The sequence below is a fragment of the Panthera onca genome, chromosome X, assembly GCF_046562875.1.
Source record: "Panthera onca isolate mPanOnc1 chromosome X, mPanOnc1 haplotype 2, whole genome shotgun sequence".
Lineage (NCBI taxonomy): Eukaryota > Metazoa > Chordata > Mammalia > Carnivora > Felidae > Panthera > Panthera onca.
In genome coordinates this window covers 85149000-85221088 of record NC_138357.1, presented here as the reverse complement: position 1 = coordinate 85221088, position 72089 = coordinate 85149000, and the positions used below count along the sequence as shown (strand labels likewise).

General features: G+C 40.2%; 2 protein-coding genes, 1 long non-coding RNA gene and 1 pseudogene across 8 annotated transcripts; 1 reads left to right on the top strand and 3 right to left on the bottom strand.

The window, feature by feature from the left end:
* Positions 1–10045: 10045 nt before the first annotated feature.
* LOC145713794 (P antigen family member 3-like) lies at positions 10046–17134 on the bottom strand. The gene is made up of 4 exons (XM_081792619.1): positions 17054–17134; positions 16059–16158; positions 14188–14313; positions 10046–10068 (listed from the first exon to the last, which is right to left on the bottom strand). Exons 1-4 carry the CDS (start codon positions 17132–17134, stop codon positions 10046–10048), a joined length of 330 nt encoding a protein of 109 aa, XP_081648745.1.
* Positions 17135–39514: 22380 nt separating this feature from the next.
* On the bottom strand, positions 39515–45637 carry LOC145714506 (diphosphoinositol polyphosphate phosphohydrolase 3-beta). 4 transcript variants are annotated; one of them, XM_081794039.1, is made up of 3 exons: positions 44930–45637; positions 44691–44733; positions 39515–40685 (listed from the first exon to the last, which is right to left on the bottom strand). In XM_081794039.1, coding segments are annotated over exons 1-2 (495 nt in total). In that variant the 5' UTR covers positions 45424–45637; the 3' UTR covers positions 39515–40685; positions 44691–44732. The 4 variants fall into 4 exon arrangements, with proteins under 4 accessions (XP_081650165.1, XP_081650164.1, XP_081650162.1 ...); XM_081794038.1 differs by having other exon boundaries at positions 39515–44733; XM_081794036.1 differs by having other exon boundaries at positions 44691–45636.
* A 98-nt stretch (positions 45638–45735) lies between these two features.
* Positions 45736–55661, top strand: LOC145713571 (uncharacterized). Of its 3 annotated transcripts, none has more exons than XR_014136639.1 (5): positions 45736–45835; positions 47538–47627; positions 50437–50543; positions 51293–51590; positions 53069–55661. It is a non-coding gene; the product is annotated as an uncharacterized LOC145713571 (long non-coding RNA). The 3 variants fall into 3 exon arrangements; XR_014136637.1 differs by lacking the exon at positions 45736–45835 and adding an exon at positions 45940–46160; XR_014136638.1 differs by lacking the exons at positions 45736–45835; positions 53069–55661 and adding an exon at positions 45940–46160 and having other exon boundaries at positions 51293–51695.
* Positions 55662–67868: 12207 nt separating this feature from the next.
* Positions 67869–68599, bottom strand: LOC145713793 (dynactin subunit 6 pseudogene; annotated as a pseudogene).
* Between the last annotated feature and the right edge of the window lie 3490 nt (positions 68600–72089).

Sequence of the window (72089 nt, the reverse complement as noted above, 5' to 3'; positions counted from 1 at the left end):
ATATCTTTTCTCATTCCGTTGGTTGCCTTTTAGTTTTGTTGGTTGTTTCCTTTGCTGTGCAGAAGCTTTTTATCTTCATGAGGTCCCAATAGTTCATTTTTGCTTTTAATTCCCTTGCCTTTGGGGATGTGTCAAGTAAGAAATTGCTGCGGCTGAGGTCAGAGAGGTCTTTTCCTGCTTTCTCCTCTAAGGTTTCGATGGTTTCCTGTCTCACATTCAGGTCCTTTATCCATTTTGAGTTTATTTTTGTGAATGGTGTAAGAAAGTGGTCTAGTTTCATTCTTCTGCATGTTGCTGTCCAATTCTCCCAGCACCATTTGTTAAAGAGACTGTCTTTTTTCCATTGGATATTCTTTCCTGCTTTGTCAAAGATTAGTTGGCCATACGTTTGTGGCTCTAATTCTGGGGTTTCTATTCTATTCCATTGGTCTATAAGTCTGTTTTTGTGCCAAAACCATGCTGTCTTGAGGATTATATCTTTGTAGTAGAGGCTAAAGTCTGGGATTGTGATGCATCCTGCTTTGGTCTTCTTCAAAATTACTTTGGCTATTCGGGGCCAAGAAGACAGTATTTTCAACAAATGGTGTTGTGAAAACTGGACAGCTACATGTGAAAGAATGAAACTGGACCACTTTCTTACACCATACACAAAAAAATAAGCTCAAAGTGGATTAAGGACTTAAATGTGAGACCTGAAACAGTAAAATGCTAGTGGAGATCACAAGGAGTAATTTCTCTGACATCAGCAATAACAAATTTTTTCTACATATGTCTCCTGAGGCAAGGGAAACAAAAGCAAAAATAAACTATTGAGACTGCATCAAAATAAAAGGCTTCTTCACAACAAAGGAAACAACTAACAAAACTAAAAGACAACTTACTGAATGGGAGAAGACATTTGCAAGTGACATATCCAATAAACAGTTAGTACACAAAATATATAAAGAATGTATATAACTCAACGACCAAAAAACAAATAATCCAATTAAAAATAGGCAGAAGACATGAACAGACATTACTCCAAAGAAGAATACAGATAGCCAACAGACACATGAAAAGGTGCTCAACATTACTTATCATCAGGGAAATGCAAATCAAAACCACAATAAGATATCACTTCACACCTGTCAGAATGGCTAAAATCAGAAACACAAGAAACAGTAAGTATTGGCAAGGATGTGGAGAAGAAAGAAAAGCTTGTGCACTGTTGGTGGTAATCCAAACTGGTGCAGCCACTATAGAAGACAGTATGGAAGTTTCTCAAAAAATTAATAATAGAATTACCATATGATCTAGTGAATTGCACTACTAGATATTTTTTTAAGTTTAATTATTTTAAAAGAGACAGAAAGTGTGAGCAGGGGAGGGGCAGAGAGAGAGAGAGAGAGAGAGAGAGAGAGAATCCCAAGCAGGCTCCACCCTGTCAGTGCAGAGCCTGACACGGGACTTGATATCACAAACTGTGAGATGATGACCTGAGCTGAAATCAAGAGTTGGATGCTTAACTGACTGAGCAACCCAGGCACTCTGCACTACTAGGTGTTTAATCAAAGAATATGAAAATGCTAATTTGAAACAGTATATGCACACTGTATGTTTATTGCAGCATTATTTACAATAGTCAAATTATGGAAGTGTCCATTGATAGATGAATGGATAAAGAAGAAATACACACACACACACACACACACACACACACACACACACACCGGATTATTCAGCTATAAAAAAAGAATGAAATTGTGCCATTTGCAGCAACATAGATGGAACTATAAAATAGAATGCTAAGCAAAATAAGCCAGTCAGTGAAAGACAAATACCATATGATTTCAATCAGATGCGGAAATTAAGAAACAAAACAAATGAACAAAGGGGAAAAAAAGAGAAAAACGAAAAAAAAAAAACAAACCAGACTCTTAACTATAGAAAAAAAACTGGTGGTTACAGGGTGGGAGTTTGGGTGAGGGTATGGATAAAATGGGTGAAGGGAATTAAGAGTGCACTTATCTTTATGAGCACTGAGTAATATATGGAATTGCTGAATCACTATATTGTACACCTGAAACTTAATATAACACTGTATGTTAACACTGGAATTAAAATTAAATTTTTTTTACATTTATTTATTTTTGAGAGAGAGAGAGAGAGAGAGAGAGAGAGAGAGAGAGAGAGAGAGAGAGAGAACAGGTGGGGAAGGGGCACAGAGAGAGGGAGACACAGAATCCAAAGCAGGCTCCAGGCTTTGAGCTGTCAGCACAGAGCCAAATGCGGGGCTCGAACTCACAAACTGTGAGATTATGACCTGAGCCAAAGTTGGACGTTTAACCGACTGAGCCACCCAGGTGCCCCAAAATAAAATTCTAAAAAATTACATGATCATCATGATAGATGCAAAATGCATTTGACAATATTCAACATCTTTTCACAATAAAATCCTTCAACACACTGGGAATAGAAGAAACATACCACAACATAATAAAGACCATATGCAACAAACCTGCAGCTAACATTATCCTCAAAGGAGAAAAATTGAAAGCTTTTCCTTTAAGATCAGGAACAAGACAAGGATGCCCCCTCTTACCAGTGTTAGTCAATACAGCACTTTAATTCCTACCTAGAGCAATTCAGAAACAAAACAAATAAACCAACAAAAAATATAAACATCAGAAAGGAAGAAGTATAACTGTTACTATTTGGAGATGATATGATTTTGCATATAGAAAACCCTGAAGACTCAACCAAAAATATTTTAGAACTAATCAATAATTTCAGTGAAATTGCAGGATATAAACTAGACATACAGAAGCCAGTTTTATTTCTATACACTAATAATGAACCACTGATAAGAAAACTTTTAAAATTCTATTCACAATAGCATCAAAAAGAATAAAATTCTTAGGAATACATTTAACCAAAGGAGCAAAAGACTGTATAGTAAAAACCATAAAATACTGACCAAAGAAGTTAAAAGGACTAATGTGGTGACCTTGAATAAGACATTTTTCTTATCCTCAGTTACTTCCTGTCTTTAATGTTTATTTATTTATTTTTGAGAGAGTGAGTGAGAGTGGGGGAGGGGCAGAGTGGGAGAGAGAATCCCAAGCAGGCTCCACACTGTCAGTGCAGAATCCAGCATGGGGCTTGATATCATGAACTGTGAGATCATGGTCTGAGCCAAAATCGAGAGTCGGATGGTCAACTGACTGAGCCACCCCGGTGCCCCAATCCTCAGTTATTTACTTAATAAAATGGAGAAAACTGAGCAGGTAGATATATTTTTTCATGAAAATTGGCCATTCTGATTATAGTTAACTCTTAATCAATGTGGATTTGAATTATGCAGGTCCACTTATATGTAGATTTTTTCAATAAATACAGTAGGATACTGTAAATGTACTTTCTCTTATGATTTTCTTTTTTTTTTTATTTAGAGAGAGAGGGAGTATGAGCAGGGGAGAAGCAGAGAGAGAGGAAGAGGGAGAAAATCCCAAGAAGGCTCTGCACCATCAGTGCGGAGCCCACTGTGGGGCTTGAGCTCACAAACTGAGATCATGACCTGAGCTGAAACCAAGAGTCAGAGGCTTAACCAACTAAGCCACCCAGGTGCCCCTCTTATGATTTTCTTAATAACATCTTTTCTCTAGCTTATCTTATTGTAAGAATACAGTATATAATATATACAACATATAAAATAGGTGTTAATTTACTCCAGTCTTTTTGGAGATTCCATGTTATACACGGATTTTGGACTGTGTAGGGGGATCATGCACTGAAACTCCGTGTTGTTCAAGGATCAACTGTACTTAGATTTTAAGTGTGAAGTTGATCAGTTATTTTACTTTTAAGTGTGAAACAGAGATGTCACCCAGTCTCATATCAGCAGGACCACATATGCAAGCCCAGTGACCAGTGGATGTGGGAATCTAGGTGGCCTCTTTTACTCTGACAATAAGTATCCTCTCCTGGTTTTCTTCCTGCTTCTTGGCTGCTCCATTCACTGTTTTTTTGTTTTGTTTTGTTGTTGGTTTTGTTTTGTTTTCTGTGTCCCTTTCTGTGTTTCTCCTTTGCATTTCAACTGCTTTTCTCTTTATGTGTCTGTCTGCCCCACCAGTGTGATATCCCTTATAGTGAGCACCATATGTCATTGGTCTTTTCATTTCTGGCATCCCAGATATTTCCTGAAACAAGCTAAAAAAACAATGCATGTATATTGAATTGATGTTTTGTAAGACCCCCAATAGGAAAAGCATCTACTCCATTTAGGGGTCAGCATTATAGATTTTATATTTGTTGGCACCATACATATGACCTTGTTTTAATGTTTATTTATTTTTGAGAGAGAGAGCGACAGAGTGTAAGCAGGGGAGGTGCAGAGAGAGAGGGAGACACAGAATCTGAAGCAGGCTCCAGGCTCTGCACTGACAGCAGAGAGCTCGATGTGGGGCTCGAACCCCAAAACAGTGAGATCATGACCTGAGCTGAAGCAGGACGCTTAACCAACTGAGCCACCAAGGCACCCCTACATATGACCTTTTGTTGGGTACCAGATACTGCAGGGGACCAGCCCCACCTTGGTGTCCTGATGAATTTGCATGTTCCCACCCAGGTCATGTAGACAAAACTAGACTGCAGGCACCCAACTCTTGGCAGAATACCTTGTGATTCCTCTTAGAACAGGGGGAGGTAAGCAGCCTGCTGAGAAGCTGCCACAAAGTAGTTTCTCATCTGCCTCCCTATCTAGCTAGAAACTGACATGAGGTCAATACTCATCTATCTCTGGTTTCAGATGGGTACAGAACATTTCTCCTTGCCTCACCTAAGAATACAGCTGTGGTCCACAAAAACGCTCCCCGCCTCAGGGTACTGCTGTGGACTTCTCATTGGCAGAGAGACCCACCACCTGTGGTGTCACTGAACATCTCCCACTCAGTGTCAGTCCCTGTGGGACTACTGGCGCAGGGAGGTGATGCCAAGCTGATGCTTTTGTTGTGTCTGTAAGTAATAAATTGTTTGAATCCATTTGGGTTTGCTGTCTCCTGACTGGTCAAATCTGTGGAAGTGTAATAAGCCAAAATAAGAGCTGCTGTGGTTAACCATGTGGTCCTATTGGCTTCTGCACTGCTACTTAAGGACCACTTGACAGTCAGACTCTGGTGTTGAGTTGTGTGGGTTGCATGACCAAAATATTGACTTATTTTCTTTGGCATCACACACAGCAAGGAACACAGTTTTCAGCACATACCATGACTTAGAAAAGCCTTGTCAGACCTCAGATATTTACAAACCGACTTTAGAATGGATGCCATGTCTGACATCAGCTTCAGTGTTGTTTCAATCAATAAACTTATTCAAATCAAATAAGTTTCTAAACTCATATCATTTAAAAAGTTGGCTTTATATCCCTACTCGAAATTAAAAACTCAATATCACTTGATAGAGATGTAATTGTGATGGTAAATGAAATAAAAAATGATTCTGGAAAAAAAAACATTTGAAAGTTTGAATGAAAAAAAAAAGGAATAAGCCAAATCCATTTGCAATGTACTGCCTACTTCACATATGTTATTTCATTTATTCTTCATAGCGATCATTTATTGTAAATACTATAATTTCTATTTTGTTTATTTTATTTTAATTTTTTTGGAGAGAGAGAGGGTGCACAAGTGAGTAAGGGACAGAGAGAGAGGGAGAGAGAGAGAGGGAGAGAGAGAGAAGTAGGGCTCACCCAAAGTGGGGCTTGTGTTTTACCGAAAGCAAGGCAGGAGCTCATCCATGGGGGACTTAATGCTCACTTGATGCAGGGCGGGGGGCTTATGCTCAGCTGATGCAGGGCTCGAGCTCACCTGAAGTGGGGTTCATGCTCACCTGATGCGGGGCTCCTGCTCACCCCAAGTGGGGCACAAACTCACCCGTTGTGGGGCTCGAACTCACGAACTGTGAGATCATGATCTGAGATGAAATCAGATGCTTAATGACTGAGACACCCAGGCATCCCATAATTTCTGTTTTAGAAATGAAACAGATCCAATGGATATAAATGCTTTTCCTATCATCAAACAGATCAAATGGATATAAATGTTTTTCCTACCATCACACATACAGTGTTTGTCAGAGCCAGGATTGAAATCTATGGCTATTTCATGCCATAGCCTATATGGAGACAGAATAGGTAGGAACCAAGTTAATTTGCCCCAGCCAGTCACCCTTTCTCGTTTACTTAGGCCCTCATTAAAAAAATTTTTTTAGAGGTTTATTCATTTTTGAGAGATAGAGAGAAACAAAGCATAAATGGGGGAGGGGCAGAGAGAAAGGGAGAGATAATCTAAAAGCAGGCTCCAGGCTCTGAGCTGTCAGTACAGAGCCCCATGCGGGGCTGAAATTCATTAACCAAGAGATCATGACCTGAGCTGAAGTTGGACATTCAATTGACTGAACCACCCAGGCGCCCCTAGGCCCTCATTTTTTTTTAAATGTTTATTTTTGAGAGAGAGAGAGGGAGACAGGATCCGAAGCAGGCTCTGCCCTACCAGCGCAGAGCCCTATGCAGGGCTGGAAATCACAAACTCTGAGATTATGACCTTGTGATGCTTAACTGAAGTCGGATGCTTAACTGAAGGAACTACCCAGGAGCCCCAGGCCCTCATTTTTTAAACCCAACTCCACAATCTAGGGACCTCGCATATAGTTTCTGGCAAAGTGTGACACCCTACCATTAGTCTCACTTTTAATTTGAATTTGGATTTTACTTTTTGATCAGGAAATATTTTTCATCCTCTGTAAAGTGGGGAAAAGATTGTTGCTTGTAATTCCCTGCCATTCCCTAAATGAGGTGAATTTGAATTGTGTCCTTAGTTGCAGTAGTTTTTGGAGGTATGAGGATGCAAATGGGGGCTCAGTGATTTATTTTTTTAAATCTATTTATTTATTTATTTAATTTATTCTTAATATGAAATTTATTGTCAGATTGGTTTCCACACAACACCCAGTGCTCATCCCCCAACAGGTGCCCTCCTCAATACCCATCACCCACCCCCCCCCTACCCCCCCATCAACCCTCAGTTTGTTCTCAGTTTTTAAGAGTCTCTTATGTTTTGGCTCCCTCCCTCTTTTTTTTTTCCTTCCCCTCTCCCATGGTCTTCTGTTAAATTTCTCAGGATCCACATAAGGGTGAAAACATATGGTATCTGTCTTTCTCTGTGTGACTTATTTCACTTAGCATAACACTCTCCAGTTCCATCCACAATGCTACAAAAGACCATATTTCATTCCTTCTCATTGCCACGTAGTATTCCATTGTGTATATAAACCACAATTTCTTTATCCATTCATCAGTTGATGGACATTTAGGCTTCTTCCATAATTTGGCTATTGTTATTTAATCTTGTATTGTGCTGAGTAATAGAACTAGCCTCTGGAGGCACTTCTGAGATGTGATGATTGTTAGGCTGATGGAGATGTATTTAGGGGGAAAAAGAGATTTGTGCCTTTTCCCTCCCTGCTTTTAAATAACTTTTGAAGAGAGGTCAGAAATTTTGCAGATGTTGTGGTCTTCTGCCATAGGGGCTTGTGACATCAGTTCGTTTCTCTTTCTCCATACAAACCATCCCAAATGGCTTTAGTATTCTAGTTCTCTTTATCTATAGCATAGTAATTTATGCTATTATTAAAATATTTTTAATGGAGAAGAACAAAATCTTTTATGTCAAATGGTGAAAAAATTACTATAAATTTTTATGAAAACATCAGATTACCATGAGAGTCATCATGTACACTGTCGGCTTTCCTGGATTCAACATATTCAGAAATATTTACTTTGAGAAATAGCAAGGCTTCTCACTGAGAGAACTTGAATCCCCAAATCTGCTGCTTACTGGAGTCAGAAGTTTGGCCCACTCTAACCTGCCTTTTTGTGAGGTTTAAATGAGGTCATAAATGTATGAAACTTAGGACAAAAAGGTAGCTAACTTAGTACACATCTTACAAATATGAGTTTTTATAAGAACCCCTGTTATTATTAAAGAACTCAAGTGGCACCTGGGTGGCTCAGTCGGTTGAGTGTCTGACTTCAGCTCAGGTCATGATCCCATGGTTTGTGGGTCCGCGTCCCACATCAGGCTCTGTGCTGACAGCTCAGAGCCTGGAGCTTGCTTCAGATTCTGTGTCTCCATTCTCTCTGCCCCTTCCCCACTACATTCTGTTTCTCTCTCTCTCTCAAAAATAAACAAACATTAAAAAAACTCAATAAATAGAGTTACTGTCATAACTGTACACAACTCTGGGTTGGTTGGCCATTCACAACCATACAGCACAGGTCAAAATTATCTAGGCAAGTTAACAGAGCCATGACATTTAACTTTCTGGGTATAGATTAGTATCAGCATTGAAACAGGAGCAGGTAGCTTGCGTGGTAACAGCATCATTAGAGGTATCTTGCAGGAAGGATGGGCACCTTGCAAAGCTTGAAAAGATAGGAACCTGTAGCTTCCCTTCAGACAAGGGTACAGTAATAAAAAGGGGATGAAATTCAGCTAACATGGAAAACACCTCTGAACTGGCATCATGGATACTATTGGAGTTATTCAACCACATGTGGCAATTGTGGCTCTGCATTACAGATGCTGACCATCACCCCACAAGAGGCATCTTTATACCTGCATTCCGAGTTCCCTCTTCTACCTCCTCTACCCTGCATCCTAAATTCCACCCCCTACAAACAGACAATATTAGCACTTTATGTGAAATGAACATGCATGTCTATGTTGAATGAATAAACAAGTGAATGAATGAATGAATGAATGAAATAATATACCAAAAAGAAAAATTAAAAAAAAACAGATAAACATGGGAAAGTCTGCCTCCGTGTTACTCACAGCCTTTCAGAGTCTTCAGTTCCAGGGGCTAGAAAAGAGGTTTTACATACCAACTCATTTTATGAAGCTAGTGTTACCTTGACACCAAAGTCCAAGAAAGAGAGTACATAAAAACAAAAATATAGATTAATGTCACTCATGAGGACATACAAAAAAATTCTCAACAAATTATTAAGACTTATTCAGAAAAAATATCTCGTGACCATTTTTCCCCTAGTAATGTATGGTTGGTTAAAACAGGAGTTTACCTATTTAATTCACCACATTAACAGATTAAAGGAGAAAAAAATCCATGATCATCTCAATAAATGCACTACAAGTATTTGTTGAAAGTCGACATATATCAAAGATAAATATTCTTAGCAAACTAGGATTAGAATGAAGCTTTCTTTACTACACAGTAAACATGGCTAACTTTACAAATTTCCATTTCTTATCAGGAATAAGACAAGGGTGTCCATTATTACAATTCTATTCAACATTGTACTGGGTGCATCTGTCCAGTGTTGTATAATGAGAGAAGGAAAAAAAAAAGGTCATAATATTTGAAAGAGAAGAAACCAACTGTTAGTATTCAATGATTATATGATCGTGTATTTAGAAAACCAAAAAAGAGCTAGACATAGACTTTTGAAATTAAAATGCATATTCAGCAAAGTTGCTGGAGAGAACATCAATTTACAAATATATCTGTAGATAACAAATAAATCACAATGTAAAATGTAAAATGAACAAAACCAACAAAGAAAAAGGAGACAAATAAAAAACAGACTCATATACAGAGAACAAAGTGATGGTTGTCAGGGCAGATGTGGGTGGGGGGATGGGGGAAATAGGTAAAGGGGATTAAGAGTAGACTTATCTTGCTGAGTACCAGGTGATATATGGAACTGTTGAATCATTATACTGTACACTTGAAACTAATATAACACTGAATGTTAATTATACTTGAATAAAAAAGACATTAAAATTACAAAGCAGATGCTAATAAATACTCTCTCTCTCGGGACAATAAATAAATGAAATAATGATATAATTTCCAATAGCATCAAATGCTTAGAAATAAGTTTAACAAAACATTGGCATGATTCTGTGGAGAAAGTTATAAAACTTTATTGAGAGAATTTTAACAGTGAAATATCCATCCAACATGGATGGGTTCAGCTGGTCTTCCTTTAAACCTGTGATTGTCCTTCACCTGTAAGGTAAGCAAAACAGTTAAGAACATTACTTAGCAGAATTTTATTTATATCATATTAAAGGTATACAATAACTACTACTGTTTTGGATTTATAAGATAGATTTCCAGGCATATATTTAACCGATATTTAAATTTTTTTTTACATTTATCTTTACTTTTTTTTGCTTTATTTATTTTTATATGAAATTTATTGTCAAATTGGTTTCCATACAACACCCAGTGCTCCTTCCAAAAGGTGCCCTCCTCAATGCCCATCACCCACGCCCCCCTCCCCATCAACCCTCAGTTTATTCTCAGTTTTTAAGAGTCTCTTATGGTTTGGCTCCCTCCCTCTCTAACTTTGTTTTCCTTCCCTTCCCCCGTGGTCTTCTGTTAAGTTTCTCATGATCCACATAAGAGTGAAAACATATGGTATCTGTCTTTTTCTCTATGACTTATTTCACTTAGCATAACACTCTCCAGTTCCATCCACGTTGAGACAAAAGGCCATATTTCATTCTTTCTCATTGCCAAGTAGTATTCCATTGTGTATATAAACCACAATTTCTTTATCCATTCATCAGTTGATGGACATTTAGGCTCTTTCCATAATTTGACTATTGTTGAAAGTGTTGCTATAAACACTGCGGTACAAGTGCCCCTCAGCATCAGCACTCCTGTATCCCTTGGGTAAATTCCTAGCAGTGCTATTGCTGGGTCATAGGGTACCTCTATTTTTAATCTTTTGGAACCTCCACACTGTTTTCCAGAGCGGCTGCACCAGTTTGCATTCCCACCAACAGTGCAAGAGGGTTCCCGTTTCTCCATATCCTCGCCAGCATCTATAGTCTCCTGATTTGTTCATTTTAGCCACTCTGACTGGCATGAGGTGGTATCTCAGTGTGGTTTTGATTTGTATTTCCCTGATGAGGAAGTGACGTTGAGCATCTTTTCATGTGCCTGTTGGCCATCTGGATGTCTTCTTTAGAGAAGTGTGTATTCACATTTTCTGCCCATTTCTTCACTGGATTATTGGTTTTTTGGGTGTGGAGTTTGGTGAGTTCTTTATAGATTTTGGATACTAGCCCTTTGTCGAATATGTCATTTGCAAATATCTCTTCCCATTCCGTTGGTTGCCTTTTAGTTTTGTGGATTGTTTCCTGTGCAGTGCAGAAGCTTTTTATCTTGATGAGGTCCCAATAGTTAATTTTTGCTTTTAATTCCCTTATCTTTGGAGATGTGTCAAGTAAGAAATTGCTGCGGCTGAGGTCAGAGAGGTTTTTTTCCTGCTTTCTCCTCTAGGGTTTTGATGGTTTCCTGTCTCACATTCAGTTCCTTTATCCATTTTGAGTTTATTTTTGTGAATGGTATAAGAAAGTGGTCTAGTTTCATTCTTCTGCATGTTGCTGTCCAGTTCTCCCAGTTCTCCCTGAAGGATACATTGGATCAGAAGGACTTGACAGATATATTTAGAACTCTGCATCCCAAAGCAACAGAATATACTTTCTTCTCGAGTGCACATGGAACATTCTCCAAGGTAGATCACATACTGGGTCACAAAACAGCCCTTCATAAGTAGAAAAGAATTGAGATCATACCATGCACACTTTCAGACCACAATGCTATGAAACTTGAAATCAACCACAGGGAAAAGTCTGGGAAACCTCCAAAAGCATGGAGGTTAAAGAACACCCTACTAAAGAATGAATGGGTCAACCAGGCAATTAGAGAAGAAATTTAAAAATATATGGAAACAAATGAAGATGAAAATACAACAATCCATACTCTTTGGGATGCAGCAAAGGCAGTCCTGAGAGGAAAATGCATTGAAATCCAGGCCTATCTCAAGAAACAAGAAAAATCCCAAATACAAAATCTAACAGCACACCTAAAGGAAATAGAAGCAGAACAGCAAAGAAACCCCAAACCCAGCAGAGGAAGAGAAATAATAAAGATCAGAGCAGAAATAAACAATATAGAATCTAAAAATACTGTAGAGCAGATCAATGAAACCAAGAGTTGGTTTTTTGAAAAAATAAAATTGATAAACCTCTAGCCAGGCTTCTCAAAAAGAGAGATGACCCAAATAGATGAAATCATGAATGAAAATGGAATTTACAACCAATCCCTCAGAAATACAAGCAATTATTAGGGAACACATTTATTTATTTTTGAGAGACCAAAAGAGACAGAGCATCAGCAGGGGAGGGGCAGAGAGAGAGGGAGACACAGAATCTGAAGCAGGCTTCAGGCTCTGAGCTGTCAGCCCAGAGCCCAATGTGGGGCACAAAGCCACAAACCGCAAGATCATGACCTGAGCTGAAGTCAGACGCTTAACCAACTGAGCCACCCAGGCACCCCTAACCAATATTTTTAAACACATCACTCTTTCTATTGGTACAAGGAAACAAAAAGGCTGTTCAAGTTCAAAACACACTAAATGAATGACACTTATTAAAACACATCACTCTATTGGTATGAGGAAACAAAAAGGCTGTTCAAGTTCAAAACACACTAAATGAATGACACTTATTAAAAGGCAGTTTTATTTTTTTTAATTTATTTTGAGAGAGAGTGTGTGAGCAGGAGAGGAGCAGAGAGAGAGGGAGAGAGAGAGAATCCCAAGCAGGCTCCGCACTGTCAGTGCAAAGATGGACGCAGGGCCTGAATCCACAGTGAGATCATGACCTGAATTGAAACCAAGAGTCAGACTCTTAAATGACTGAGCCACCCAGGTGTCCCAAGCTTCTGAATTTAAAGGACAAGCTTGAGGGGCGTGCCTAGTGGCTCAGGTGGGTAGGCATCCAACTTTTGATTTTGGCCCAGGTCATGATCTCGAGGTTTGTGAGTTCGAGCCCCGCATCGGTCTCTGCACTGGCAATGCAGAGCCTACTTGGGATTCTCTGTCTCTTCACTCTCTGCCCCTCCCCTGCTCATGCTCGTGCCCATTTGTGCTCACTCACTCGCTTTCTCTAAGAAATAAATAAACTTAAAAAATAAATCCAGAAGCTCTTCATAATGGTCATCAATTTGGAAAACACATACATAAAACATAAGTTGATTAATCAGTAATTATTAAAGTTACAGACTTTAAATTTCCAATCTTATCAATTTATGTCTCAAGACAGAAACTTACAAAATGCCATGTTTGATACAGCTATCAGCGATTGTATCACAGTGTTCACATTTTTATTAGGGGCAGTAGCTCATGAAGCACAGATATTTTACACCCATCTTAAGCATCAGTGACTACATGCACTCTGTCTACTTGACCAGCCACAGATACCAGAAAGTTGACTTTCTCTTGCCATTTTATTATTTAGTCATTTGAGGCTTCATTGGGAAAAAGGATCTAAAACACAATTGTTTTTTAAGAGCCAGGAGAATTCAGAATTAGACAGAGCCTACTTATAGCTATTCAGGTCTCCATATAGAAAAACAATCATCAAGCAGGGTTTATTCATTATCTTAGTAGCAATGAAATATCACTGCAGATGTTATAATTTGACCCAAGATGATTTAACACAATAATTCATGCAAAACAGAACATTTTTGTATTCTATGCATGCTATACAACAGAACTAGAGAATGTAAAAACAAGCATTAAAAATTACTTTAATATATCTGACTTGAATTCACTAATTATATAGCAGTAAAGGTAGATTTAGAAGTTAGGGGATTCTCCCAGAATCACACAAATTATGTTAGAGCTGGTAGTAGAACCTACTTTAGTGCCTCAGCATATTTCCCACAAGCTGCATTTATTACAAATGCAGAAATTATAAAGAATCTGAAAATTAATACCTATTGGTTAAAGTACTTAAAAGGAAGAAAATGTTTATATTTCATAGCTCAAAATGGTTTTGACCCAATTTGCTTCTAGATCTGATAGTCTTTAAAGTAAGGCAGTCAGGCATTTAGGGTCTGAATTACCTTTCAAATAATCTTTATTTTGTGAACAGTAATACACTTGACTATCCCTTGGCATTTTATTAGTCATTTGAGGTTTCATTAGGGAAAGGATTTAAAATGCAACTGTTTTTATTAAAGTAAAAATAACATTACATATATATTATCAATGATATAATATTCTATAAAACTAAACCACATACTTTGCATTCTTAATGGATAACATACCTGCTTCTGGAATTTTAATGGGCTCTAAATTTAGTAAACTTGCCCTCTTGACATTTGGACCAGCTCTACCCTTACTGCAAGTCTTTGGTGGAGCCAGTTTCTGGAGATCAGCTCCCAGATCAGGCTCTTGAAAAAAAAGTTAACAATTTAAGCAATGAACATGACATATAAATAAGGAAAAAAAATGTATTCCTTTAGATATATGAAATAAAATCCTTAGGCTAGTGTGATAATAAATATGATGGAACAATGGACTTCACATCTTTGTTTTCCTGTATTATGAAACTATTTTAAATGACAATCTAAAGATAAACCACACTACATCTACATTTCCATCATATATTACCATACTGTGCTAAGAGGAGAGAGCATCAGCTATCTAAGAAATCTGAAGCTTACACCATGGATAGTATTTTAATTACAATTAAAATGTAATTTCTGAAGGATTAACCATGTGCATTTGTGGGCCTATGACAAATCTTTTAGAAGTGACATACATCCCCTTTTGTGGTAACCTGAATTATGTTGTTAAAATTAGCTATATTAAAGTGCAAAGACCCTATATGTAACTTTCCATAAATAAGCCCTATTTAGAACAAAGTATCAAAAATAACTGGTTGTTTGATAATTACAAGGTACTTTTGAGTTTCCTAATAACACAAGTGTTTAGACATTTTCTAAAGCCACTTTAAAAACCATACTAATATAGTTAGGTATATGTCAGTATTCTAAATTATCTAGCTATTACCATAGTTGCCATATCGAACCATCAATAAAAGGAAATAGTGGCTATCATTCATTGAACTCTTTTCTGGATTTTCTCTCCTGCTCCACTAAACTGCATTTATTCCTGAGCCAGTACTAAGCTACTTTATGGTACAGACACATTTGAATATTAAGCATTTTATACAAAACCATTCACTGTTTTTATTTTTTTCTTCAGGTTTTTACCTAAATTCCAGTTAGTTAACATACAGTGTAATATTAGTTTCAGGTGTAGAATCTAGTGATTGATCACTTACACACAACACCCAGTGCTCATCATAACAAGTGCGCTCCTTAATACTCATCACTTATTTAACCCATTCCCCTGCCCACCTCCCTTTCAGTAACCCTCAGTTTGTTCTCTATAGTTAAGAGTCTGTTTCCTGGTTTACCTCTCTTTTTCCCCCTATGTTCATCTGTTTTGTTTCTTAAATTCCACATATGAGTGAAATCATATGGTATTTCTCTTTCTCTGACTGCCTTATTGTGCTTAGCATAATATTCTCTAGCTCCATCCACATCATTGCAAATGGCAAGATTTCATTCACTTTTTGTACAACAACACAGATGATAAGAATAACATAAACGTTGGAATGAAATGTGAATTATGCCCCCATGAGTTAAATGCTCTTTGGCAAACCAGAATCCCTGAGGCTTTCTCATGAAATGAGGCTACCATCCCTATACAAATGGCCTTTATTCCAGGTGTTATATGCTATGCTGACTTGGCACTTTGCACATGTTGGTAAAAGTTGCTTACACTTTTTTTAAGTTACTTACACTTTTGATACAATGACTAAAAAGGTCACACAATGTTCTGAGAAGAACATATAAAGCTACTGAAATAATGTGCATTTTTTTACAGTTTCCTTGGATTTAGCAAGGTCTGTATTTTCAAGCACACAAAAAACCAATCTTATAGAAAAAAGGCAAATTCATTAGAGTGAAGGATTACCCAAAGCTGCTAAGTATAGTCTCTTCACATTTTCAGCCAATTTTCAGTAATTGGTAATCTGTAATTTCTTTCCTCCTGTTGTTATGTCATAATGCATGATGCTCACATATGCTCCCTGTTCCCATAGAATTCTTCCTCCCTTTCCCTTCACCTTGAACCACAGGTGCTCCTTCATTTTCTTCCTTGTGATTGGGTATAATATCCTGGCTCTCAGTTGGTGTCTTCTCTTGTTGAGGTTGCTCATCACTAGGCTACCTAGGGGTGTGTGTGTGTGTGTGTGTGTGTGCGCGCGCGCAAATAAAAAGTTGTGTTGTTAATACATGCCAACAATATAAATCACATAATACATAGATATATCTAGTCATAAATAAGTATAAAGGCATTTAAAATTTTTTAATGTGTGTTTATTTTTGAGAGAAAGAGACAGAGCACGAGCAGGGGAGGGGAAGAGAGAGAGAGAGAGACACAGAATCCGAAGCAGTCTCCAGGCTCTGAGCTGTCAGCACAGAGCCCGACGCAGGGCTCAAATCCATGAACCATGAGATCATGTCCTGAGCGAAAGTCTGAGGCTTGATGGACTGAGCCACCCAGGCACCCATAAGGGCATTTTAAAAACCAGATTCTATATACTTATTCTTACTGAAGTTATTCTTCCCATAGAATGACTACTGAAGAAGAGGTACCCACAAGAACTTTGGAGGCTATTTTATTACTTATTTATTTATTTACATCCAAGTTAGTTAGGATATAGTGCAACAATGATTTCAGGAGTAGATTCTAGTGATTCATCCCCTATGTATAACACCCAGTGCTCATCCCAACAAGTGTCTTCCTTAATGCCCCTTACTCATTTAGCCCATCCCCCACCACAACCTCTCCAGCAACCCTCTGTTGTCTATATTTAAGAGTTGGAGGCTATTTTAAACTATGCTAGAATAGATGCATGCAATCCATTTTTTTAAAACGTGGGGGAAGAAGTCACAGGGTGTATTTCCATAGGCAACACCAGATTGGAATTCTCCTGGATCAATGTTTCCCTCCCATTATCACCTGAGAAAACTTATCACTGTATCTACAGTAGTTCAACAAAATTTTCAGAAAAATAAATTTCTAGTTAATGAAAACATCAAATATTGAAGTGCTCACAATCACAGGTGCAGCTTGCTGGTTAGACTCTAGATCATCTCTTTGCATAGATTTGGATCTTGATCTTACATGCCTACTCATATTTCACCCTGAAAGTAGAATATTGCTATTTGGAAAATGTATGCAAGAGAATAGCTATACCACTACCATGGCTAAATGCTTTCTTTTATTTACTTTTTTAACTTTGAGAATACTTTCAAAATAATTCCCAGGATATATGGCTGGCTGTCTTCACACTAGGAGGGCTGAGATGTCTAACTGCAATATAGACCAAAGGGTCCTGTCCTCCTTTGCACTTTGCACGGTACATCACAAGTCTCGGAGATGCAGTTACAACTCCACAGCGTTCCCCGTATCTAGACCTATTTTTTACTGCACACCTGGCTCCCTCCCCAGGGCTCCAGTGAGGAACCCAGCTTCCGTGCTCTGCCGGCAGTTCCAGGTACTTCTGGGACTCAGATACCTCAAATAATACCCCAAGTCGCACCCCTATCTTTTATCTGACCCCTTCCCTCCAGCCCACGGTCCTCCCTTGTCCCACCCCCCTATCCCCCACCATAACCAGGCCATGGCGGTCACAATGCCTGTGAGGAGAAGGATGACCACCTCCAGAAACTTCCTTCTTGGGAGGCCACAGAATGTGCCACGGGGACTTTCCTGAGGCCCACTGGCTCTCTCCTCACACTCACTCATGCTTAAATTCACTCACGCTTAAATTCCTAGAAAGATTTGTGGGCTTACCAGTAGAGCGTGAGATAGTGACAAACAATCAAGACAGAAGGAACAGGACCACCTCCGCCTCAGCTCCACTCACAGAACGCGGGTAGCAAGGTGCATGTGCGGCAACTGACATGCACAGCAAGTGTCATGCGCACTGATTGGGGCACGTGAAGTGTGGGTTGAGGTTTGCTAGAGGTTGCCACTGAGACTCAGAACTACAGGGTCCCCTGAGAAGGAGAAAGAGGCCTGAAGAGTGTTTTTTTCTTCCTACCCAATTTTTCCTATGCATCCAGAAAATTTGGGGACAGACAGCCCCAGGTTACCCTTAGTGAAGAATGTTTCTTAGAAAAACGTGACAGAAATAGGTATTAAGTATCTTACTATTTATTTTTATACATGCTTAGATTAATCATTTTCTTCTATGCTTCTGGGTTTTCAGTCACTATCTGAATACACTGTGGCAGTGTTTTCCACTGTCACATGGCATAAAGCAGCATAACTATGCTCCTCATATACTGTACTTCCAAAATATCAACCAGTTTGCTAAGTGAAACTGACATTATTGCATAACACTGTCAGGGAGAGCACTACCTGGACAGAGCCTTAGCAGAGTCTTGAGGTGGCAGAGCAGGACAGATATTTATTCAGATATGAAGTTGGTGTAGAGCAGGTCTTCAAATGTCAGGGGAGGGTGTAGTTAGGATTGGTTAACAATCATAATAGAATGGTTTGGGTTTAGTGAACACAGTGAGGCAAGAGTTTTAAGACAAATGATTCAAAGAGTCATAAGGTTGAAAAATGTCACTTGGCACTTTTTACTGAAGAGTCAATGGGTCTTGTAGGTAGTTCCTGGAATGAATAAGAGTTATTTACAATTTTTATCTTCTTAGGCAAGAGATTCCTGGATTAGTGAAGTTATGTTGAGGAATCCAGTGGAGTATGAACTCCATAAACAGGGAGCTGTGTGCAGATTTCCTTTCTTATTACTTTTGTATAACTTACCAGTTTCCTGTGAGAAGTAGTATATGAAAGGAAAGGACAAGAAGGGGGCCCTAATCAGAAAGTAGCGTTTTGAAAATAAATTAGGATATGTTGTTGAACTGACTCTTAAGTATTCCACCCAGGTAGGTTTCTTTTAAGGAAATACCTTGAGTGGTGTAAGGGAGGTTTCTTAGTCTCTCTCTCTCTCCCCCTAAAAAGCAGGTTGAATAGGAATTGCATTTCTTCAAAAAAAAATTTTAAGAGAATCTAATCATAATCCTTGGTCTTTCATTTATCTTTTATCTTTTATATTTTTTTGATCTTCTTAGCAAGGCCACTATCATTACTGAATTTTACTTGCTTTTTTTTCTCTTAACACTAGTTATTAATGCAGTGCACTTGCATGCTCAAAGAATGGGAGATAGTGATTTCTGGATTTAGACTTCTGTGAGCACCTAACCAGCAAATAGTCAAATTCATGCCATCAGATGGCTAGATAGCTATGGTTCATGAGGACCTGGACTTTGATTATTTCTGAATTGTTCCAGTCCACTTCAAAGGGCAGATTTCTGTCTGATGCCAATCTTCAGCCTTGTCCTACCATTCTTGTGGGAGATAACTGTTTCCCAACTTATTTGAGGGCCATAATTGGATTTGGATGAAAGCTACTTGTGAAGCAGCTCTGGTGACACACAGGAAGTAGCAGAATGTACAAAAGACATTGTAGGGGCACCTGGGTGGCTCAGTTGGTTAAGTGTCCCACTCTTGATTTCAGCTCAGGTCATGATCTCACAGTTTGTGAGTTTGAGCCCCACATCAGGCTCTGCACTGCCAGCATGGATGGAGCCTGCTTGGCATTCTCTCTCTCTCCATCTCTCTCTGCCCCACCCCTGCTTGCATGTGCACATGCTCTCTTTTAAAATAACTAACTAACTAAATAAATAAACATTAAAAAAAGAAAGACATTATAAAAACAAGAATTGTCTCATGCATGACTCCAGGAACTCTCTCTGGGCTGCTAAGCAAGGAGTTAAGATTTAGGACTGCCGGCAGCTGTTCTACCTGTGGGAGTGCTGCAGTTTCCCACATGACAAGAACTTCCTTTCTTTCAAACAAGAGGATCTAGAAAACAATTTAAATTTCAACAGGACCAAGGGTGAGAGTGGGACATCGAGCAAGTTCTACAGATTCAGGGCAGCTACCATTTTCTGAGTTGGTATAAAGAGCTGGCATCTAAGCTCATACTGCTTGGTGGTTGAGGTCAACTTATATATTACTTATCATGTGAAATGCAACTCTCATACTTGCCTCATAAGATGGGAGCATAGTAGGATATGGGATCCTTTTGATACAGCCCAGCAATGCTTAACCTTCAGCTATGTCCCAGCCCAAGCACAGTCTTCACAAGACACCAAGAGAACAAGAAGCTACAGGCACCTGCTGCCCCTTAAGAAGAAGAAACAGATAACATGAATATCTTATATGTATTAAAGGAATTTTCCTTCTTTCTTTCTTTCTTTCTTTCTTTCTTTCTTTCTTTCTTTCTTTCAGAGAGAGAGAGAGAGAGAGACAGAGAGAGACAGAGAATCCCAAGCAGGCTTCACCCTATCAGCACAGAGCCCAAAAAGGGGCTTGATCCCATGACCACAAGATCATGACCTGAGCCAAAATCAAGACTTGGACACTCAAGCAATTAACCACCCAGGAGCCCCTTGTAGTAATTTTCTAAGGACAACAAAGAAATAAAACAAAACAACAAATCAAAAGTCTTTTCTTCAAATAAAATTTAAGGCTCTTGTGGCTTCACTGGTGTGATGGTTCATTTTATGTGTCAACTTGACTTGGGTAAGGTATGCCCAGGTAGCTTGTATAACATTATTTCTGGGTTTGCCTGTAACAGTGTTTCCAGAGGAGATTAACATTTGAATCAGTAGACTGAGTAAAGAAGATTGCCCTTATCAATGAAGATAGGCATCATCCAATTTGTTGTGGTCCTAAAGAAAACAAAAAGGTAGAATGAGAATTTACTCTCTGCTTGATCTGAGACATCCATCTTTTGCCCTCAGACATCAATGTTCCTGGTTCTTAGGCTTTCAGACTTGGACTGCGACTTACACCATCAGCCCTAAGATTCTTAAGCTTTCATACTCGTACTGAATCATAGCACTCTCCTTTTTCTCCAGCCTTGCAGACAGCAAACTGTGAGACTTCTAGCCTCACAATCACATGAGCCAATTCCTATAATAAATATGCTTTTGTATTTATCTATATCTATCTATATCCTATTGGTTCTGTATCTCTGGAGAGCACTGACTAATGCACATTCTGGTACTGAGAATGGTCTTAGAGGAAATGAATTTTATGGATGAGTTTTCTGAATTGATTCTTGAGTTTCTGATATTGACTGTCTAGTATTATTGGATTTAAAGTTAATGACTCTATTTCTGGTAGTAAAGAGAGATAGTTCAGGAACTCTTTATAGAGATATGCAAAATGTCTGCATTGGATACTCCTAATTAGCCACATATAAGGAGTGAGGAAATAAGTGACTCTGTATATGATACTTTAGAACATTTTTTGAAAACTAAGAAATATAATTGGTTGGTTTCTCCAAATGTCCCTGGACAAAGTAGTAAAAGAAAAAGATGAAGTGAAGAATTTGAGTTCTGAGTATAAATGACTTAAGATTTTCTAGTTGTGTCCTGAAGCAGTGCCTTATCTCCTGTAGACACACAGTCGAAATTGCTAAAAATCAAATGCAGAATCTTATCCTTGGCTGAATTACAATGGAAGCTGAAGCCCTAGCCTGCAGGGTGTCTACTGATGAAGTGAAGGAGATTGGGAAAGAAAAGGAGACTGTAAATTGGAATGGGAATGTGTGGGAAGGCCGTGATGAAGCTGTGTACATTGAGCCTCTAAATTCTGATGAGTCTTATATGCCAGTAGATGATATCTCCCCATCTCCAGTGGAATTGGTCTTCCCACCCCCAGTGGTAGCCTCCCTACTCACAGTAGTATGACCTTTTAACCTGTGTCTGAGGCTATTAACCCTGCATTGCCAGAGCAAATAGTAAGGGCCTCCCCTGAGGCAGTTTCCATGCATTACAATGTTGAGTCTCCTCAGGACTTACTTGCATTGCTCTTCTTTGCTTTTAGACCTGTAACTAGACTGCATCCCCAGAAAGCCCCTTAAGGTGAGGCACTATGTGACCCATGAGGAGGTGTGCTACGTTGCAAAAGAACTACTTGAGTTTTTAATTTATACAGACAGAAATCTGAGGAAAATGTGTGGGAATGGATGCTAAGAATATCCATGGAATATGGAATAACAGTGAAATGAACTTAAAGTTGGCTCAGGCTGAATTTATTGATATAGGCCACTAAGCAAAGATTTCACATTTATTGTTACAGCTCAAAGAGTTAGGAAGAACTCAAGCAATTTGTTTGGTCTGTTGGCTGAAGCATGGACTTTAAGTGGCCCAAAGTGAATAAAATGGGAATTCCTGACCTGCCTTGGTTTTGTTGGAGAAGTGAATAAAGTACACCAAAGATGGCCATGGGGCTAAAACAAACTCTGGTCTCTAGCTTAGAGACCCCTCCTCTGTGTCCTTCTTCCTTTATTTGCTGTGCGCGCGAAAACCCACACAAATATGGAAACTGACAACTATAAATTACCCTCTCCACTTGCATTCGGTGCTCAGATCTTTGGAGAAAAGGTCTCCTCTGAACCCGCCGGTGTTAACTAAATCTCTGATCCACCAAGATCTCCAAGTGCCGCTTGGTTTTTCTACCAGCGTTCCAGTCTAGTTCCATAACAGTTTAATGTAGAGGAAAGTGTTCAAAGGCTTAGGGAGATTGAAACGTTAGAATCATTTAAGACCTACTCACCCACACTGGGAGAGTCCTGAAGCCATACCTTTTACCAATACTATGAGAAATACATTTTGGAGAAAATCTCCAGCACCTTGAAGAGCTCTGTGAATACTCTTTTCTTTAGGTCAGATCTCACAGTAGAAACTGCAGTCATTGAATTGGGAAACTTAAAGCAATTGGAATAATTGGATCCAGGAGTGTCATGGGCCAGGTGGTACCATTCATCCACCAAAGGTAAAGTGAGTGTGGTTACCGTAATGGATGGCAGAGACAAAGCAGCAATCAGAATAGTCTGACTCATTCAGACATGCCACTGGCTAGGTGGTCATTGTATTCCTACCAGTGAAATTGATAGGAAACCTACTAAATTTTTACTTGATCTGTATAAACAGAAATTTTTTAGATCAAATGAACAAAAGTTTAATCTGAATCATAAGAGAGAGAGAGACTCATAACTCCTCAATTTCCAGTTTACAGGCCTAGAATTCCTTGAATGAAGGGGATGTTACAGAACCAGGCTGGATGCTGGCGGAAAAACCAAGCAGCACTCAGAGATCTTGGTCAATCGGAGATTTATTTAACACCGGTGGGCTCAGAGGAGGCCATTTCTCCAAAGATCTGAGCTCTGAATGAAGGGAGGAAGGGTAATTTATAGTTGTCAGCTTCCATATCTGTGGCAGGTTTTTGCACACGTGGCAAATGGGTCAAGAAGAACCCGGAAGAGGTGTCTCTAAGCTAGAGACCAGAGCTTGTTTTAGTCCCATCGGCCATCTTATGGTGTAAAACTTTATTCATTTCCCCAACATTCCCCCCTTTGATGACTTTTTAAAAATCTTTTTTAGGCATTACTTTATAGCTCTAGGGGTTGGTACCCTCGGAGGGCTAAGATACATGCTGTAGTTTGGCGACCAACAGTGTTTTCAATAAAATGTACCAGGGTTTTAGTATATAGGGGCTGATGGTCACAAGTAAAATTATGGAAAGGAGGGGCCCTGCCAGGGCAGGGAGCCAGGATGCCCAGTCTGTGAGATGCCATCCTCTTCATTAACTGATATTTTCCTGTTGTCTATGTTGAATTCTTTCCTTGAGTTCCTTAACCTTAGTCCTGACTATTCCTAGTTTGGTTTACAAAATAGCAACATTCCTCCCCCCCCCCCCAAAAAAAAATACAAGTCCCTCCTTTTTCTGAAGTGAGGAGATCGAGGGCTCACTATTTTGGAGGGATACAGCTGCCAGGGAGTTTAGTTGGCTTTGTCAGGTTACCAGGGAGTCTGCCATCGGTTCCATGTCCTAGTTTGTTGGTGCAGTCTCTATTAGCCCAACAGCAAGAAGCAAGATCAGGGCTATGACACCTGTAAGGGGCAAGGGCTGGCAGAGTTGCATCTGGACCCCTGGGATCGGTCCACACATTGATTCCTCAAGCTTCTGCCATGTGCAGGCCAGCCGGCTTCCAGGGTGTGGCTGGAGCAGGGCTGGAGATATTAGGGGCCAGTAACTTTTTGAGGGTCAGTTTAGGCAGGTTGACTGGATCTGGATCACTTCTCCAGGTTGAGGGTTCCTCTGAGATGGCCTTCTTAACTCTGGAGTGATGGACCCATGGGGTGATACCTGAAAATGAATCCTCTATTTGATTGTATGTCTGTAAAGTCCACCTCCAAGTCTTTGAAAGGGGTGGGTTTCTGGTAACTGTCAGATCAGGTTTAGGGAAGATATGGTTTGCATATTTAGAGATCCATCCGTTTTCCAGTTGTTTAAATAACCATATGCCCATGGGGTCTTATTATTATCCCCACAGAATAACAAGCACAGAAGATTGTCTATACATGAAATACTGTGACAATTTTTCTGAAGTTTACCTCAAGTTGTCTAGTTTAGGCAAACAACAAACATTTAAAGGCAACCATAACTAGAATTTAACATCCATAATGGTGCATTGTTGAAACATAGTTGTTTTCTCTAAACCTCCCCCCCTTTCCAGAGATAGCCAAATTGAGACGAATGCATTTGTAGAACAAGTCCAGTCTTAACAAACCTGGCCTAATTATTAACATAAGCTCAGCAAGAATAGTGATTGACCATGAGGATCCTTTAAAGTTTGCTTTGCTGGAACCTTTTATAAGGAATCTCCAAGTTGAACTTTTAGTAGCCTCTCCAGGCCAGAAGCCACGCCAAATACTTGCCATCAGACAGGCCTGCAATACCTGTGGAATTGGGCGAATTCCTCTTCATGAGATCCCCAAGATATCCTGAGGTTCCTGCACCTGCCAGGAAGTGACCTTCTTTACTCACCTGGTGAGGCTGCCGGGAACTCTGTAAGCAAGGTATCAGGCCAACATTTCCAAGGGGCTTTATGGCTCCATGTTTCATAAAGCCAACCTTAGTTCCTTAAAGCTGCCTGGCCATATCGGAGTCTATGAATGTCACTCTCAAATATGACATTCCAGTCAAAGCCTTGGTAAAATAACCAGTATTTCCCCAGTTCATTTAATCCCATGTTCCTAATTCTTGTTCAATTTGAATGCAGCTTTTTAGTTCTGGAAATTCCTACCCATTTTAGTATTAATCTTAAAGATGTCAAATACCTGTATTTGTCCCCAAAGTCCTTTTTATAAATTTCCTTGAAGAATAAATACGTTTTGTGAGAGAATAAGAACAATTATAAATGACAAAATCTCATAAATAGACATTGTTAAAGATCTGATGAGAATTCATTATGATGCAATTACAAAGAAATTCGGTTATTTCTGTGACACATAACACTTCAAGTAATCAGAATATTAAGTGATGACCTTATACCAAAACATTAAAACTTTAGGAATTGCATATATATTTGGGCAGTTACAGCATTTACCTGTGCAGTACAACCTAAGGTTTACCATTGTACGACAGTGCCTTTCCAAGTAACTTAGCATCCCAAATAAAAGGACCTAATTGGTCAAAAAGATTTCATTTACCTTTAAATCCTGGGAAGTTTGTTAAAACCTTAGGAAGTTAAAGTACATCCTAAATAGGATTACAGATCATTACAAATCTTAAAATTTTATTTATTCAACCAAGGTGGCAATAAAAGATACTAAAGGTGAATGTATAGCATTATATAGTTCTTACCAAAACCTAGCTCCTTTAACATTGAGAAGTTTTAACTAAGGAATCAAAGACCTGATAAAGATGAAACCTAAAACTGGGGTGCCTGGGTGGCTCAGATGGTTAAGAGTCTGACTTCGGCTCAGGTCATGATCTCTCAGTCTGTGAGTTCGAGCCCCGTGTTGGGCTCTGTGCTGACAGCTCAGAGCCTGGATCCTACTTCTGATTCTGTGTCTCTCTCTCTGCCCCTCCCCTGCTCATGCTCTGTCTCTCTCTGTCTCAAAAATAAATAAAAACATTAAAAAAATTTTTTAAAGATGAAACCTAAAACTTTGGTTTTCCACAAAGACAAACCTTTGTTTGCATTGTCTTATCAAGAGCAGATCAACAGTCCAAGAAAACTTTTTCATTTGAGCAGAGAGAAAAGCAGAATTTCAACCTTATACCAGTGTACTTTTAAAATTCCATTCATCTCTCCATAATTTGGCTATTGTTGAGAGTGCTGCTATAAACATTGGGGTACAAGTGCCCCTATGCATCAGCACTCCTGTATCCCTTGGGTAAATTCCTAGGAGTGCTATTGCTGGGTCATAGGGTAGGTCTATTTTTAATTTTTTGAGGAACCTCCACACTGTTTTCCAGAGCCAAAGCATAAGAGACTCTTAAAAACTGATAACAGGGGCGCCTGGGTGGCTCAGTCGGTTAAGCGGCCGACTTCAGCTCAGGTCATGATCTCGCGGTCCGTGAGTTCGAGCTCCGCGTCGGGCTCTGTGCTGACCGCTCAGAGCCTGGAGCCTGTTTCAGATTCTGTGTCTCCCTCTCTCTGACCCTCCCCCGTTCATGATCTGTCTCTCTCTGTCTCAAAAATAAATAAACGTTTAAAAAAATTAAAAAAAAAAACTGAGAACAAACTGAGGGTTGATGGGGGGTGGGAGGGCGGAGAGGGTGGGTGATGGGTATTGAGGAGGGCACCTTTTGGGATGAGCACTGGGTGTTGTATGGAAGCCAATTTGACAATAATCTTCATATATTGAAAAAAAATTCCATTCATCTCAACCTTAGTCTCCAGTTGAGGACTTAGTAACCCACTGAAAGGTGTTTACATCAGAATTTTTTAGATAGTAAATTCATGAGCCAATTAAGTACAAAGCATGTTTTCCAATAGATCCAAATAGCCTTAATTTCTCTGCAATAAGAAGTTAAAAACACAAACCTATGTTCAGTAATCAAAGCTTTAGCAATTCATTCTATTTGAAAAAGACCTAGATGTCCACTTTACTCCTTGACCTTGAGGATGGGAGGAGGAGCCAATGGTGCCTGAGGCAGTGAGGAGGGTATAGGAACCAGTTATGTAGACCACACTCAAGTTGGTGCAGAAACATCAGGGGGAGGGGAAGGCAGAAGAAGCAAGGTGCCAGTAGAAGGCTGAGAAGGAAAACCTAATTCAAAACCTTAACTCAGAGGAGCAGACATCATGTTTTTTTTTTTTTCACCAAAGTGGAAATATGGAGTCCACATCAGGCCAAAGAAGACAGGGAATTTCCCCGAAACAAATGGAGTTTCAGCATCTGCTTGGGAATGTTCCTTAAAGTCCCCATCCCAAGGTAGACTAACCACAGTTGGCTCCAATTAGAGCTGTTAACCTGGGAAATGAAGGAGAATTCCTCACATCTGTTAGGCAGAGGAACAGGGAGAGGGAGTCAGTGTCCCCTTCAGTCTGATTCTATCTCGGCCAGACCAATAAGGTCCCCTTCTCAAGGTTCCTCCTGGTATCGGTTGGGTTTCTGGGACTTTCCCTGGTTGGGACATTTATTCTTTTAATGTCCTTTCTCCTTGCAGTAGGTTCACTGACCCCTTGCTAAGGAGGTTCTGGGCCTCCCCCCTCTTGGTGGCTAGACCTTCCCCGTCCTTTTGTTGTGGCTCTCTTGTGCCTCTGGAGCAAACAGGGTATAAGCCTTGCATAGCCTCTCATAATAATCCCTGGGGGAATCCCCTCGCTGCTGGGCATATTCATGGGCTTCTCAGCCCCTGTTCTGATCCCCTGGAGGAAATCCTCTTGGGACCAGCAAATATGGACCGGCATCTGGAGAGCGTCTGCACCTGGCCGAGGGCGCAATCTGGCCACTGGTCCTTGTGGGGGAGGGTTCTCCGGGTCCAGGAGGGGAGGAGAGATGGGCAGCGTCCAGGGCCAGAGGAGTGACAGACAGGGGAGGAGTTTCAAGCTCAGGGGCAGTGGGGAGGGAGCCCGGTGGGTCATAAGGTGGAGGAAAGACAGGCTCTTCTGCCGGGTCTCCTGCAAACATTAGGGAAGCAGTGTGTTGCTTCTTTGGTTCCCTGGGTGAGTCTCCAGATAAGGCGGCTAAAACCTTTGCCTGATTCTGCTTGCTATAGATGAATTGCACCCAAGGCAGAGGATTTCGGGCAATTTCAAGCCAGGAGTTGATGTATGGAAATTGATCAGTGTGACCTGGGTCTCTGGAGACAACATGCCAGATGCAACGGACCATTGGGACATTCCCTCAGAGGGTCCTCCTACACCAAAAGTGGGCCATTATAACTCACATAGGGTCCTTAACTTGCCGGGGGTTATCTTAATTCCATAGTCTCCCCAAAACCCCTTCTTTGCTCTGTCCTGACCCCATAATGTTCCCTTGAGGCAGAGTTGCAAAGACAGACAGAGGGATAGGGGTGCCCCCTCTAATGAGGAGACCAGTCAGATGCCCGTCTCACCGTGTCCTGAAGGAACTTAGGTGAGGCTTAGCTGTAGCGGTCTGAGCTTTGTGACTTATGATTGGAAACTATTCCGATGCCACCATAGACTGTATGCCATTCATCATGGAATCACAGACGGGCCCACTCAGGCTCTGTGGGCTTTTGGGGACCTTACAGTTGCCCACCTGTGGAGACACAGAATCAAACTTGGCAGGCAAGCTAGACCAAGTTGCACATTCACACTCACATACATACCAGAGTTATTACATTCCCTCCCACAGAATTCCTACCTGTGAGACCTTTGAGGTCTCCGGGGAGTGATCAGGTCCCCCTTCCACTCTTGTGAGTGGGCCTGACTAGATTGGGCCCTAACCTTACCGGTTCCAATGTTGGGTCCAGGTCCTCACCTGCCAAGTCTCCTTGAGTCCAGCAGGAACGGAGGAGCGGGGCCAGCCTGAGGCGACCGAGCGGGAGACTGTCAAAATTCAGGCAGGGTGCGCCTTCTCCCTTGTGATTCCTTGTTCTATCACCTCTTCACCATTCTCCCAAACCGGTGACAACAATGGGCCAGCACGGTTGGGTTTCCTGGTCAGGGAACCAAATATGTTACAGAACCAGGCTGGAGCACTGGCGAAAAAACCAAGCAGCATTCAGAGATCTTGGTGGATCAGAGATTTATGTAACACCGGCAGGTTCAGAGGAGACCATTTCTCCAAAGATCTGAGCCCCAAATTAAGGGGGGAAGGGTAATTTATAGTTATCAGCTTCCATATCTGTGGCAGGTTTTTGCACACGTGGCAAATGGGTCAAGAAGAACCCGGAAGAGGTGTCTCTAAGCTAGAGACCAGAGCTTGTTTTAGTCCCATTGGCCATCTTATGGTGTAAAACTATTCATTTTCCAACAGGGAGACTGAGACCCTTTGAGTAAGGACCCTGGTATGCTACTGATAAATTATACTGTTACTATTTCTCCCCATGCTTCCAAAGAGACCTGAAGGGTAACTGAACATTGAAGAAGAAAAAAAAAATTAGATCTTTCAGGATTTACTGGCCATTGGCTCTGAACTGACACTGATTCCAGGAGACCTGAAATGTCACTGTGACCCACCAGTGAGAGTAAGGGCTTATGGGGGTCAGGTGATCAGTGGAGTTTTAGCTCAGGTCTGTCTCACAGTGGGCCTAGTTGGCCTCCAAAAGAATCCTGTGGTTATTTTGCCAGTTCTGGAATAAATAATCGGATTGCAGCTGGCAGAATCCCTACATTGGTTCCCTGACCTGTGGAGTGAGGGCTATCATGGTGAGAAGGGCCTAGTGTATGACACTACAACTACCTCCACCTAGGAAAATAGTAAACCAAAAGCAAAACTGCATTTGTGAAGTATTGCAGAGTTTAGTCCCACCATCAAGGAATTGAAAGATGCAGGGGTGGTGATTCTCCACACATCCCTATTCAACTCTACACTTGGCCTATGCATAGGACAGATGGATCTTGGAGAATGACAGTTGATTATCATAAGCTTAACCAGATGGTAGTTCCAATAGCAGCTGCTGTATTAAATGTGGTTTCATTGTTTAAGCAAATTAACACATCCCTTGGTATCTGGTACCCAGCTATTAATCTTACAAAAGTCTTTTTCTCCATACCAGTCTAAGGTTCACCAGATTCAGTTTGCTTTCAGTTGGAAAGGCCGGAAATACACCTTCACTGTTCTACCTCAAGACTATATCAACTCTTCAGCTCTATGTCATAATTTAGTTACCTTGGATCTTGTTCAACTCTCTCTTCCAATAAATATCACACTGGTCCTTTATATTTATGACATTGTATGGATTGGACCCAGTAAGCAAGAAGTAGCAACTACTCTAGATTTATTGGTAAGACATTCGCATGCCATGGAATGGGAAATAAATCTGACAAAAATTAAAAGGTTTTCTACATCAGTGAAATTTCTCAGGGTCCAATAGTATGGGGAATGTTGAAATATCCCTTCTTATAGGAAAAAAAAGTGAAGATATTTGTGTCTTATGTGAATTCTTACCAAGGGGTGACCTTGGTAGAGGAGAATTTAATAATCAGGTGCAGAGGATGGCCCATTCTATAGATACCAGTCAGCCTTTTTCCCCAGCCAATCCCTGTCTCATGAGCAAAGCACTCATGAACAAAGTAGCCAAGGTGTCAAGAATGGAGGTTATGTGTGGGCTCTGCAATATGAAGTTCCATTCACCAAAGCTGACCTGGCTATGATCACTACTGAGTTCCCAATGTGCCAGCAGCACAGACCAACACTAAGCCCCTGATATGGCACCATTCCTTAGGGTTATCAATTAGCCAGCTACTTCATGGCAGTTTGATTATACTGGGCAGCTTCCATATGGAATAGGCAGTATTTTTGTTCTTATTGGAATAGACACTTACTCTGGATATAGACTTGCCTTCTCTGCATGCGTTGTTTCTGCCAAAACCATCATCCATGATTTACAGAATGCTTTACCACCATCATTGTATTCCATATAGTATTGTGTCTGATCAAGGAACTCACTTCACAGCAAATGAGATGCAGCAATGGGCCCATGCTCATGGAATTCACTGGTTTAAAATGGTCCCCACCATCTTAAAGCAGCTGGCTTGATAAAACTGTGGAATGGCTTTTTGAATATTCAGTTATAGCACAAACTAGGTGGTAATACCTTGAAGAGCTAGGAAAGATTCTCCAACAGGCTGTGTATGCTCTGAATCAGCATCCAATATATGATGCTGATTCTCCCATAGCCAGGATTCATAGGTCCAGGAATCAAGGGGTTGAATGGTAGTGGTACTACTCACTATACTCCTGGTGATCCACTAGCAAAACTTTAGCTTCTTCTTCATGCAACCTTATGCTCTGCTGGCCTAGAGGTCTTAGTTCCAAAAAAATTGATTTCTTTTTCTTCTAGGAAGCACAACAATAATTCCATTGAACTAGAAACTAAGACTGCAACCTGTCCCTTTTGGACTCATCCCACTGTATCAATAGGAAAAAAACGAGTTACTGTGTTGGCTGGGGTGTCTGATCCTGACTATCAAGGGGAAATTGGACTGCTACTCCACAACAGAGGTAAGGAAGATCATGTTTGGAATACAGGAAGTCCCTTCAGGGAGTGTCTTAGTATTACTATGCCCTGTGATTAAAATCAGTGGAAAACAACAACAACCCAATCCAGGCAGGATCACTAATAGTCCAGAAAGTCCAGAAGGTTTGGGTCACTATCTTCCAACCCCAAATAAAGAACCACAACCAGCTGAGGTGCTTGTTGAAGGCAAAGGAAATATGGGATGGTTAGAGGAAGAAGGTATTTATAAATACCATTTATAATCATGTGGTCTATTACAGAAATGAGAACTTTAATTATCATGAGTATTTCTTCCTTGTTATGAATATGTTTTTGTGTTTGGGTGTGTATATTTAATACTCATATTTCTTCCCTGTTTTAATGCCTTATCATATAAGATATATTAGACTTTATATCCTACTATTTAACTATTGTATTTAAGTTATGGGATATCAAGGAGAAGAGTAAACATCATTCAAGGACTTTACCTCCTCTTCTAGGGAAGGGGTTAATGTGTTTTTGGTTATATGCAGGACCATTGTATCATGTTAGGTGGAAGGATGATCTTGCTATTGACCTCATTTGGAAATTAAGTATGGCTTAAAGATATGTGTATGGGTGTCAGATTGACAAGACATAGACCTGTGATGCTTAATTTTTTTGTGTCAACTTGGAGGTGGTTTTTGGATGGATTAACACTTTAATTAGTGAACTTTGTTTAAGATTGCCTTCCATGATGTGAGTGGGCCTCATTTAATCAGTTGAAGCCTGAATAGGACAAGACTGACTTCCTTGAGCAAGAGGGAATTCTCCAACAAATGTCATTCAAACATCATAATGTAATACCAGCCTTCAGGTTGGAACTGCACCATTAGCTCTTCTTCATTTGGCTGTCAGCCCACACTGCAAATTTTGGATTTACTAGTCTCCATAATCTTGGAAGTCAATTCTGTATAATAAGTCTCCTTCTAAATGTATATATATCCTACTGGCTGCTTCTCTGGAGAACCTTGACCAGTAAATATGGTAAGGCCTATAATCTTAGGGTAGTTTGTAGAGTTATTTCTAGAGAGTGTAGTGTAAGCCCTGGGAAATTGAATGGGGTAATTGCTGAAACATCAGTGATGTTCTGGTCTCAAGGCTGTCAAACGTGATAGCATTATGAGATCCAGAGCCCCATGATCCTCCAGGAGCCAGGTAGGGAACAGACCCACTATAATTGCCTAGCAGTCCTTGAAACTGCACATCTTCCCTGCATGCTTTCCCATAAACATCAGATGTGTGTTTGGTCTATGTTTGGAGGCTCTTTGTGTTTTCCTCCCATTCTTTGACATTCCTCAATATTTATACCTGGCGTACATGAAATAAAGTCTATGTGCAGTTTGCTGCTGCTGCTGTCTCACTGGCAGAGGCAGCCTTACACATCCGCTCATTTTAAGTGTCAGGACTTTTTCTTCAGTGCGTGGCTACAGTAGTTACTTAATATTAAATAGAGTAAAAACAGGTATGCCTTATTTTAACCATCATAATTGTTTCCTTGACTAAATTCCCCGTGGTAATAGTACCCATTGCCTTTAAATATCCAATAGTGGGCATGGACACTCTGACCCATTAATAAACCAAAATTAAATTAAGTCTTTGGCACGTGCAAACTGGTTTGAAGAAACAGAATGTTGTGGATATCCTCCACACCTTTTTCTACTTAATATGTCCCAATGTAAATTAAAACATAGCCTTTCAAGGATTTAAAACCATTATACAAGACCTATTTGGAGAAGGGTTGAGCCTCACTACCTTTAAAAAAATTTTTTTAATGTTTATTTTTGAGACAGAGAGAGACAGAGCATGAGCAGGGGAGAGGCAGAGAGAGAGAGGAAGACACAGAATCGGAAGCAGGTTCCAGGCTCTGAGCTGTCAGCACAGAGCCCAACGTGGGTCTTGAACTCATCAACTACGAGATCATGACCTTAGCTGAAGTCGGATGCTCAACCTACTGAGCCACTCAGGCACCCTGAGCCTTACTACTTCTTCATTTAACAGCCTAATTTGGCCTGTTCTTCACTTGGGAAGAACAAATGGGACTTCACAATGGATTACTAGTCTTAATGCCATAGTACCACCCATTAAAAGCCCCCATAATTAATATTATGGAACTTACTGACCTTGTACAATCAGCAAGTGATAAATATTTTTCTATTATAGATTTGGCCAATATGTTCTGCTTAGTGCCTATTTCAAATGCTTCTCACCCCAGTTTTCCTTCCCTTTCAAAGAGAAATGATACACATTTACCTGGCTACCCATAGGGTACCTCGACAGTTCTTCTATCTCACACAGTCTTCGCAGGCAAGACCTTAACTGAACACAGCTTTCTCCAGGGGCACAAATATGCCATTGATGCCATTGCATTGATGCCATTCTCTTCTGAGGGGATTCCTTAGAAACACTCATTCAGGATATTCAAATATTCAAAAAGGTGTTCACAAAAAAGTGTGGGGGCCATTGACCCACACTTAAGTGCAATGTCTCACCATTTCAGATAAGTTCCTGAAAATTAGTAATCTGAGAGCTTCCAATTCTTGACACTGCCAAAAAAGCACAACTCACCCTCTCAGCACTCACATTAAAACAGGCCCAAAATCTTTTAATCCTTTTTGGGTTCTGGAGGTAACATATTCCTCAAATGTTATTTTAGCCTATTTATGCTGTTTTCTGCAAATAGGTTCAACTTGAATGGCATCCCCACCCCCTAACAAATATAGGCACTCCTATTAGTGTCTCCCAGAGACTTTCACTTTAAGGCTTAGCAACCTACTCTTAAGCATCTTAGAATCTCTGCACCAACCATGATAGCCATAAATTGCCTGTGGCATTTTGACACAAGAAACTGCACTACTAGCTCCCATGCTATGTATCATTAGAATGCAATTGCTGGCTGAATACTGGGATCTCCTGGAAGTAGAGGCTCCCACAGGCCCTGAGTTTGTGACCCTCCATATCCAGCTAATTATGCCTTAGGCCTTGGAAGAGGTGCCCTGCAGACTCATCAGTCACCAAAGCCTCTTTGCTCTGGTATGGGGCCAAACCTGAGTCCTCTAGCATATCACACTTGCACATGGCAATGGTCTTCCCTGTCTTCAGTCTCTTGCCAGATGTCATGGTACTGGAAGATGTCACCCCTTGGTTACCTGAAGATCATCTTGGGATCAATGTAGTGGATAGCTGTGGGAGTTTGTACACTTTATGGATATACTGTCATAATCAAACATGATGGAACTAAGTGGATTATTGCTGCTTTTCATCTCTTAACCCATATGTATCTGACAAAGTACTAGACTCAAAGATCAGCACAATTAGCCAAACTTCAGGCAGTTGTTTTAGCACTGGATGCCCTGGGCAATAATTGGCCCCTTCTGAAAATTTTAAATATTTAAAAAAAAATGTTTATTTAATTTATTTTGAGCTAGGGGGAAGAGGGAACAGGAGAGGGGAGAGAGAGAGAGAGAGAGAGAGAAAATCCCAAGCAGGCTCCATGCTGTCAGCATGGAGCCTAATATGGGGCTTAATCCCACGAACCATGAGATCATGACCTGAGCTGAGATCAAGAGTCAGAGTCTTTACTGACTGAGCCACCCAGGTGCCTCACTTCTGCAAATTTTTAGACCCCTAGGCCATTTTCAATGCCTGGTTATCTGGTTTGGCCAATGGCAGCAACATAATTTTTTTTTATTCAAGATTGTCCCTTTTGGAAGATGTGGTGTGTGTGTGTGTGTGTGTGTGTGTGTGTGTGTGTGTGTGTGTAATGGAGTATTACTTGGCAAACAAAATGAAATCTTGCCATTTGCAACAATGTGAATGGAACTAGAGTGTATTATGCTAAGCAAGATTAGTCAGAGAAAGAAAAATATCATATGATTTCACTCATATGTGGAATTTAAGATACAAAACAGATGAACATAAGGGAAGGGAAGCAAAAAATAATATAAAAACAGGGAGGGGGACAAAACGTAAAAGAGTCTTAAATATAGAGAGCAACGTGAGGGTTGCTGGAGGGGTTGTGAGTGAGGGGATTGGCTAAATGGGCAAGAGGCATTAAGGAGGACACTTGTTGGGATGAGCACTCGGTGTTATATGTAAGGGATGAGTCACTGGATTTTACTCGTGAAATCATTATTGCACTCTATGCTAACTAACTTGGGTGTAAGTTAAAAAAAATAAATTTAAAAAAAGGAAAAAAAGAAAAAAAAGTCCCTTTTGGGGTAAAGACTCTGGGAATCTCTTGCTTCACAAATAAGAAAATATAAATTAACATCCACACACATCTCTACATATACTGAAGCTATAATACAAGCCCTCATCAATAGAGTCCTTATCCCCTTCAGAGTTCTTGGCATTGCTGACTATGACCAAGGTATTCATTTCATTTCTCAGAATACACAAGCTGGGCAAGACATTTGACAGACGTTTCATTGTCCTTACAGGCCTCAGGCTCCAGACCTCACAGAATACCTTAATGGCTTATTAAACCTGCTCAGATTCAATTAAAGAAACAATACATTTTAGTCATAAAACATCAGGGATGAATTTTAATAAAGTATGTCTCCATTTTATTTTGATGTTTGCTGACAGCTCTGAAACATCACACCTCACTCTTCCCTTTCAGCTGTACATCTGGGCAAGCTAATAAAAACCCTGGGTGCGCTCTCCTTTGATGGCAGAGAGTTTCAAACCATTCATGCCCCTGGCTGTGTATTAGAGCCTTCACCTCGGTGTCACCCTCTAGCCACAACAAAAATCCAAGCCAATCTCTTTTCCTTGTTTTCTCAAGACATTTTCACACCAGCTTTGGAAGCCTGTTCTGCGTTCCCTGTAAAGCCTCATTATGTGAGTAATAAACCTTCGAATATCCTCTTGGTGTGTAAGTGACATCATCAGTCTAAACATCTGAACTAAATTTTGGATAGGGGTGGGGCCCATTCTGTATCTGCAGAGTAGTCACAACTGGTGGCCTGTTTATAGACAGAATTCCTAGTGGGATATGTGAAAGGAAAGTGGAATTGTGGAATCTCCATGGTGTCTGGCACACTTGCATGTATTCATATAGGTTTGAACTGCAGCTAATCTAAGTTAAATGCCCTGTGGCCTCCCAGAACACAGTCATATCGCACCCCCCTCTTTTTTCCCCAAGTTTTTATTTAAATTCCAGCTTGTTAACACAGTGCAATATTAGTTTCTGGTATAGAATTTAGTGATTCATCACTTCCATACAACACCCAATGCTCATCAAAACAGGTGTACTCCTTAATACCTATCACCTATATAATCCATCCCCCCACCCACTTCCCCTCCAGTGACCATCTGTTTGTTCTCAATAGCTAAGAGTCTGTTTCTTGGTTTGCCTCTTTTTTCCCCATTTGTTTTGGTTCTTAAATTCTGAATATGGGTCAAATCATATAGTATTTGTATGACTTATTTCACTTAGCATAATACTCTCTAGCTCCCTCCACATTGTTGCAAATGGCAAGATTTCATTGTTTTTTATGGCTGAGTCAAGTTCTGTTTGATGTATGTGTATATATATATATATACACACATATGTATATATACATACATATATATAATCTTTATCCATTCACCAGTTGATGGACATGTGGGCTTTTTCCATAGTTTGGCTATTGTTGATAAGGCTGCTATAAACATTGGGGTGCATGTACCCTTTCGAATCATATTTTTGTATCCTTTGGGCAAATACTTAGTAGTACAATTGCTGGGCCGTAGAATAGTTCTACTTTTAACTTTTTGAGGAACCATACTATTTTTCCAGAGTGGCTGCACCAGTTTGCATTCCCACCAACCATGCAAGAGGGTTCCCTTTTCTCTGCATTCTTGCCTACACCTGTTGTTTCCTGTGTTGTTAATTTTAGTCATTCTGACAGGTGTGAGGTAATATCTCATTGTAGTTTTGATTTATATTTCCCTGATGATGAGTGATGTTGAACATATTTTCATTTGTCTGTTAGCCATCTGTAGGTCTTCTTTGGAAAAATTTCTATTCACATACAATCCCTTTTATTTCTTTGTTTTCATTTAGGGTATGTGGGACAAGAACCTGGGGAGCTGGCACCATTTGCTCATTCTTCTTTGCATTGTATATTTAAGTAATACACTAAATCTTAAAGTAGCTCATTACATCTTTACCAGTAGAATCAGTCAGGCCTTGGACTTGCCTTGTCTTGTATATGTGAATTTGTTACCATATAATCCTAATTGCTATCTTTTATCCATAAAATAATTGGCATAATTATATTCATTTAATAGTTACTAAGCTGAATAAATACCAAGGGCTTACCATGTCTTTCAAACATTTGTATTATCCCATAGTACTTTATGAAGCTAAGAAGTTAGGAATAATTGTTACTGGAAGATTCTGAAAAATGGAACCATGATTGATAGACAAATTTTTTTTCCCAGTAAGAGAAATTTGAGTATAGACCAGTCTTATGGCATCTCAATTTTCACATTTTCCAGCAAATACCTGGTAAAATAACACCAATATATTTTTGACAAGTAGGAGGTATGACAATCATTTATATAACAAATGTGTTATGAGCACCTGTGGGATACCATGTTCCAGGCTCTGTGCCAGACTGTGGACACAGAGACAATCTAGTCTCAGTCCCAAAGCCAGGGGACTTCAGAGTTCAGAAGGCAGAAACATTTAGGCTAAGAAGTATAATGTAATTTTGGTAAGAACTATGAAATAACAAAGTAGTGGGGTACCTGGAAACACAGTAATATACTGTACCCCCAAGAGATCAAGAAGGGCTTCTCAGAAGCAGTGCTGTTTCCAAAGGTAGGATCTATGATTGCCCCCATTTTATGGAAGGGAAAATTGAAGATTACAGAGGTAAAGTAACTTGGAAGAGGGCACACAACCGGTTTTGAGCCATGGCCTATTGGATTCCAAGCCACTGTTTGTTTTAATTTACAACCACCACCAACAGTTCCATTCCCCTGGTGCTTTCTGCCTCCAAACTTTAAAAACCTGCTAAAATCAGAGTAAACTCAAGAAACGACTTCCAGGAAAATATGGATGAAAAGTTTTATGGAATTTTTCCGTTCCTTTTAGCAGAGGAATCCTAGAAGGGAAAGCTCTGTCCAGCTGTGGGGGGAGTAAGGTGCACTCTAAGGTAAACCTTTATCTCTCCTTTTCCAGGAAACAGCTGTTTCTGGGGAACTGCTTGCTCTTGGAATTGAAACACTTTGAGAGCAGCAGAATGAGCAGCTTCAGCTTTACAGTTCTTCACACGTACAAAGGTATTCATCTTTCTTAGAAGGGACCTTCAATGTTTTTCTTCCTGTCTGCTCCTTCTTTACCCACAAAAGTTGGGACAGACCACGTGTCTGATGTTGATTTCAGCACAGCTTCACTAACTCTGGCTTAGCAGGCTTTAGCTTTTACAGGAATTCTAAACACAGTGCAAAGCAGAAGGAATATCTGCAGTCAGGAGTGTGTGCTTACTTTCCTGTGTCACCTACCTTCAAATATACAGTTAATGAGTATGCAACTAACAAGTTTACAGCCACTATTCTCCTAAAAAAATACTATTTGAAAATGGCATTTTATTGATTTTTATAAAATTCCATAAATTTGTTCCCTGGAGACTCCATCCCTTTGCTCTTTCACAGTGATATGAACTACACTGTGTCAAATATCCTGCTCAATAGGAGAATCCATTCCCATTTTCCAATAAATAAGAATTTAACTCTTCCTATTTAAATGAGCCAAATTAAGAGGGAAAAAACCTCCTGACAGTGGTCTGTAGCAAGATAAACACTAGCCACTCCAGAGTTTGTCAGCCCTCTCTTTTTGGGCATTTGACTTCCTGGCCTAGAAGAGGCACCTCAGAGCAAACATTCTCTACACAATCTAAAATTTTTCTTCCTCCTCTTTTTTCTCTGTGCCTTATACACTAGCTTTAACAAGAACTCTGAAAACTATTTTCATTAACTTTTTATTATGGAAAATGTCAAACATACAAAAGTAGAGAAGAATATATATATAATTAACCATCATTTAACCATCACCCAGCGTTAAATCAAGTCAAGGCCAATCTTGTCATATTGATCTAATGCACTTAACATCCACTTATTATGAAGCAAATTCCAGATATCATTTCAACCATAAATATTTAAGAATGGATCTCTAAAAGTTAAGGACTCTTGTTTTTGACATAATCTCCATTATCCCAATGAATATCAAATATCAAGTCAATTTTATAATTATCTGGATTGTCTCATAAATGTATTTATTTTACAGTTTGGTCAAATCAGGATCCCAAAAATATCCATATATTACAATTGATTTATAGGTCTCAAGTCCATTTTAATCTATAGGTTCTTCTTCCATTTCTTTCTTTCATCCTGGCGATCCGTTTACTGAAGAAACTGGATCATTTGTCCTACAGTTTCCTACAGCCTGGATTCTGCAGACATCAACTCTGGGCTGTAATGTTTCTCTATTTCCTGTATTTTCTATAGATCAGGAATGTCTAGAGGCACAGGTTGATTTAGGTTCAAAATTGTGGCAAATACATTTCATAGGTGGTGTAGTATACTACCATTAGGAGGCACATGTCTGGGATGATAGAGACATAGAAGTAAGAAGTTTTGCTTTCTAATATTTCACAGCCTAGAAACGGTATGTGACACCTAATATACAAAAAACATGTATATGCTAGACAGCAATTTAGTGTGCTAACACCAGATTAGAAGGTGAATGCTTTACATGATACTCTGTATCATTACAAAATATTATTTAGACAAATCTTCAGTAATATCTACCATATTTCAAGTGATGTCTTGTATGCTAGATACATAAAAAGACTAAGGAAACAAGGTCCTTGCACTATAACCAAGCTGGTGGGAAATACAGATAATCATAAAAGCACAAAAAAAGGCCATAGGCGCCAAATTAGAAGTCCATACAGAGATAGTGGTAGTGCAACAATCTGGAGAACGGTCATTGCAATAAACAGAGAAGTGTTCAAAAGCATAGGATGAGCTTGTCCTCGGGAGTGTGAAAGAGCTCATCTGTGTTTCACAATTCCATTCATCATTGGGTGCACATATTTCTTTCAAAGTACATCTGAATCACATCTGTGCCATTCACCTAAAAAAAAATCTTATTAATAGTTTTATTGGTTCATCAATTCCTCCAGTCAACAAATATTTATTGAGACTCTTGTAAAAGCTTTCAGTGAATTATCCAATGCAGTTCCACTCTGAGGCCAGGTGAAAATAAGAGACTGTCCAGATAAAACATGAAGCTAAGAAATCAAGAATACACTAGTAGTAGACATTTCTAATCTGTGGTTCAGTGACAAATGTCTCCAAACTCTGGCCACTCTTCTAGGCTCTGAGAATATGGACAGGATTCAGGCTGGGTCCTACACCTCAAAGAGTTCGTAGTCTAACAGGCCAACAATCATTCAGAAAGATGAGTACAATACTAGAATGGTCCTGAAAATATTTCCTCTTTCTCTTGGTGCTTCCACAAAAGGGACCCTGAAAAAGAAAACTCTAGCCAGCTGTTCGTACTTAGGCTCTAAGGCAGATTTTTCACCTCACTTTTCCCAGTTAACAACTTTTGATAAAGGAATTGTCTTTCTTACAATTGGACTCCATTTAATGGGAAGTGAGAGGAGCAGCTCCAGTTTCAGAGCCCTTTAAACCATCTGTCCCAGAAAGGCCCTCTAATGTTGCTACCTTAAAAACTGCCTGTTCCTGCTCTTAAACACACACACACAAACACACTCTTTCTTATTTGATGTTTCTTAATACAAAAATGTTGAAATCTTTACAATTCTCTTATGAAACCCTACAAAGGAATTCATATTTATAGCTACCCCCATCCCTTTCAGAGTTAGTTCTTCCAACAGTGATTTGATACACAAAAAATAGGTTTCTTAGAAAATATAATACTTTATACATCCAGGGAAATTTATATATCAAGCATATCGATATTACCTTTACTCCCAGCATGTCTTTTAAAAATGTTTTTAAAAAGATAATAGGTACTTGTCCAGTTGGGGGGGAGGGGCGGGAAACCCAGCCTTTACAAAAACATGCTAGAAACAAATTCTACCTCATATTTGAAAGTCTTAATTATCTTTGATCAATGCTCTGTTTATTGGGGGGGAGGTATGAGCAGAAAGATTCATCTGTTCATTTTTTTGTGAAATCATCACATAAATAATATGGGTGCTATATACTGACTCTCCAGGGAAAAAATTTCAACTGTGCATCAAACTCTTAGAGGATGTAAGTCATTGACACGATTAGGTTTGTTAGCTCTATGTCAACTGTTTTGGCCTGAATTGTTTAGATTTCTCTTTTAAAATGAAAGGCTTTTTGGGTTCTTTGGGCGCCCAGGTGGCTTAGTCACTTAAGCATCTGACTCTAGATCTCAAGCCATGATCTCACGGTTCATGAGTTTGAGCCCCGCATTGGGCTCCCTGCTGGCAATGTGTAGTCTGCTTGGGATTCTCTCTCTCTCTCCCTCTCTCTGCCCTTTCCCAGCTCACAGTCTCTCTCTAAAAAGTAAATAAATAAACCTTTAAAAATTAAAAAAAAAAATGAAAGGCTTGGGTTCTTTCACTTAAATTTTTCTAGACTGAACTCCAGAAGCATATATAACAAGAACTGCCTATGTGAATCTGAAAGCTTAACTTATTGTGATAACTGTAAAATGTTCTGCTACAACTTAGAAATGCAAGCCTTGGGGGGCACCTGGATGGCTCAGTCAGTTAAGTGTTGTACTTTGGCTCAGGTCATGAGCTCCTGGTTTGTGGGTTCGAGCCCCACGTCGGCCTCTGTGCTGACAGCTTGTAGCCTGCTTTGGATTCTGTGTCTCCAGGTTCTCTCTGCCCCTCCTTCACTCTCACTCTCTCTCATAAATAAACATTAAAAGAAAAGAAGTGCAAGCCTTGGAAGTTTTACAAATTACATAAATTAAAGACCTTGGCAGTGAAGAAAATTCTAGCAAGTGATAGACCTCAATCCAAATGTTTCTAAATAAAATACAGCAAATATTTACAGGCTAACAATTCTTAAGATTTGATTAATATCAACACTATACTATCTACATTTGCCAAATACATAGTTCAAAAGTCAAAACATGAGATTGTGCATTATTCTAAGAATTCCATGTATAGGTTATACCCAGGTATTTGTGGCAGTATTTTTATTTTTTTATTTTAATTTTTTTAAACATTTATTTATTATTAAGAGACAGAGAGAGGCAGAGCATGAGCATGGGAGGGGCAGAGAGAGGAGGAGACACAGAATTCGAAGCAGGCTCCAGGCTCTGAGCTGTCAGCACAGAGCCCAACGCAGGGCTTGAACCCACAAACCATGAGAGCATGACCTAAGCTGAAGTAGGATGCTCAACCGACTGAGCCACCCAGGTGCCCCTGTGGCAGCATTTTAGATGAGGGCAGTCTTATGTACGAAACAGGTGTAAAGCAATGATCCAGTTCCTTTGCTATTAGTGTATACATTGAAAAATCTCGAGTTACCAGGAATATCTATTAGTTGATTTGGACTATTGTAATAAAAGGCCAAGAGGTAGGATTTAGAAAGATTTTTTTAAATTATGTCTTTCTGTATAAAGAAATATATTTTTGAAAAACAGATGATCTGCATAATTTACAATATGAAATTATATAATTGTTTTTTTTAAAGCCATTGGTTTTCTACTCATTCTTTGATAATATTAATTTTTCTTAAATATGTGCTTTATTCAGACATATTTATATATGGCAAAGATTTTAAAAAAAACAATTGCATCAAAGTTTTAAAAAATATAACAATAGTCAATACTACCAACCAGCGTTTGTATTCTTTTTAAAATGTTACTATGCAAAATAACAAAATATTTGAATTATAGTTATTACCCACTTATATTTATTACTAGCCTATAGAATATTTTCTAGTTGTTAATTATTATATGTAAAAAGATATCACCCACCTATACTCTCTTCACAATATAGACTTTTTCTCAACCTTCCTAAGAGAAGATAAGGAGTTCTAAGAAGAATCAAGACTTTCAAAATTTTTTAATACAGAGTACATAAAAGTGACCCCCCCCAAATTAGCTGAGAGTCGTGGTCCTAGGCAAGTTAACAAGGCAAATGTATGAGTTTTTAGTTTGGCACCCAAAAGAGTTTGTCTTGTGACAGAAAACATTTATCCTAAATCTTTAATAGAGATTGTTCAGGTGTCCTGACAGTTTAAGAAGTCTGTACCAGCCAAGTATCAAGAAAGGTACATCACTGGATTGGAATGTAATAACCATATAAATTCCATGCCTATGGTTATTGGTAGTCAGGAAGGTTAACTGGAATGTCCACTCAATTCAAATACGTGAAATAACTTTCTTTCAAAAACTAGTTAATATTGGGAGAACCATGGTTATTCTAGGGTATTAAGAAATGGGCAATGAAATTGCAAGTTGAACACGAAATCACTCCCTACGAACACAGTTTTCATGATAACATGTACACATCAGGATGTGTTTGGTTAACAATACTTATCCAAGAAGACATTCACTGTCTAAAGTAATATTTGTTAAAGTACATTTGGGCTGTATGGGAAATGGCCACTTCAAATAAGCAGCAAAAAATTACCACTGGTGAAATTTTTTTGAAAATCAAATTATGTACCTATGAGTAAAGAAACTTCTGAAAAGGCCAAATTAGATCACATCACTGAACACAAAATTATTGCCCAGTAAGGAAAGACCACAAGATGTGAAATTTCTTAAATATTAAAAAAAAAAAAAATCCATCAATGATCTTTAAACCAATTGCCATCACAGAAGGGCTGGCGTTAATGCTGTGAATGAGAAAGGAGGTTAAGAAAAAAAAAAAAAAATTAAAGATGCCACACCACCAAGATGTTCAGATTTAAAAGGCCTTCACTACAAAACAAACCGCAAGGCTATGGTACCAAAAATGCACACGTGCACATACACACGTGTGTGGAAACGTAAAAGAAAAGAACAACCCACAGCGTGAACACACTTGTACACACACACACACTAAGAGCTGAGCAAGCAGTTAAGGCACCTTTAAAAAAACAAACAAACAAACAAACCCACGTGGTTTAGGCTTACCGAAATCTGTTACAGTCCTACGAAGCAGCGATTTTCAAGGCATCTGAAAAACGTGCAAATTGTCTGAAAACAGTGCCTGGCAACTGAGACAGTTTGCAAGCGTGATTCAGAGGTCTGCCAAGGAAACAAAAGAAGCCCCCCTCCTCCCCGAGAGACCGCACTAGGCAGCAGAGGTGCTCCGGGCACTATTTATTCTAAAGTAGGCGGAAAGCAGAAGTCTGTGCAGGAGCGGTACATACTAGGGATCGCTCTGTGGCAGAGACGGGGCCACCGAGTTTCCATTGGTTGGGGAGCCGCCCAGCTTTAGTTTCTCCAGATATTCGGCATGCACGGGCTTGTGGCACTGGAGAACCTTGATCGCATCTTCGATTTTGAACCACTCTCGCTTCCTTCCAATGCTAACCGAATCTTCCCAATCCTCCAGAATCTCGGTGACGGTCAGTACGTACACGTACGTTCTGTGCTTGCGGTCTTGGTTCTGTTCGAAAATGCCCAGGAGCCGGCCTAACTTCCCCTTGACTCCCGCCTCTTCGAACACCTCTCGGACAGCCGCACTGCCCGGCTCCTCCTCGGGCTCCATGCCCCCGCCCGGCACGATCCAGCGGTCCGGGTACCGACTGCTACTCACTAACAGCACCTCGTCCTCGCGCTCGCTCCGGAAGCACAGGCACGCCGCCCGCTTCTTGAACCCCTCCGGGTCGTAGGTGCGCGTCTGGTTGGGCTTGCACTTCATCGTCACGGCCGCCCGCTCCCGCCGCTCGCTGCTGCTGGGATCGCTGTCGCCGCCGCCACCGCAGCCGCCCGAGGTGCCAGAGAGAGAAAGGGCCGAAGAGAGGAGCAGCGAGAGAAAGCGCTCTGGCCAGGAGCCCCGGGTAGATGAGGCAGGGGCGGGGGGCGGGGACGGGGGCGGGCGAGATACGTCAGTCAGTTCGTCCCCCCGTGCGGCCAGAGGGTCCCGAGCGCCGCCGCCTGACTGGACGAGGCGCCGCCGCCCCCGCGCCCGCGCCCGCGCCCGCGCCGGAGCCGGAGCCCGCGACCCCGGCCCCGCGCCGCCGCCAGCGGGTCCGCCACTCCGCACAGAGCCCACCCGCGACTCCCGCGCGCGCCCCCCTCCCTCCTCAGCCGCCGGGCAGGGGTTGAGCGAGGTGAGGCGCATTCGCGTGCGCGTCCGAGTCCCCATTCACGTGCGCGTTCACGTTGGAGGGCGAGGGGCGGGGGCGGGGGTCTCGTGGCTCCCGCAGCGCGCGCGGCGGCGCCGGGGGCCCACTGCGCAGGCGCCCCGCACCTCGCGGGCTGGGAATCTCCTGCCAGCGGGACTTCGGTTCGCCAATCCCTGCACCGTGACTTGGGCCGGGATCGTTTCCACGTGTGCCTTTTGAGTCGAACTTGGCCGTGGCGCGGCCAGACGTTTCTCCTCACCCTGTCCAGCAGGTTGCATGAAACACGTGCACTTATTTTACCCGCGATAAGGTAAAGGGCATCATCACTGTCCATAACAAATGGTACCTCCTTACGTTTTAGGAGGGCCCAGGGTTGTCTAAATGACCCTCAGTATTCCTGGCAAAACAGTACCTAATCTTTGCTGAGTCATAGCATGCCGTTCTATTTCTTCAACGGGTTTGTCCACCTTAAAGGTCAAACAGCCAGTTCGTTTATCAGCAAAATGGGGTTATTTGGGAGTAGCAGAGGAATTGCGATTCGGGACACGCAAAGCGTGGCACACCTTGGGCAAGTCTGGAGATCCGAGCAGGGGAACCTTCCTTTGTAGGAAAAAGAGGAAGTTGGGAGGGATTCCTGCGAAGGAAAAGTCCATTGCAGGAAAACGACAGTTCAGAGTGATGACAGTTTCTCAAGTGGCAGAGTTGTGGTATTTTCCTATTGGCTGAGCTTGTTGCTGGGGCAGGAGAAATTCCTCCTTCCTCCTGCTGGAGTAGGAAAGTAAACTTCTTCCTGCTGGGAATGCAAGGCACTGTTTGTCCTTGTTGGGGTCCACAATTGATTGCAGCGGTAGGGTGTGAAAGCTCCCCCTGCTGGCCTATGGACTCCCATTTTAATAAGGTTTCCTTGAGGCGCTTGGGTGGCAAGGTCAGTTAAGCCTCCAGCTGTGGATTCCCACTCAGGTCTTGATCTCAAGATGGTGAGACCGAGCCACAGTCTTGCTCTGCGCTGAGTGTAGAGACTGCTTACGATTCTCTCTCTCTCTCCCTCTGCCCTGCTCCCCCCCCCCACCGTACTCCCCCCCCCCCCCCCCCACCTTCCAAAATGAGGTTTCCTTTATTCAGCGTGGCAGGTTCTTCACCTTGCCTGGCATGTTGGCACAGCCCATCACTTAACACTTTTCTTGAACCCCTACTGACATCTTTCCTCAGTTTCCTATCAGTAAACTTCTCTCCTACTTGTTTCAGCCCTTTGTACTTGGAGTCCTATTCACCCAACAGCTGCAGAACCACCCCAATTAGCCCTTTATTAAATGCCAACAGTCTCCACCCTCCACCCACTCCACCCTCCTCTCTCTTTCTCATTGAGAAGTACCGCTTGGGGTTTTGGAAAACATGCCTATGGAAATCCCTTCTCATTTTACAGTGGGATGTTTACAAGCCTTCTGGGATGGGCCTCCAACAAGGCCACTTGGTGCTCTGTCACCTCTTTGTGTGCTCAAGCTGTCCTCTTGGCCAGGAAGTGGCCCCTCACAGCCCAATATGTAACAACCCCAAAGGCTTCCCCCACTTTTTCATTTTTTCTTACTGTTTCCCTGCTCTAACAGTAGCCTTATGGAGAAGGCCTCTGATGTCCCCCAACTTTTGCCATACTGCAACTTAGGCATCTCTGCCTCTCTCTTACCCACAGACCCTCTGCTGGCATCAAGCAAGCAGGATCTTGAAAACTCACTTTTCCAGCGAAAGAATCCCTGCATCAAAGGGAAACTGAATCTGAAATGTAAGTGCAAAGTACTGAGGAAACATACAGCCCCAGTTTTAAATAACAAGTTAGATCAGCTTCCCAGGGTCTGCTCTACTCCATTTATACCCAGAATGGCTCATACAAACGATCCTGTTCCCAGTGGCAACAGACACCTGTGATATCTAGAGCATAATATGACACAAATGTGTGGGTTGCATATGAAGAAAATGATAGAATGGAGACATAAAGAGAATGACTTCAACCAATAGAGATACTACTACTACTGACCATATTTTAAGGATAAATGGACGATGAAAGAACATTTGAAGGAATGTGACACCCCGTAATTAAAAACAAACTGGGAAAATAGATATTAGAAGGTTGTAGTCCTCAGTGTGTCTAATACACAAATACACCAGTGGTGTTGAACAACTAGAAAAAAATTCCATCACAATCAGGACTTAGGCAAATATACCTATTATCACCAATATTATTAAAGCTCGCTTTAGATGGTCGTTCCAGTGCAATTAGATTGTAAAGAGAAAAAAAAAAAGTATTGCTTTAGTAAAGAAGACAACATTTTCATTATTTCCAAGCGATGGGAATATATTCTTGGGAAAAGCCTAAGAAATGATATAAGAGTGAATTCCTTTAAGTGGTAGAATGAAATACTAATATTGAAAATACCAAAGCTTTCATGTATGCCAGCAATAATCATATAGAAAATATAATGGGGAAATGATGGCATTCATAGTAGCAGTTATCAGCCACCACACAACAAATAAAATACCAAGGGATCCTGAACAGCGTAGGTAAAGACATTGTAGTAGGAAATGATAGAACTTGGACTCAGCTTTGAAAGATGATTTGAATGAATCAAGAGGAACTCTAGCAAAGCTGGGAGATTGGGCTGGTGTCTGCGGGAAGGGGTGGCCCAACTCGGCCCCAGCCACATCACAAGTTCCTTCACTATTACCAGTACCTATCTCCTTGTCCTTGTCTCAGCAGAGGTGCTGCCTTCTAGTCTAGTCCATAACTTGCACATCAGAGTGTGCCTATGCAGTAGGCTTCTGTTGGAGGCATATTTTTTTGGAAGGGAGAGTAGAGCGACTTTATAGTATGGAGAGAGGTACAGGCTGGGTTCCTACTGGCAAAGTCATAGCACACTTCCGGATAAAGAGATCCACAGCTTACAGATTTAGTACAATTCGAGAATATTTTCAAATGTGTTTTTTTTAAGAATTTCATACAATGATTTTATTATTCACCTGTTAGAGAATAGGGCGAGATAGCTTTGATTTTTTTCTATGGAAGAATAAAAATCCTTTTCGAGAGACTGCATTCTAGTATCTGGTGTACCCATAGTTAACTATTTTTCTGATGATAAACATGGTCATTTCACAAACTATTTTAACAGTAGACTGTTACAGTAACAACTGTAATATGTGAATGCCTGCCTGTATCTCCTCCCACATTGTCCTTGGCCTTGGCGAGGAAATTTGCTATGTCCAATGGAACAATAGCAAGTGTGAAGCAAGAAGAGAATTGAAAACTGCTTGCACACCGGAGTTTGCCCTCTCTTGCTGCTCTTGACACAAGATAACAAGAAGCATGAGTTAGGTGGGTGATGAGAGACCCGGGGCCCATGCATCCCCTTCACCATAGCTGACAGTGAACCAGTTGCCAGAAATGTGGGTGGGTGAAGCCGTCATAGACCATCTAGCCCCCAGCAGAGCCTTCTAGCAGACAGGGCACTGACCACAGATGCATAAACACACCTTCTGAGAACAGCAAAATGTCCACTCAGCTAAGCCCAGCTGAAATTGTCGAGCTGCGGAATTGTGACCAAAAGAATTGGTTGTTTACAGTCACTAGATTTTGGATGGTTTGTTGTGCAGCAGAAACTGGCTGGTACAACCAGTAACTGCCACCCATCAAAATACAACCAAAAACAAAAGAGAGGGAAAATAAGGTTCATAGTGGAAATTTAACCTCTGCTTGGAAAGGTTGACAGTGAACTTGCCCTGGAAAGGGATGAATTAAAACCTGATAGTTGTCGAGGACAGTCTGTATGCCAAGCCCTGTGTTGATCTCTGTATCCTATTTAACTAACAGCCCATTAAATCTTAAAGAGGAGGTTACTATTTGCAATTCTTAGAAGAGAAAGACTTAGAGTGCAGTTTGTATTTGAATTCAAGTCTTCGTGTCTCTACAGCCTATGCTCTCACAACATCACCATGTCTTATCAAAAGGATTATTTTTGCCAAGAGCTATGGTTTGTTGTGTCATTTTTTGATGATGTTCAGAGTTGACTTCTTATGTAAGGTGTTCATTTGCTAAGAGTCACTGGGTTCAAAGAAAGGTATTTTCCATTTCCCGCACAATATACGGAAAAGAACACCTGAGTGCCTACCTCACTCCCAGCAATCAAGTGTGTCACCTTGACATGTTACTTGACAACTTGAAGTTCGATAACTTCTACACACAGAAAATGGAATTAAGTGATACAGAATAGAAGATATTCTATTTTGTCATCACTCTAGACATTGCTTTTGATTTATTGATGGTCTGATTGTTTGTACACACTTAATATTTATCTACTAACAAACCTGAACAATGAGTATCAAAATTCCCCTTCAACAGATTAAGAAACAGGCTGAGATGGGTTTCAGTAAGACAGTAAGTGAGGGAGCCAAGGTTCACACCTTGGTCTGTCTGACTCTAGAGGTAATCCCCTTCCTTTCACTGTGACAAATTTCACGTGTGTTGAGAGTTGCTGAGATGCACAGTACGTGCCATTCCTGTGGTACAGACTTACTCTTCTCTCCTTTTTTTTTCCTGCCAGGAAGACCCAGGCACCCAGGAGAACATAGCTTCTCTGTAATGTTCTAACACTGGAGGGATCTGTTCTGAGACCAACAGTCCGATACATATTTCTGCCTTTTTTCTCAGGTAGGAAGGAGCAGGCAGATGGGAAAGTGACAGCAACACAAGAAGCATCGTTGTGGAAAGTCGAGCACCTTACTTAGTGAGATGATAGATTACAATTCTAAGAGAGATGGGCTCTCCAGACCCGCTGTTTCCTGGGATAGAGAATGTTACAGGCATTCCCAGAGCCTTTTAGTACCCACAGCTGGAACCAGCTTTCAGGAGAGTGACCACAATATACCTGAAAAGATTGCAAGATGTATTAAAGGGAGAGGAGCATGATTCAGTTGGTTAAGTGTCTGACGCTTGGTTTTGGCTCGAGTCACGATCTTACGGTTTCAAGAGTTTGAGTCTGAGTCCTGCTCTGTGATGGCAGCATGAAGCTTTCTTAAGAATCTCTCTCTCCCTCTATCTCTGCCCCTCCCCTACTCGCGCTGTCTCTGTCTTTCTCAAAATAAATAAGTAAACTTAAAAAAAAAAAAAGATGTACTAAAGTAAATCGTTTCAGTGATTTTAGTAGTAGTCAATGAGAGAACATACAGTGTTTTAGAAATCAAATGACCTAGAATTTTAAATCTGGCTCTCTCGAGTAGTTATGCAGCCTTTAGCAAAGGACTATTTCTGACTATGTTATTTCTCGTCTGGGAAGTGGGGATTACAAAAGTACCTACTTTACCAACCTCACATTGCCTGGAAAGATATTCCTGACCATGTGTGCTCACCCTCCCTTTACACTGGGGTTAAATTATCTCCCTCTTTTTCTTCCTTTCCAGGCTCCCTTGACGTTAATTCTGTCATCACTCTAATCAAGGAGCTCTGTAATGATTGGCCTGTGTGTTTGTAAGAAATTTCAAGACTGGGAGCCAGCCTGAAGCATACCTGTTGCCCCTGAGTCAGCACAGTGCCTGGAACTTGGTGTCCAGGAGGGATTCAAAATACATTGTTTGAGCGAGAGAGTGTTCCAGAAGCTACGTGGATCAAAGGCCAGTTATTACTGTACCTGTTAACTCTTTATCGGTGATAGGAAGTGAAAGATGGGTGAACATAGGTATCTCCACATGCAGAGGTTGGGTGAGTTGTGTCTTTCAAATCACTCCCCATGTGTTCCCAGAGTCTTTGCTTCTTTGTGTATCTTGGATGCTCTGTTTTTCCCTCAAATACAGAATTGGCTTCATATGGTGTCTGTGCTCGAAAATTCAGTAAAATCTCCCAAATACAAAGTGATCTGAGCAAAAAATACCTCTCAAATTTTTCCCTTTGATCCATGAGTGTATCACAGGGTAAATACAGGACTTTTACTTCTGTGTTCTGTGAGTAATGGCACAGATGGGCAACCAAGGGCGTGAACACAAAGATGAATGGATGTCAAATCCAGGTGAGTCCTTCCGTTCTCTCCAAGAGGCAGCACTCCTTTATTTCTCCTGCTTCTTTGGTCACTACCTCTAGTTCCCTGACTGCTCTGTCTCTCCTTTTCACTGACATTGTCCCTGTGCATTCTTCTCATTCAGCACCTAAACCCTTTCTAGTGTTCCTCTGTCACATGTCAGAGTGGAATGCTAAATCCTCAGGAAGGAACTGTAAGCACCCTCCACCCTTATTGTATATTGCTAAGTGCATTCATCTCCCCCCCGCCACCCCATATTCCTGATCCCCTTTACCTTGGCCTGAATTGCCTCTTAGTTACACTTATCACCTAAAACACTGTGTTATTTACTTGTTTATTATGTTGATTGCTTATTTCTCTCTCCTCCCCCCCACCATAGCTCCTGCTTGACTAGAACCTCTTGATCTTAGGAATCTTTGTCTCTTGCCCACTGGGCAAGAGCAGCTCAGAACATTGCTGAGCACACATTGTAGTCGTCCGGACCCTATCTGTTGGTATAATGGACCTATCTGTCTCCCTTGCTACATTGTGACACCCTTGAAGGCAAGGGCCATGTTTCATTGTTCTTTGTCAGTCCACCATCCAGAACAATTTCTGATACAAGTGGAAAGGCATCGCTGAATATTTGTTGAATTAATTAGTTAATTGATCCTTTGAAAGTGACACTGGTAGGGCAAACATTCTGTTTCCAAACTGCAGTTATTCTAGTAGGTGCCATTGGTGTCAGCACCATGTATGGATCAGCTGCCATGCTAACTAGGCTAGTCAGCTGGGAGATGTCTGCTGGCTAGAAGTCTGCCTCATTTTTTGTGGATCCCTCATAGGGCTAGCACACTGTTCTTCCTGCACAGCAGGATGTAGAGTGGTGTTTCCAGATCTTTGTCATTCATCACTGGATGGCTTTATCTGTGCAGGATGTGTACCATAATTTACATAATATGTTTCAAAATAAAACTGTATCTTTGGGAATAAAAGATAATTATATAATTAAACAGACAAAATGAAGGCAATGAACTGATGTAGTTGAAATAAATGTTGAGGTTCATGTTAAGTAATAGTGTACATAATGATGGCCACTGCACTAGGCTCTTCATTGATCTTTCATTTGATCCTACAAAAAAATGCTTCAAAGGAAATATCCTCATTCCTATTTCTCTTTCTTCAGGGAAGATATTGAGATCAAGGACATAGTGGAAATTGCCCAGGATCTGAAAGCTAATGGTAGCTACATGAGGTGGAAACTTGGGGCTCATTGATGATAACACCCCAGAAAGTCTGCAGTGGAGGCCGACCCTGCTTAACTTGCCCCCAGCAGTCCTGTTTGTTCCCCTTCCATTTTCTGCTGTTTCACCTCCACCATTTCATCCACCATTTCATCGTGTCTGCCAGCATTTCAGAAGCTCTCTTCCCAGGATTCTGTCCCCTGCTTCTTTGGCACAGTGTTGGTATATTCAACACTGGTTCTGGTTGTGGCAGATGAAAGTTGACTGTTTTGCGTCCTTCTGAAGGAACAGAGTAATTGTGATTTATAACTCTTTCATGACTTTTGATGATTGTGGATCCTGAGGAAGGTCCTCGGCTGCAGAGCTGGTTTCTTTGTGCAAGAACCCTATTCTTAAAACAAACAAACAAACAAACAAACAAACAAAAACCCTATTTTTGGCAGGACGCCCTTCTCTTCCACAAAGGTATCAGACCTGCCCAGGAGGAAAGATAGTTTCCTTATCAATGACACTGAGCACCCACAGGCCCGGACACCACTAGACCAGTTCCCTCAGAGGCAAAACAGGTTTCTCAGGGTCACCGAGCTGTTCCACAAATTTCATAGGCTCCTTAGATAAAGATAACAAGGCACATGCAAATGATGTTTGGCATCAATTTGGGAAAAGGAAAACAGCTGCATCCCTTCTTTCAGAGTAAAAGCTTTGAGTACCCCCAGTAAAATCAGCCTGTGTGGAAAGATGCACCGTTAGTGAGCACTATGGTAGAGTAGCTATGACCAGGGGTTCTGAGCCAAGCACTTTCTCTGAAATTTGATATTGTTAAGAAAACAGCATTTCCTTTTCTTTTTTTCCATCTTCCTTTGGGTTACTTACTTCAAGGCAAGTTCAAAAATTATTGCTTTTGTTCTTTTTCCCAAAGTACAATATTGTATCTCCTAGTAGAGGACACCAATTAGACTCTTAGCTTCTGAAGTTCACTTTAACTTTGATCAAATAGCTTTTTCTACCAGCCTACATCTCAAAGGAAGTATCCTGGATTTGTTGCTTTGGATGAACTTTCTGATGTCTATAATTCTTAAAATCCTCATAAAGGAATCCTACTTGGTTTTTTGTTTCTTTGTTTCTTAGCTACTATAATAGAAGACCCAATAAAAGCTCTTCGAGGGCCTACCATGTTTCAGGTCTTTTGCTTATCTTGCTGATAATTGTCATACAATTCCTATGACATAAGTACCGTTACTCCAATTTCACAATTGAGGATATTGAGGCCCAGAAAGATAGATACGTTGGCCCTGACACGTGAGTAGAGTGGCAGAGCTGACATTAGGACTGCAGTCACAATCCATTGACTGCATTGGTCAGCGTATCCTGACATTTAAAAAAAAAATGAAAAAAAAATTTTGTGTTTGTGAAAGTCATCGTTAATGAAAACATTCTCTACTATTGTGATATTATCACTCTATTTTACTTTTAGAGTTTTGCTCTTGCAAGTAATACTTTTCCTTTACATGAAATACTAAGTTTATAACATTACAGTTGGGGGTGGCAGATATGGAAAGGCGTAGACATGACTAAGTCCTGGAAATTGTTGCTGTAAGCTATATTGTGTGATGAAAAGTATGCTATGTGCTATGTAGAGGCACATGGACAGATGGACCAGATTTCTATTCCCCCAACACATCCCACCTTCTAGAAGGGTTTGCATGGCACCTGATACTCAAAAGCCACACATATGGTACTGATACAGAAAACATCTACTGCACTACATCCAGACTGGAAGTGGGTGTTTTTGCTGTCAATGTTTCTGTGTGAAATAGATGAATTCAACAAACCTTCAATGCCTACCATGTTTCATGTAGTGTGCTTCATACAAGATATGCAAAGAAGAAATAAAACATGGTTCCAGCACTTAAGTACATTGTAGGATAAAAAACAAAAAGTGGAATGTAATTTGTGAATTAGAAGTCACCACAGGGTACATTTGCAGTGCGGAACAGGAAAAGAGGAAGAGGAGACAAAGAATTGGACTGAGAAAGAATAAAGGCAATAGGAGCAGGAGTCCGATCAGGGGAACTGAGTCCTTGTGACTGTGAACATGCATGCCTGTAGCTGAAAATTGCAGTCTTTGGGGACTCACAGACTTGATTCCATGTTCCTGAATGTACATAATTTTCACCAAAACAATAATCACATTACCAGTCTTATATTTATTGATTAATTTCTTCAGTTAAATTTCTTGATATGTGTGTTTTTTGTGTATAGATCAGTTTGCATTTGCAAAGCCTAGGGGAATTGCAGAACTTCTCCGACCGAGAGGACGTTTCAGAAACTGAGAGATTATTAGAAAGGCCGACACTGATTATAAGGCCGGGAGGTCATACACTAGTACTAGAAGCTATTGAGCATAGGGAACTGGGATGAAAGTCAGAAAATCCGTATGTCCCACACACTGTGGAAGGCTCTGGGATTAGAGGGATCATTCAAGCTGATCCAGCTGTCTTAGTACAGAAAATCATGCAGGCAGATCTTAACCCCAGGGATCTGTAAAGATTTGTCAACATTGTTTATCAAGGAAGTGTTTTACACACACACACACACACACACACACACACACCTAACAAATTAGAATTCTGGAACTCAGCTGGGATCACAGAGTGCTGGAGCCAGTCTGTCTGACTCTAAAGCCTCAAAGAATGTCTATGACATGAGACCCTTTTTCATAATAATCTATTTGAAATTAATTCAGAGCCACTACCTGCAATTCCCCTGGCTGTGCATGTCTGTTGTTGCCCCATAAGAGATCCTTGGAACTTAATGTTCTGCCTTATCTGAAGGGCAGGGGCTGAATGGGCAGCTCTAGCGTGCAAGTCCTTCACACCGAGTATGGCACACATCTTACCAGGAAATGTCCTCATTGTTACTGTCACACTTCAAGCTGTCTGTTCTTGCCTCTAAATTGCAATTAGTCTTCACTACACAAGAATTAGAATTCTCTGCACTGTGACTCTGGCTGTGCTTATTTTAATTTGCACCTTAGAGCTACATGCGGTTATGGCTGGGTGAGAAATTATTTCTCATTCTCTCCAGAAAGTTGGATGATAGAGAATTACCTTAACCACAACAGATTCAATACACTAATAACTTAAGTGCCTGATACCAGTTTTCTATTGCTGCATAACAAGTTGCCACAACTTTAGCATCTTAAATCAACCCATGTGTATTATTTCACAGTTCCTATAGGTCAGACATGTGTAGATCCAGCGAGTTCTCTGCTTAGGGTCACACAAGGCTGAAATCAAGGTGTCAGCTGGGCTGGGATCTTACCTGGAGGCTCTGGAGAGGAAGCTCTTTCCAAGCTCATCCAGGTGGTTGTAGGAATTCAGCTCCTGTGGTGCAGGATGTTGTTGGGGCTGCTCTCAGATTCTAGAGGCTGCCTGTATTTCTCCTCATGTGGTTCTCTCCATCTTCAAGCAAGCAATAGTGTGTCAAATCCTTGTGCTTCAGATCTCTCTTGCTTCCCTTCTGCTGCTGGCCACAGAAAAGTGTGTGCCTTTAAGGAGCTCCTGTGATTAGATTAGGCTCTTTTGGATAATCTCTCTTTAAGGTCAGTTGTTTAATAACCTTCATTGTAACTGGAAAATCCCTCTAGCCATGTAACCGAACACAAATATGTACAAGATAACTCGTCTTATTCATGGTACCTGGGATTATGATGGGAAATCTTGGGAGACCATTCTTAGAATTCTACCTACCACAACCTTTAATAACCATGAGGTAATTACTTATGAAGGCCTTTTTTGTGACCCTGATGATCTGAGTCTTGTGAACATACTGCCCACTCTTTACTGAGTTACATCATGTCATCATGTAGTTGTACTTCAACAAGTGGCTTGTACCTTCCAAAGTGTAATAATCAGAGTCTTCCAGATGAACCGATTCAATAGGATTACTTATGTATTTATACTTATACCTATATCTATATCATCTATATCTGTCTATCTGTCGAGAGAGAGAGAGAGAGAGAGAGAGAGAGAGAGATTTGTTATAAGAATTTGGCTCACAAGAATTTGAGGCTGGGAAGACCCAACACGTTTGTGGGCACGGTGGAGAGCTAGGAGAGCAGGAGTAGTTCCAGGCCAAGTCAAAATTCCTGAGACCCAGGACAGGCAGTGATGTGAGTTGCAGTCCAAAAGCTGCTGGGATCAGGTGTCATGAATTCTGATCTTCAGTTTGAGTCTAGAAGCAGGACAAGACCAATGTCCCACTTCAAGCAGTCAGGCAGGAGGGGTTCCCTCCTGCTTGAGGGAAAGTCAGCCTTTTTGTTCCATGTAGGCCTTAAGCTGATTGGATGGATACAGGACACCCGCATTGGAGAAGGCAATTTTTTTTTTTTTTTTACTTTTTTACTGTTTTACTCAGTATACCTATTCAAATATTACCCTCATTTATAAATGCCCTGCCAGACACACTCAGAATAGTGTTTGACCTAATATCTGGCCACCCTCTGGGTGAGTCATGTTGACATATAAATTTATACATAACACGAAGCCTCTTGACACAGTCCATCGATTAACATTTCTTTTTAAATTTCCTTTGTATCTTAGTTAAATACTCTACTTCCATGTTTCCTAACTATAAAATGCATCTGTTAATGATTTCACATTTAGTTGCATGTTAATTACCTTTAAGGTTATATGTATGAAAGGGAAAATTGATCCATGAGCAGTTTACATTCTTGACTGCAAAGGGGAAATTTGCATCATGCTGCATGCAAATTTAATAATACCTTATATTTATGACATGTTTACCATATTTGGCAAATCCTTTTTGTAAGCTCCATAGGTGTTTTACCTCATTTGGTCAGCAAAATGCCATGACATATGTGTCATCAGTAGCCCCATTTTCATATGAAGAACCTGAACACAGACATTAAGTAATTTTTCTGTCATGACAGCTTGTAAGCGACAGCTTGTAAGTGATCGGAATCTATGGCTTCAGTACCGATATTCCTAACTAATTCATGTGACTATGTAATTTGTCATCCAAACTAGTTCATAATATTTATCATCTGAGCCAGAATGAAAGAGAGTACTTTTATAAATTATACCTGCTCAATAAGCATAAAATAGCAAAGTCCTAGACATACCAGTACATTGCTCACTCGCTTAGTGAATATTCTTTCAGTTGCAAGTATCAGGGAATTCTCATGTAGATTGGCTAAATCAAAAAAGAAATCCATGATCTCATGGCATTTGTATGATATTCATCACTTTTCCACCCTCTGCTAGATTATTCCTGCCAGCATACAAACTGGTGTTATTTTCCTCTTAAAAACAAAAGACAACAAAACCCAAAACTAAACAATCAAAAAACCTTTTTACCTACTCCCTCCACCACCTGCAGGGCCTTTTATCCTCCTCTTGATAGCAAACCTCCCAGAGAGAGAGTTTTCTACACTCACTGCTTCCACTTTTCCCATTCTGTCTTAATCACACGCCAATCAGGCTTATACAACTTCTATGAAAAGGAAACTGTGTGGTCAAGGTAGCAATGTCATCAGTATTTCTAAATCAAATGGCTATCCCACAGTCCTCTCCTCAGCTGACTTATCAATAATTTTGGACAGAGTTGATCGCTCACTCCTCCTGGAAGGACCTTCTTTCCTGGTGTACCATTCAGGGCCCTCCAGCGAAACAAAGCCAGCTTGACATATACCCACCTGGGTTCCAGGACAGTACTTTCCTGGTTGTTCTCTGACCTCCTCAATCTGCTTGGCTGGGTCTCCTCCTTTCCTGTGACCTCTTGACATTGACCTGCCTGGGAACTCAATCCTCGATCCCTTTCTCTTCTATGCCTATACTCATTCCCTTGGTGATCTCATCCAGTATTGTGACTTTATATGCCATCGATGCCCTTTTCTCTCTACAATTTACATCTCCAACTTAAATGCCAAAGTCTATATCCAACTGTCCACTTGGCGTGTCTTATAGACCTTTTGGTTTTAACCATGAAAAAACAAATTCTTTTTTCACCCCTCACTTCATCTCCTTTAGCTCTTTCTCATCTCAGTTACCATCAACATTATGCTTCTAGATGCTCACTTAAAGATATTGGGGTCAATTTTAGCATTAAGTCTACGCAGAAATCCTGTTGATTCCGTGTTCTAAATAGACTGAGAATGTGAACAAGTTTGCCACCTCTTCTGCTTCCACTTGACTCAAGGCCACTACAGTTTCTTGCCTGGATTATTGTAATAGCATCCTTACTGGTTTATCTTCCTATAACTTTGTCTCTGATGTATAGTCTAAATCACACCAACCAGAGGTATCCTTTTATTCCGAGATATTTCAGAATGTAATGAATATCCATGTAAACCAGTGTAGAAATATTTTTTTTGCTTTGTTTTCTTTTTTTTTTCAATGCAAATTTTTCTTTAAATTCTAGTTAGTTAACATACAGTGCAATATAGTTTTCAGGAGTAGAATTGCAAGTGATTCATCACTTAGTGCTCATTATACCAACAGCCCTCCTGAGTACCCATCAGCCATCTAGCCCATCCCACACCCACCTCCCTTTTAAAATCCAAGTCAGATCCTGCCACTGTTATGCAATTGTTCTCCATCTCACTGAGAGGAGCAAAAATTAAAGTATTTACATGGATTAGAAGTTTGTACATGATTTGACGTTGTGTTACTTGTGTAAAATCCAACTATACTCCCACAGGATCTCTCATGTCTACATTAGCTACAATAGTTACACTTTTACACAAAAGCTTTTTCACTGGCTGTTTTCTTTGCTTTGAAGTGTCCTTCCTCCATGTATTTAATGGCTCATCCCATCATCTCCTCAAGTCTTTTCGCAAATATCACCTTCCAAGGTTGGCTTATCCTGACCGTTTTTTTAAAAAAAAAATCCAATTTCTCATCACTCCAGATCTTTCTTAACTTACTCTAATGTTTTTCATAGCTTTATCATTTTCCTACATGTAGTATATCTTAGTTATTTATTTTATTTATTGTTTGTACAATTATCCAAACATATAAGTTCTATGAGGGCAAAGACATTTGTCTCTTTGTCTACAACAGCATTTTTAGGGCCAGTAGTAGTACCTGGAAGTTAGGTATTACTTATTAAATATTCGGTCCATTTGCCAAATAGACTGAAAATCAAAATAGGGTGGGTTCTAGACATGGAGGCCTCTGGCTCATCAGGCTTCAGATTCTTTCCCTCTATTTTCTCTGCCATCCTCAGTGTCCCACCAGACTGGTCCCAAGATGTCTGTAGCAATTCCAGGCCTCATATCTAGGCATGGTGGTATTTAGGCAGAAAGGAAAAATCTCTTCCAGTGTCCCTTTTTTGTGAGACAGGAAGCTGTGACAAAATGCTTTCCAGAAGATATACACCCCCATCGTCCCCAGTATATGGGACTGAATTTGGTCACATGGCCAGTTCGAAACCAGTGATTATCAAAATATTAGATATGTTGTGACTGATTTAGATGAATACAACATCAAATGGATGTAGAGTCACCACAATGTCCCCCTGAAACACATCAGTGCACTGGTGTGATAGGATGTATGTGTGCGTGTGAGTGTTTGTGTACCTGCTTGGGAGATGCATTCTGGTACTCAGTTCTTGCAGAGTGAAAAGAAACAAATTAATGTAATTTAGGATCCAGAAGATGGGGCAAGAGTAGACATCTTGCATGAAAACTCTCTCTGTCAAGGCATGAAGCTAACATCATCCAGTATGTGCATCTCACACTGAGTAATACTTTAACAAGGAGGCCAGAAATAATGCCACTCACTTGGTAGAGACAATTTTTACACAGTGCTTAGATAGGCATTAAAAGTATTTCTTTTCAGGGGCGCCTGGGTCACTCAGTCGGTTGATAGTCCCACTTCAGCTCAGGTCATGATCTCATGGCTCATGAGTTCGAGCCCTGTGTCGGGCTCTGTGCTGACAGCTAAGAGCCTGGATCTTGCTTCAGATTCTGTCTCTCTCTGTCGTCTCTCTCTCTCTCTCTCTCTCTCTCTCTCTGCCCTCCCCCCACTCGCACTCTGACTCTCTCTCTCTCTCAAAAATAATAAATAAACATTTTTAAAAATTTTTAAAAAAAGCATTTCCTTTCATGGATGACCAACCACTCCTCCTGACTGACACATTCTTCATGTAGCCATATAAATACCTTTATTCAATTTTTGGTGTTTCTCTGAGCTGGGACCTTCCTAATCTATTTTTTAAATTTTTGGTTTCAATTTTGAAATACCATATACATACATACAAAAAAGTGCATAGAATATATATTCAGATATCGATGATGAACAATATAAAGTGAAAACCTATGTAATCACCACCCAAACCAATAAAATCATATATTATTATACCCCCAGAGTGCATGATGCTCCCCTCCCTCACTCCAGCTTTTTAACTCCTGAGCAAGATATCTACTACCATCCTGACAAATGTTCAGTATCTCTTCCTTGCTGCTTATTGTAGCTTCACCATCTTTATAAACAATGCTAAAATATCTAGTTGAGTTCTTTCCAGCTTTATGGCATCACATCTCTGCTTTGAGTTTTTACTGTACAGTTAGCAAACCACCCTTTTTTAAGCTTGTTTTTAGAGACTCCTTAAATGTTTAAAGGTACTCCCTCTTCCCAGGTTAGAGAGAAATCCTCTTCCCAGGTAGGTACTTGGGGACCTACTATGTGCTTAGAAGCAAACTAGATGCCAGGGTAAACGTGAGGCCAACTGGTATTCTTTACCTTAAGTGATAGGATAGTCTGTTTGGAAGGTGGTGGTTAATTGATAGGGTACATTGTTAGGACTGAAGACAGCCCAGGATAGTAGTAAGAGCATGCGTATTGTGGTGAGATATCCTATGTGCCACTTCTTACTGGCTTTGTGTCTGGGGCAAGTCTCTACCTCTCTGAACCTGTGTATTTAATCCTTAAAGAGACAGAGATATTTAAAACCTGCTCCCAGGGTTGTCAAGTATGGTACTTTGGAGGCTGCCAATAAATGGTAGATCCTGTTACTGTAATACATTGTACTAGTCAGAAGGAAGGGTCAAAAATAATTCAGCTCTCCCTGAACAATGTAGAAGGCATATATACAAGTCTAGTGAGTTTAGTACATACTAGATGTTAACGTGAGGATTTCTTGACCCCCAAGAACACACTTAGGCAGCTAAGTGGAGTGGTAAGAGGCTAGGCATTAAGATCAGAAGTGCTGGGATTAATAGTTCCAATCGTGATGAAAGCTACCTTTTACTGAGCTCTAAATGCCCCAGGAGCCCATAGAGTCTGACTGCTGGTGGGCACCTCAGTGACATGGTTAGATCTGAGTACTTGGAACCAGAAATGTTAGGTTAATGATGTACTTTTCAGACTTTTTTTTTTTTTTAAATCAAAAATGGTAGAGAGATTTAATTTTTATTGAGTATTCCCTAGGTCCAAAATACTGCTCAAAACATATTGTATGTATCATTTCATGTAATTGCAATTGGTCAATGATTATCCCTATTTACAGGTCAAAAACTTTGAATCAGAGATCAAGTAACATTTCTGTGATCATAGAGTTAATAAATGAAGGAGCCAGGCGTTTATCCCATCGGTATTCAGAACCCACATGCTTTTTGTGGGGGAGATACATTTTAGTTTGAAATAATTACAAACTTACAAAACATTGAAATAATAGGCCAGGAAACTCCTGTTTTTACTTGACCCAAATACCTCAATTGTTAATATTTTGCATATTTTTTATCTTTCACTATCTTTCTCACTCCCTGTCTTTCACTCTCTTTTTCCCCTCCTCTTTTTCTTCTCCTTGCACACACTACACAAAGATACACATACATACAAATTTTTCTAATCTCTTTGACAGTAAACTATAGATACATTAAATATTTAGTATTCTAAATACTTTAGAACAAGGACATCCTTTTGCATAAACACACTACAATTATGAAAATCAACACATGAACATTGGTTATATATCTGTATTATACATCTCATTATAGACCTTATTCAAATATGACCAATTATCTCAATAATGCTATTTGTAGAAAATTTTATAAATTTTATGGTTTGTCCATTCTTCTCTCCAGTCTACTATCATGCATTTTATTTCATTGTTATTACACTTTATTCTTATTCCCTCTGGAATAAGTCCTCAAACTTATTGTCTCGCACAACCATAACAATTCTGAGAAGTATAAACCATTTACTAGAGTGCCCCTCAACTTGGGTTTACCTGATTCTATGCTTATGATTAGATTCCACGTATGCGTTTCTGTCAGGAATACCACAAAGTGATACTATATCCTCCGCAGTGCATTATATAAGTTGGCACATGATATCCATTTATTCTGTAATTGGCAATATTAAATTTGATCTCTTGGCTAAGGTAGTATTCATCAGATTACTCTAATGTAAAGTTAATATTTTCCCATTGTTCACTTAAATATTTTGTGTGGAGATACTTGAAGGCTATGGTAATATTGTGTTCTATGACCCATTGACGATTCTTGACTGAATCCATTAATATATGATGGTGTAAAAAGTGTGTGTTTCCAACTCCAGTATTTCCCCCCCATTTTACTGGTGAGGATTCTTCTGCAACGAAGAGCTGTTCTCTCTCCGTCATTTATTAATTATTCATGTCTTCATATGTTTCAGTATTGGTTCATGGATATATATTTTATTCAGTGTATAATAACCCATTACAATCATGATTTATTTTGATGCTCGAATTTCCCCAGATTTGGCCAGTGAAAGCCCCTTGATTCCTGCTCCTGTGTCTTCTTGATATGTGTCTATTTTTCTTTGAAACCGTTTTTGGTGCAGCGAGATGTTCCTGCCTCTTTTTGTACTTCTGCTGTGCCAGCCCTGGAATCAGCCATTTTTCCGAGGAGACCAGGTTTCTTTTAGTATAGAATGGTATTTAGAATTGAGCCTGCACTTTGAACCACCATTTTCTACTGGAACTATAACTTGACAATTCCCTACATTTACCTTAACTTCAGTTACCCAATATGTAGAATTGGCATAAAAAATAGGAATTTCTTAATGGGTATGTGGCAAGGTTTAGACATAGTAAAGAAAGCATTTAGTACTGTGCTTGGCACATGGGTAATGTTTCATTTATTTATTACGTTATTTTTAAGTTTATTTATTTATTTTGAGAGAGACAGACAGACAGACAGAGACAGAGCATGAGCAGGGGAGGGGAAGAGAGAGATGGAGAGAGAGAGAGAATCCCAAGCAGGCTCCGCACCATCAGCACAGAGCCCAATGTGGGGCTGAAACTTATGAACTGTGGGATCATGACCTGAGCGAACCGAAGAGTTGGATGCTCATCTGACTGAGCCACCCAGGAGCCCCACATGGGTAATGTTTTAAAATGGGACATGTTGAGCATCACAATGAATAATAATAATAATGGATTATAAACCAATGAATAAAATAAGAATCTATAAGTATATTTGAAAACAAGCGGTAGCTGATATTATCATTATTTTTTTAATTATTATTATCAAATACTCTGGATGTTGATAAGATCCACCTCTGGCAAAAAACCTCAGGATTCCAGTATTTGTCTTGTGAAATCCAGGCCAGATCAAGCATTGCAGAGCCTGCAAGAATAGAAACATGAAGAATATTCCAGAAGGATGCCTCAGGACTTGATGACTGAGGCTTCAGTATTAGAGACAAACAACATGAAATGAAGAACATCAACCACTCCTAGAACCTGATACTAGAACCCAGTACTTTCCTTGTCATGGTCCTAACAGCACCGTGTTATAAGCAGACAGGTATTTGTCTGCCCGTTCATCCACCTGTGGCCTCATAGAAGTAACTTGTTTATGACTTATCCTTGACCCCTAAATCAGTGCCTATCAGTATAGGAGACATCCAAGAAGTGTGTGCTGAATAAATGAATAAATAAATGAACGAATGAATGTGTTGAGCAGTTTCTAATAGCTCGTCATGATAACTAACAAGAGGAGGAGATAAAGGCTGACCTATTCCATACTGGTCTGAGCCTAGAAGCCTGAAGCCTTAGTTGTATTGCCTCTTTGGATGATAGGCGTTCCCAGAAAGATAACCCTCCCCAGTTTCCATGTTTCCCAGAGTTCAAGTGGAAGCCCCATATGCACCAAACTGTGTATCCTAGACTGGTTCAAGGGACAGATAATTAATTCATTAAATATTTATGGGTGGTCATTTACTATAGGTCTTTCAGGGTTTGGGGGTACAGCTGAGAGCACAATAGTCAGGTCCCCTGCTTTCATCAATATTTGGTTCTAGGGGGAGAGACAATGAACAAAGGGACTCATAAAATTTAGAATGGTGGAGAAATTAAAGCTTGATTAACAAATAGAGAATCATCCAGCATGTGTGTGTACAGAAGAAAGAGTGAATGTGGAGGTGAGAACTTGCTGGTTTCAGGGAACTTGGAGTAGTTTGTAATGGCTGGAAGTAGAGTAGGATACAGGCTGAGGGTTCAGGAAGGAAATTAGAAAGTAGAATCCACAAGAAAATATCACTTAACTTCTCTGGGCCTAGTGGTTTTGACAAGAAAAGAGGGTTTTAAACATCTGAGAAAATGTGTGACAAATGTGTAAAGCTCCAATCTAAAATCATTAATGTTCTTTTCTGTTTTTAAACAATAATGACAATAATTATAGCTGGTAGTTTTGAGTGTTGCTATTTGTTAGGCACTGTGCTAGTTGTTTTACATATTTATTTATTCCTCTATGAGGAACAGTAGTGGGGATTTTCATACTTTACAATGTTGGATAGCAGTAGATGGCAGGTATTAGGATTAAATCCTGTCTAATTTCAAAGAGCTTGTTCTTTTGTTTGAGCATTCTTTTTTCTATTTTCTTTATATCTATATATCTATATATCTATATATCTATATCTATATCTATATCTATATCTATATCTATATCTATATAAGTTTATTTAATTTGAGAAAGACAGAGACAGCACATGCCAGTGAGGGGCAGCGAGAGAGGGAGAGAGATACCCAAGCAGGCTCCATGATGTCAGCTTAGAACCTGATGTGGGGCTTGAACTTATGAAACGTGAGATCTCGACCTGAGCTGAAACCGAGAATTGGACGCTCAACCAACTGAGCCACCCAGGCGCCCTTTTCTATTTTCTAAAAGTGGCACTCAGGCAAGAGGTGGAAACCAAGAACAATTGAGTGGTACACAAAATGGCTATTAGGAAGATTAAATGACACAGCATTTACAGAATGCTTAGTAAAAGGGAAATCAGTTACATGTATTATTTATATTTCATTCTTAATTTTAAACTTTTATAATTTTTATTTCATGGAGTTAAATTTTTTATCCCTCATGATTTTATTTATAATAATTTCTGTTAAGTCTAGAGAAGTTAAATTATGCTTAATGAAATATATGGTATATTTTGGGACAAAAATTTAAATGTCTAAGATGGTGGTATTTACAGAACGTTATAGGGTGAAGACCTCGGATGATGTCATGTACCATTCCCATTAATAAAGAGAAGTCCTTCCTGAACCCATCTTCCTCAATGTGGAAACCCTTGAGAGGTGCTGATTGTGCACTAGTGAGAATACCAGGTATAAATGGATATGTGTGTTTGTGATGGTGGTTTTAGTATATGAACATGAATTCTTAGATTCTCCTCCCTTCTAAAGGTAGAAAAGGTGGAGCTTAATCCCCTCCCTCTTGACTGTGAGATGGACTTAGTGACTTGCTTCTAAGAAATAAAATGAAGTGGAAGTGATGGTGTGCAACTTTAGGGATTGAGTCCTTCCTCACTTGGATCTGAAGGAAGCTGAGGGAAGCCAACTGCCATGTCATGAGGATACCCACCAGCCCTGTGGAGAGGCTCACCTGGTATGGAACTGAGGCCTCCTGCCAACAGCCCTGTGAGGCAGTCATGTTGTAAGTGGACCATCCAGCCCCACTCAAGTCCTCAGATGACCACCGGTCTGACTGACTTCTTGAAAGAAACCTCATGAGGCACACTGAGCCAGAACTGCCAGCTGAGCCATTCCTAGATATTTGATCTGCAGAAACTGTGTAAGATAGTAAATGCTCAAAAGATAATAAGCTTCTACATTTTGGGGGTAATTTTCTACACAGCATAGATAACTACTATACTGTGTGTTCATGGATGAATAAGAGAACAGTGTGAAGTACCCTTTCTAGACTTGATACTATTCACCTGGTGAAAGTCTGTTATCTTGACGCAAGAGCTATGGCCACATTGCAGTAAGTCGCTATTGATAAAATCATTTCTATCTTCCTGCCAGCTGCTGCTTTTTATGTCACAAGCATGTCAGGGTCTGTCCTACCGCTTAGCATAATTGCCTAGAATGTCTGTGATGAAGTTTGAGTTCAGTTTCAGTGAGATAGTTGGTAAGAGAAGGCTGTTAGTCTGGCTGTGGAGAAGCCCCAAAGAGTGATGTCTGCACAATACACTGTCTGGGCTTTGATTGGTTCTTTGTCCTAAAGAGTCAGAAACTATTTTATCAGAATATTTAGAACTCATAGACAATTGGCAGACTTGGGGGCCAAACTATACAAACCATATTCATATTAGACTAATGTATAAATAAGAAAGCTTCTCTAAATTTACTATGTGCAGAGTAGAATTCTGGTGCTCTCATCCAGAGTTCCTCCTTTCTCTGAATGATAGCTTGGAGGCCATATTAGCAAATCAGAAGGTGGTTCAGTTAAGCTTGCAATTGAACCAAAAGTGGTGAGTCTTGAGGTACTGTAAGTCTTGATAGATAAACTGATACTACCTTGCCACATGTTGACTTAAGTAGTTTAACTCTCTGGGGGTATCTTATTACCAAGTCTTTAGGAGGTATCTCACTGTTGTCTTCACACATTACTGGTGTTGACCTTCCTTTCATAGTCTTCTTTAGGTTGTGGTAGGTTGGCAAGGTTATCTTCAGGAAATCCAGCTGTGGTATCTGGGGCTGTGGTTGCTCAGTCTGCACCCCGTGAAGGCAATCTGCACCACAGATCACTGTATTCTCAAGGATGACCTCAAATGTATTCAGGTTGCAACAAGTCCCAATGATGCAACCGCTTCTCAATATTACCTTTCTGCCCACACTGGCTTTTGATTCAATAACATTATTGTCTTCCATTTTCATGGCTTGGGAATAACAGCCAATTTCAAACACATTATTAGTGCCAATGATCATAGATATTTTAGTTCCAGATCTTCAGCATTAGGGGTGATATTATCAGGTCGAGCATTTATGATAAGCACCTACCTGTTCTTCTATTAGGTAACCCTCACCAATACCTATTGGCCTGGCTTCTGCAATAATTTGTGCTTTAGAGTGGATCACTGTCCTAGGTCCTATAGTTACATCACCCACATTTCACTTTCTACACACACAACTGCTCCAAGAGCAAACTTCACTGTCTTTGCATCCTTCTCCACCATAGTTTGGCCCCTGTCTCTCATGGAATTAATTTCTGAACATATTTACCATAGCATATAATGCATGTTTTGTATTTTCAGTAGTGATATAAAATTTCCTTTACATTGAGTTTGACTAAAAGATGATAGAATATAAATGAATGTATTAAGAAATACTAACATGAGGGGTGCCTGGGTGGCTCAGTCGGTTCGGTGTCTGACTTCCGCTCAGGTCATGATTTCACGGTTTGTGAATTCGAGCCCTGTCTCAGTGTCTGTGCTGACAGCTCAGAGCCTGGATCCTGCTTTGTATTCTGTGTCTCCTTCTCTCTCTGCTCCTCCCCCACTTGTGTTCTGTCTCTCTCTGTCTCTCAAAAATAAATAAATGTAAAAATTAAAAGAAAGAAATACTAACATGGGCTTTGAATATATCTTTTAAGTCCTAGAGTTATATCACATGAATGATTGGGGTGTTGTTGAAAACATTGTTCTAAGTCAGGCTTTATAATGAGAAGTTTACTAGATAGCAGGTGGGGCTGCTAACAAATTCTTTTGTTAGAGATTCTCCCAGAAGGCCTCACAGTACCCTAGAAGTTTGCTTGAAAAGAAATCATGCCTCCAAAAATATCATCCACTATATTAAGTCCCTATTACAAGTGCACATTTTCCCTATCTGTGTTGTCTATAAAATATTAATTTATTATAACATCAAATAGTTCTGCCCACCATATTTCCATAGGTGTTCTGGACCCTGGGTATGCAAAGATGAATGAAACATTGTTTGTCATAATCTTGGATTTCACAACTTTGTGTTGGAAGAAGATAAATAAAAACAAACTTGTGTGGAATTTAAGAAACAAAACAGACGAGAGGGACTCCTGGGTGGCTCCATCGGTTAAGTGTCTGACTTCAGCTCAGGTCGTGATCTCAGTTTGTGAGTTTGAGCCCGTGTCAGGCTCTGTGCTGACAGCTTAGAGCTTGGAGCCTGCTTTGGATTTTGTCTCACCCTCTCTCTCTCCCTGCCCCTTCCTTGTTTGCACTCTGTCTCACTCTCTCAAAAATAAATAAATATTAAAAATTTTTTAAAAAGAAACAAAACAGGGGCGCCTGGGTGGCTCAGTCGGTTAAGCGTCCGACTTCAGCTCAGGTCACGATCTCGCGGTCCGTGGTTCGAGCCCCGCGTCGGGCTCTGGGCTGATGGCTCAGAGCCTGGAGCCTGGTTCCGATTCTGTGTCTCCCTCTCTCTCTGCCCCTCCCCCGTTCATGCTCTGTCTCTCTCTGTCTCAAAAATAAATAAAACGTTAAAAAAAATTAAAAAAAAAAAGAAACAAAACAGATGAACACACGGAAAGGGAAAAAAAGAGAGGGAAACAAACCATAAGAGACTTTAACAATAGAGAACAAATGGAGGATTGATGGAGCGAGGTGAGTGGGGAATGGGCTAGATGTGTGATGGGCATTAAGGAGGGCACTTGTTATGATGAGCACTGGGTGTTATATGTATGTGATGAATCACTAAATTCTACTCCCTAAACCAATATTACACTATATGTTAATTAACTAGAATATAAATAAAAATTTGAAAACAAAAACAAAACACAAACTGTAGACTCTGAAATGCAAATGAGTATAGACTATAGTGGGAATACTAAGGAGGGGCACAGGGGAAGTGAACCAAAGAAATGGACAGAGCAGGAGTATCCCAAAATGTAGAATGGGAGCCAGAGAGCTGTCTGTTCCTTGCTAAGGTTGAAGTATTCACTTGTAAGTGACTATTACATTCATCTTTGAATTCACTTTCTTGATTCTGTCAGTATAAACCTGAGTAAAATATATCTTTACACTTTGAAATAAAATAATGTAATTATCAGACGCATATTCGTTCAACAGGTTCTACAGCAAAAAAGTAAAAACTACTTAAGGAGTTATGTTAAAAACTAATCATTTTGTATATAGACACACCACATCTTCTTTATTCATTCATCTAGCAATAGACACTTGGACTTCTCCCACAATTTGGCTATTGTAAATAACGCTGCAATATACATAGGAGTGCATGTATCCTTCTGAATTAGTGTTTTTGTATTTTTTGGGTAAATACACAGTAGTGCAGTTACTGAATAGTAGGGTAGTTCTATTTTTAACTTTTTAAGGAAACTCCATACTGTTTTGCACAGTGGCTGTACAAGTTTTCATTTCAACCAACAGTTCAGGAGGGTTCCTTATTCTCCACATCCTCACCAACACTTATTTTTTGTGCTTTTGAGTTTAGCCATTCTGACAATTGTGAGATGATACTACATTGTAGTTTTTTAAGTTCCAGTATAATTAGCATACAGTTTTATATTAATTGCAGGTGTACAATATAGTGATTCAACAATTCCATACATCACCCAGTGCTTATTACAAGTACCCTACTTGCTTCTTATCACCTATTTCACCCATTTCCCCATCCATCTTCCCTCTAATAGCCATAATTATCTATAATTAAGAGTCTGTTTCTCTATTTCTCCCTTTTTTTTCCTTTTGCTCATTTGTTTCTTAAATTCCACATATGAGTGAAGTTATATGGTATTTGTCTTTCTCTGACTTATTTCACTTAGCATTATACTCTCTAGCTCCATCCATATCATTGCAAATGGCAAGATTTCATTCTTTTTTATATCTGAGTGACATATATATATGTGTGTGTGTGTGTGTGTGTATATATATATATATATATATATATATATATATATATTCATACATATACCGCTTCTTTATCCATTCACCTCTCGATGGACATTTCCCTTGCTTCCGTAAGATGGCTTTTATAAATAATGCTGCAATAAACACCTATGTTTATTTACATTTTTTGTGTAAACACAGTAGTGCAATTACTGGATTGTAGGACAGCTTTATTTTTTAAATTTTCAATGAACCTCCATACTGTTTTCCACTGTGGCTGCACCAGTTTGGATTCCCACCAATAGTGCAAGAAGTTTCCTTTTTTTAAAAAAAAAAAAATTTTTTAACGTTTATTTATTTTTGAGACAGAGACAGAGCATGAACGGGGGAGGGTCAGAGAGAGGGAGACACAGAATCTGAAACAGGCTCCAGGCTCTGAGCTGTCAGCACAGAGCCCGACGCGGGGCTCGAACTCACGGACCGCGAGATCATGACCTGAGCCGAAGTCGGCCGCTTAACCGACTGAGCCACCCAGGCGCCCCTGTTTTTCTTTTTCAAGAATTGCTTTGGCTATTCAGGGTCTTGTAGTTCCATACAAATTTTAAGGCTGTTGTAGTTCTGTGAAAAACGTTGTTGGTAGTTTGATAGAGAGTGCATTAAACCTATAGATAGTGTTGGGTAGTCTGGACATTTTAACAATATTTGTACTTCAAATCCATAAGCATGGAAAGTCTTTCCATTTATTTGTGTAGTCTTGAATTTCTTTCATCACTGTTTTATAGTGAAATTGCAATCATAAATGGGATTGTTTCCTTAATTTCCCATTCTGCTGCTTCATTATGAGTGT

What these genes read in the sequence shown, in the direction of transcription:
- LOC145713794 (XM_081792619.1), bottom strand. Translation starts at nt 17,134, where the DNA reads ATGAGTAGGCATGTAAGATCAAGATCCAAATCTATGCAAAGAGATGAT. An exon ending in AGCAAGCTGCACCTGTGATT is followed by an intron (nt 16,159 to 17,053) that starts GTGAGCACTTCA and finishes ACCCCTAGGTAG; the next exon opens with CCTAGTGATGAGCAACCTCA. An exon ending in AGGAGCACCTGTGGTTCAAG is followed by an intron (nt 14,314 to 16,058) that starts GTGAAGGGAAAG and finishes TTTTTTTTCAAG; the next exon opens with AGCCTGATCTGGGAGCTGAT.
- LOC145714506 (XM_081794038.1), bottom strand. Translation starts at nt 45,423, where the DNA reads ATGAAGTGCAAGCCCAACCAGACGCGCACCTACGACCCGGAGGGGTTC.